The following is a 72,089-nucleotide window of genomic DNA, read 5'->3' as shown; positions in this document are numbered from 1 at the left end:
CACACAAACTAGTACTTAACACTACACACACAAACAAGTATTCAACAATACACACACAAACTAGTACTTAACAATACACATACGAACTAGTACTTAACAATACACACACATACTAGTACTTAACAATACACACACATACTAGTACTTAACAATACACACACAAACTAGTATTCAACAATACACACACAAACTAGTACTTAACAATACACACACATGCTAGTACTTAACAATACACACACATACTAGTACTTAACAATACACAGACGAACTAGTACTTAACAATACACACACATACTAGTATATAACAATACACACACAAACTAGTACTTAACAATACACACACAAACTAGTACTTAACAGTACACACACATACTAGTACTTAACAATACACACACAAACTAGTACTTAACAATACACACACAAATTAGTACTTAACAATACACACACATACTAGTACTTAACAATACACAAACAAACTAGTACTTAACAATACACACACATACTAGTATATAACAATACACACACAAACTAGTACTTAACAATACACACACAAACTAGTACTTAACAATACACACACAAACTACTACTTAACAGTACACACACATACTAGTACTTGACAATACACACACAAACTAGTACTTAACAATACACACACATACATGTTTAAGTGACTCGAGACGCACATAGTTAATAAAACCAAGTTTTAACAGTTCATTTTTTGTTGTAATTTTTGGAAAAAAAAAAGCCCAACCAATAACAACGACAGCACACTTACATATTTTTATTTGAAACATATATTAATTTTAGGTGTATAAATATTAACTTTTTCTCGAAATTCAGATATATATAATTATCATATTTATAAAGTTTTATAATCAGGTTTCTAATTTTTCTTTTGTTATGATTTTTTGGGTTAAGAAACAGAATTCTCAAAAAATGGTTTAGGTGTGTTCAATAAATGATTTAGGGGAAAAAGTAAGATCTTTGAGCAGCTTCGAGCTTTTTCTCCATTGGTTTCTTAAAATCAGTTTTTTTTTTTTTCAGATTTCTCTACCTTTGTTTAAACACGAAGGTTTAATGAGATAATTTTCGTTTTATGTATAATAATATTTTTTATTTGTTGTTAAGTATGAAGCTATATATTCAAACTCGATTGTTAATGTTATAAATATACACACAAGTGAGCCATTGAAGGGTTGTAGGAATAATAATAATGTTATTATATTCATTTAGAACTTAAGGCTTTTTTAAACAATCAAAGCACTAGTAATTTGTTAGCGATAACAAAAACACTCGAAATGTTAAAATATTGGTATCCATAATGTCAAGAATACAAAAATTGTCAACGGGTTATAAATGTGCTAATAGCATCATCACAAGGTTTATTCTAACATTTAAGACATTAGAAAACTCAAGGTAGTACTAAAAATACTGAAAGAGTTAAAACTCAAGAAAATAATTTAATATATCTATGAAAACAGATAAAATGGTCACAATACTTTGGATGCACCAATAGCATGAGGTCATTAAATAATTAACCGGAATCTGTCTGGGATCATCTTGAAAAACTATTGAACTGTTACGATACCACAGAATTCCGCCACTGTGACTTGTGAGAGACAAAGGACAGTTGTTGTTTGAAATTAAGCACAAAGCTACACAATAAGGTATCTATGCTCTGACCACTATGGGTATCGAAAACGTTTGGGCTTTTTATTTGAAGTCGAAAAATTAACATTTCAAGAATAAAATTGAAAAAAACCTGAAGTTTAAATGTTTTTGGTCTGAGGTATTGGACTTACTAATATCAGCCGCTTGAAGCTTTCAGAAATTAAACCGTAACTTTAATTGTAGATATAACAATAACATCAAAATTATTTAGAAGTATAAACGGGTAATAATATGGCAATGGCATGAGGAATATTTGAAAGGATGAGAGAATACATGAGGAAAACTTTTATGTCAAAATAAATATAAATATGTGAATAACACTGGAAGAATTCAAACAGAAGACATCTCGAGATGTCTCTCGGTAATATTTAAACCTTTTAAACAATTAAAAGACATCTAGAGATGTCTCTCGGTAATATTTAAACCTTTTAAACAATTAAAAGACATCTCGAGATGTCTCTCGGTAATATCTAAACCTTTCAAACAATTAAAAGACATCTCGAAATGTCTCTCGGTAATATCTAAACCTTTCAACCAATTAAAAGACATCTCGAAATGTCTCTCGGTAATATCTAAACCTTTTAAACAATTAAAAGATATCTTGAGATGTCTCTCAGCAATATCTAAACCTTTCAAACAATTAAAAGACATCTCGAGATGTCTCTCAGTAATATCTAAACCTTTTAAAAATAATTAAGAGACATCTCGAGATTTCTCTCTGTAATATCTAAACCTTTCAAACAATTAAAAGACATCTCGAGATGTCTCTCGGTAATATCTAAACCTTTCAAACAATTAAAATACATCTTGAGATGTCTCTCAGCAATATCTAAACCTTTCAAACAATTAAAAGACATCTCGAGATGTCTCTCAGTAATATCTAAACCTTTTAAACAATTAAAAGACATCTCGAAATGTCTCTCGGTAATATCTAAACCTTTCAAACAATTAAAAGACATCTCGAAATGTCTCTCGGTAATATCTAAACCTTTTAAACAATTAAAAGACATCTCGAAATGTCTCTCGGTAATATCTAAACCTTTCAAACAATTAAAAGACATCTCGAAATGTCTCTCGGTAATATCTAAACCTTTTAAACAATTAAACGACATCTTGAGATGTCTCTCGGTAATATCTAAACCTTTTAAACAATTAAAAGACATCTTGAGATGTCTCTCGGTAATATCTAAACCTTTTAAACAATTAAAAGACATCTTGAGATGTCTCTCAGTAATATCTAAACCTTTCAAACAATTAAAAGACATCTCGAGATGTCTCTCGGTAATATCTAAACCTTTCAAACAATTAAAAGACATCTCGAAATGTCTCTCGGTAATATCTAAACCTTTCAAACAATTAAAAGACATCTCGAGATGTCTCTCGGTAATATCTAAACCTTTCAAACAATTAAAAGACATCTCGAAATATCTCTCGGTAATATCTAAACCTTTTAAACAATTAAAAGACATCTCGAAATGTCTCTCGGTAATATCTGAACCTTTCAAACAATTAAAAGACATCTTGAGATGTCTCTCGGTAATATCTAAACCTTTTAAACAATTAAAAGACATCTCGAAATGTTTTTTCGGTAATATCTAAACCTTTTAAACAATTAAAAGACATCTTGAGATGTCTCTCAGCAATATCTAAACCTTTCAAACAATTAAAAGACACCTCGAGATGTCTCTCAGTAATATCTAAACCTTTTAAACAATTAAAAGACATCTCGAGATTTCTCTCTGTAATATCTAAACCTTTCAAACAATTAAAAGACATCTCGAGATGTCTCTCGGTAATATCTAAACCTTTCAAACAATTAAAAGACATCTTGAGATGTCTCTCAGCAATATCTAAACCTTTCAAACAATTAAAAGACATCTCGAGATGTCTCTCAGTAATATCTAAACCTTTTAAACAATTAAAAGACAGCTCGAAATATTTCTCGGTAATATCTAAACCTTTTAAACAATTAAACGACATTTTGAGATGTCTCTCAGCAATATCTAAACCTTTCAAACAATTAAAAGACATCTCGAGATGTCTCTCGGTAATATCTAAACCTTTCAAACAATTAAAAGACATCTCGAGATGTCTCTCAGCAATATCTAAACCTTTCAAACAATTAAAAGACATCTCGAGATGTCTCTCAGTAATATCTAAACCTTTCAAACAATTAAAAGACATCTCGAAATGTCTCTCGGTAATATCTAAACCTTTTAAACAATTAAAAGATATCTTGAGATGTCTCTCAGCAATATCTAAACCTTTCAAACAATTAAAAGACATCTCGAGATGTCTCTCAGTAATATCTAAACCTTTTAAAAATAATTAAGAGACATCTCGAGATTTCTCTCTGTAATATCTAAACCTTTCAAACAATTAAAAGACATCTCGAGATGTCTCTCGGTAATATCTAAACCTTTCAAACAATTAAAATACATCTTGAGATGTCTCTCAGCAATATCTAAACCTTTCAAACAATTAAAAGACATCTCGAGATGTCTCTCAGTAATATCTAAACCTTTTAAACAATTAAAAGACATCTCGAAATGTCTCTCGGTAATATCTAAACCTTTCAAACAATTAAAAGACATCTCGAAATGTCTCTCGGTAATATCTAAACCTTTTAAACAATTAAAAGACATCTCGAAATGTCTCTCGGTAATATCTAAACCTTTTAAACAATTAAAAGATATCTTGAGATGTCTCTCAGCAATATCTAAACCTTTCAAACAATTAAAAGACATCTCGAGATGTCTCTCAGTAATATCTAAACCTTTTAAACAATTAAAAGACAGCTCGAAATGTTTCTCGGTAATATCTAAACCTTTTAAACAATTAAACGACATCTTGAGATGTCTCTCGGTAATATCTAAACCTTTTAAACAATTAAAAGACATCTTGAGATGTCTCTCGGTAATATCTAAACCTTTTAAACAATTAAAAGACATCTTGAGATGTCTCTCAGTAATATCTAAACCTTTCAAACAATTAAAAGACATCTCGAGATGTCTCTCGGTAATATCTAAACCTTTCAAACAATTAAAAGACATCTCGAAATGTCTCTCGGTAATATCTAAACCTTTCAAACAATTAAAAGACATCTCGAGATGTCTCTCGGTAATATCTAAACCTTTCAAACAATTAAAAGACATCTCGAAATATCTCTCGGTAATATCTAAACCTTTTAAACAATTAAAAGACATCTCGAAATGTCTCTCGGTAATATCTGAACCTTTCAAACAATTAAAAGACATCTTGAGATGTCTCGGTAATATCTAAACCTTTTAAACAATTAAAAGACATCTCGAAATGTTTTTTCGGTAATATCTAAACCTTTTAAACAATTAAACGACATCTTGAGATGTCTCTCAGCAATATCTAAACCTTTCAAACAATTAAAAGACACCTCGAGATGTCTCTCAGTAATATCTAAACCTTTTAAACAATTAAAAGACATCTCGAGATTTCTCTCTGTAATATCTAAACCTTTCAAACAATTAAAAGACATCTCGAGATGTCTCTCGGAAATATCTAAACCTTTCAAACAATTAAAAGACATCTTGAGATGTCTCTCAGCAATATCTAAACCTTTCAAACAATTAAAAGACATCTCGAGATGTCTCTCAGTAATATCTAAACCTTTTAAACAATTAAAAGACAGCTCGAAATATTTCTCGGTAATATCTAAACCTTTTAAACAATTAAACGACATCTTGAGATGTCTCTCAGCAATATCTAAACCTTTCAAACAATTAAAAGACATCTCGAGATATCTCTCGGTAATATCTAAACCTTTCAAACAATTAAAAGACATCTCGAGATGTCTCTCAGCAATATCTAAACCTTTCAAACAATTAAAAGACATCTCGAGATGTCTCTCAGTAATATCTAAACCTTTTAAACAATTAAAAGACAGCTCGAAATGTTTCTTGGTAATATCTAAACCTTTTAAACAATTAAACGACATCTTGAGATGTCTCTCGGTAATATCTAAACCTTTTAAACAATTAAAAGACATCTTGAGATGTCTCTCGGTAATATCTAAACCTTTTAAACAATTAAAAGACATCTTGAGATGTCTCTCAGTAATATCTAAACCTTTCAAACAATTAAAAGACATCTCGAGATGTCTCTCGGTAATATCTAAACCTTTCAAACAATTAAAAGACATCTCGAAATGTCTCTCGGTAATATCTAAACCTTTCAAACAATTAAAAGACATCTCGAGATGTCTCTCGGTAATATCTAAACCTTTCAAACAATTAAAAGACATCTCGAAATATCTCTCGGTAATATCTAAACCTTTTAAACAATTAAAAGACATCTCGAAATGTCTCTCGGTAATATCTGAACCTTTCAAACAATTAAAAGACATCTTGAGATGTCTCTCGGTAATATCTAAATTTTTTAAACAATTAAAAGACATCTAGAGATGTCTCTCGGTAATATCTAAACCTTTCAAACAATTAAAAGACATCTCGAAATGTCTCTCGGTAATATCTGAACCTTTCAAACAATTAAAAGACATCTCGAGATGTCTCTCGGTAATATCTAAACCTTTCAAACAATTAAAATACTAAAAATACTGATAACAATATAAAATGTAAATAAATCCCTATCTGTGGAATAAGTGGAATAAAAAGACCAAATAAAATATATTAAGCAGAAAAAGATAACCTAAAAAAAAATACCAAAACGGATAAAAGTATTTTAAACTTCAATTTAATATAAAAGACAATGGAATAAGTAGGTTTGTTATAATTTTGGCGATATATACATAAACAAGTTATTATTAATATAAATGGTAGTTTTCTACCCAAAATGGCATAATCCATGTGGGTCAAACTTGGAAAACAACAACAAATGAATATTTACGTTTACTTTGAAGAGACCGTGATGATAATCTTTGTAAGGTTTAAAAAGCTAAGAACTGTTCTATTGCAAATAATATCTTGACAAATCGTAGCTTTCAAAAAGTAATAGGCCCGGCATGGCCAGGTGGGTTAGGGCGTGCGACTCGTAATCTGAGGGTCGCAGGTTCACATCCCTGTCGCGCCAAACACGCTCGCCCTTTCAGCCGTGGAGGCGTTATAATGTGACGGTCAATCACAACCAATTCGTTGGTAAAAGAGTAGTCCAAGATTTGGCAGTGGGTGTGATGACTAGCTGCCTTTCATCTAGTCTTACACTGCAAAATTAGGGACGGCGAGCGCAGATAGCCCTCGAGTAGCTTTGCGCGAAATTCAAAAACAAAACACAAATTAATATTCTGTTTTAGTTCTTAATGAGCCAGAATGATAATTTTGCATGCGAAATTAATATAATACAACACTATTTCCAAAGGAATAGAATTTAACAGCTGCCTGCATTTTATATACACTTAGTTTCGACTCTCATCGTATTTTCTTTTCTTAATAATATATGTTAGTTATAAACCTTGTCTACCTCAGACACGGAACAATGCGTTAAAAATATATTTCATGTTTTGAACAACTGAATTTCTACTAACTTCCCATGAGAGAGATATTTTGAAATAATCACCAATTCAACTTCTACGAATACTTATGTTGTCTTTAGAAAAGAAAAAAAAAAGGTTTCATATTTAGTCGATATCTTTTTTGGATTCTGGCGGGAAACAAATGATTTTTCTCTATGATTCAGCAGTAAGTTTACAGACTTACAATGCTAGAATCCGGGGTTTGATTCCTTGCGTTGGACAGAGTGCCGGTAGGCTGTTGTGTAGCTTTGTAGTATAGAAAACTACAACAGTTTTGCTGTAGTCTCTCTTTCCATTTAAACAGTTTTAAGATTAAACGCTGTTTAAAACGTCCTTTACGAGCAGCTGAAAAGTTTACAGTTAATGTTTACTTGTTCTTACCTGAGCCACATGGCAGCCAGCAGCCCTAAAGTCTGGGGTGCTAAACAGGACAAAACGTTCTCTCTATATAAATATATAAGTTTTAGATGAGCTGTGAAGTCGGTGTACAGTACGGATTAACCTTTTGTCTCTCTGACACGAGTGCTTTTATAAACAAGAGAAGAGCGTGGTACAGACGGGCGAGTAGTTGATGACGCACAGGAGGTATAATTTTATATATTTTTAAAGTGACCCCATTTCGCCCCAATTTTCAGAAAGGTGCACACGCATGCTCTTATCCAATCGCAAGGTGCTAGTTAACATTTCTGGTTGCCGAAAAAGTGACGTCAATATTAAAGAGAAAGTTTACAAGAAGAAATACGTTGTTTTCCTTCTTATTAGTATTAGAATTTATGTTCTATTCAAACAATTCTGTATTAAAATCGTCTGATGATTCTGTTCGTGCATTGTTATATGGCGAATTACTGTAAAACGATATAATTTCTCATGACAAAGGTTGTCAAATGTCAAAGAGTTCATTTATGTTTTTGTTCAGTCTTTTAAATGCACTCCTTCGAATTTTTACTAACAAAATTAAATGTTTTTGCATGGCATTTTGAGTTTGTGATAGGTGTCTGTTGAAATTACTATTCTATTTGTTTTGTGTTTTCCCTGAGCTAAATTGAGGACACGGAACTTTTCTATTTAGTATAAAATTTCATCACATACATATTTAAATTATATCAGGCGCAACTCATTCCATTACCAAAGTCTCTCAGTGGTCTATTCAGTCGAGTGTCTGGAAATATCTGTATGCTTTTCTTTCTCTTATTATTCTACTATTCATTTAACAACTTCGACCATCGTATTAACATTTCCTTTCCTGATACATTTTATCATCAAAAAACAAATAAACATTACCAGTCTAATCACCCAACAATAATTATAAAGCTCGAACACGAATCTCAGTGGTACAACAATTAAATCAGACGTTGATGAGAATTTCTAACCCTGATTTAGGGCTTTGCCTTCTAAATATATCGTGGATTTATCCTCATCATAAAAAGATAGTAATTCTTCATTTGTTTTGTTTGGGATATAAGCATGATTTTAAGACTTGAGATTTATCTGTTCTTCTCTTACTTTTGAACACTCTTACTTCTTGTGCTAAATCATTTATGTTTTCAAAAAGTCCTTCTTGTGATTACTGCTTTCTTGTACTTCACTCCTTCGAATCACCGAAACACGCCAAACTGATTTTTGTAAAGTATTGATTAGGAAATAAGGACTATTAAAATATGATTCTTATTTAATATTTGTTTCGTTGTTCAATGGAAGGAAAATTTGAAACATGATGGAATGAAAACATTCCAGTAAACGAATAACCAGGTAAAGAAAAATAGGTATAATATATACGTACGTATAGAACAAATTGGATTTTATATATTATAATTCTGATCGAATGTAATAAAAACTACATAAAAACTAAATCTGAGCAAAACACTTTGATCGCTTTATTAAATGATTTTTTCTCGGTTACGTGAGTTTGAAATTTATTTACATTTTAATTAAATTTTATATAAAACGTATTAAGCTTATACCGTAGATATATTTATATCAGTCAGAAGATTTGAGAGTTTTATTTTTCCTATTACAACTTCAAAATCAAAAACCAAATAGTAACGATGTTAAAAATAAAAAATGAACCGCTAACTGTCTCGTATAAAAATATACCCCTGGTAGGACTGTGTTAGTAATAGTCTAACAATAATAATAATTTGCTTACATTCCAATAAACCCGTTTTTAGTGTCTGTGTATATATGGTAAAATGACATCTTTAAAGTAAGAGTGTATTTTCTACCTTATACATGACAATGATTTTATTAAATTCGAAACATTCAGAATTTTTGTTTGTTTTTTAATTTCGCTCAAAGATACTCGAGGGCTATCTGCGCTAGCCGTCCCTAATTTAGCAGTGTAAGACTAGAGGAAAGGCAACTAGTCATCACCACCCACCGCCAACTCGTGGGCTACTCTTTTATCAACGAATGGTGGGATTGACCGTCACATTATAAAACCCTCACGGCTGAAAGGGTAAACATATTTAGTGTGACAGGGATTTGAACCCGCGACTTTCAGATTATAAGTTGAACGCCTTAACACGCTTGGCCATGCCGGGCCCTCAGAATTTATAATGTATCCTCTAATGAAAGTTATATCTGATGCACATAATGTTAACAGACCTATAATACTTTGTTATGTCATTACATACCTAAAAGTTGTTAAATGAGCATCAATGAACGAGAATTAGCAATAATCTTAACGCGGTCCTGTTAGGAATATTTGATGAACAATTTTCGTTCGAGCTGTATAACAACAGTCTCTACGAAATGAAGGTGAAGTACAGATAAAAAAACAAAACAACAATCAGAGTTAAATAAATGAACACAAATTTAAAAAAAAAACTGATAAAATATTCTAGTAGTTTTTGCTTTTTGTTGTTTTTAAGCTAAAGATTAATAATGGGCTATTTGTGTTCTACCAACAACGAGTAACAAAAGCTGATTTTTAGCGCTATAATCCTTCAGATCCGCTGTTGGGCCATTTGGGTGTGAAAAAGCACAACATATAGTAAAATCAAATACAATTTAAATAAAGAGCTCGAACAGTTGTGTTATACGGTGTAGTTCACACAATTCTATGTTTGGGGAAAATAATTTCTGCTGTGATATAACATCAGGTTTGTGTAAGTTTTCAACAAAACCATTTTATAGTTTACGTGACTTTGTATCTCCTTATAACATGACATAAAAATATTTTTTGGTATTATACTTTTGTAGTATACACGCTTGAATGGTGACCGTGTGTTATTTGTGGAAGGTTGCTGTAATTGTAACGCCATTCCTTAGTTACGTGTGTACTTATTTACTTATATTGATTTGTAGAATGACGCTATGGATATAATCGATTATTAAGATGAGATGTTGGTAATCGATCGCAGCTTTGGTTACATTATACTTTATTACCATTATTAATCTGAAGGATAAGAATGATCATTTCAGTCGCACATCTACCATCTCTGTCAACTTATTATTTTAAGTCATTACCTTCCAAAAAAAGAAGTTAATTTAATTTGTTCATTGGACATAGGACAGTTCTATTCATGTGTTGTACTACGTATATATTTATAAAACTGAGAGAGAGTCAGTCTTTTCAAAAACATTCTCTGAAAGCAATGAAATTTACTAACAGTCAAAAAACGTTTCAAGATTCTCGTGACTTCTATGAGCATACGTTTGAAATATTTCACGAAACGAAGGAGTTAAATGGGAAAGTATTGTGAGAAAGCTTTCCAGTTTTTCTCCGGGTCTCATCGCATAGGTACATCAAACAGGTATATCTTCTTTGCTGAATTTCATTTTTTATTTTGCAAGCTAAACACGACAGGTTAGCTAGAAAATAACCTGATGAGTTGATGCTCTATCCTTTTAATCGTACAGGGTATACAAGGACATTGCAGAAATGTTTTAGCCACTTTGAGTAGAATTATTTTTTGTTAATGTGGAAATAAACTCAGTAATTTACGATATAATTTGAACCACACTACGGGTACAGACACTTATAAGTTAAGAGACGTGTCAGGGGATGTTGCAGGACTCTTCCATGTCCGTATAGTTTGTTATGTAAAGAATTTGGTTCAGGCAACAAAGACTTTCTTTCATTAATAATTTAGCTATAATTAAGCCATTTGAGAAAATATATGCCACTTAATTTTTTAACCCATAATTTATCTTGTCATATATATATATATTGTTAAATTAGCAATATAGTAACAGATCTTATAGATTATAAAACTTCACGAGTAAAAGTAAAAAAGAATGTAACAATATGTCAACCGCTGTATATCTGCCTTACCCAATGCTGATGAGGCCTGGTATTAAATAGACGTATGTGACTGATCTGTAATTCAGTTCTATATAACAAGTATTTGTGGACGTGAATAATTTGTACTGAAAACAAGACACTTAAAAACCAATGGATTGAAATTACATAATCTACATAATCTGTTTTTTGTTTGATTTTAACGATTAGGAAAATTATTCTCACGTTGCTTTAGTATTTTGACAAAAAATTTGCATAAAATATAATTTCCGGTTAAACAAAATTGTCACAGCTTCATTGCTTGTTATAACCTACGCGAGAACGTGAGTTACGGGATGGACGGAATCTTTGCAATCTCTTGACCTAGCTTCGCGATCACGACATTCTGATTTCATGGTTTGTAGGAAAAGTAGGCTGTTACAAAATGTCACGCTTTTTTTTTTCTTATTTGTCCTTTTTATCTCTCTCTTTTTTTCAATAATTGCCAAAATGATTACAGAATTATCAAAGTGTACTTATCGTGTTTTTGGTTGTGGGAATAAGTTTCGAAGGTTAGTTTTTTATATCCTTTTTTTAGGCTTAGTTCTACCGATTATATTACAATCCATTTTCTCTCTGTTTTAATTTTAGGAAAATTATTTTTCCTAATACTCTTGTCTGGAGGAATCTATTCATTTTTCTTCAGTGTATGTAATTAATTTAATCTATGTGTATAAAATATATCAAAGTGTACATATCGTTTTTTTTTAGTGTGGAAATACAGGGCGGCCCGTAAGTCCCTACCCATCCATATGTTATCTAAACAACGTTATAATTCTAATGATGAGTTGAAGGCAGCTGTTACCGCGGCATTTGGAACAATAATCTCTGCAATATTGAGGAAAATGTCCCACAGAACATAGCGTCGCATAATATTATGCAGCGAGAATGAGGGACAGCAGCCAGATACACTGGATACATAAGATATATGGATGGGTAGGGACTTTCGGGCCACCTTGTACATTTCGAAGGTATATTTTTAGGCTTAGATCTACCGATTTATATTACAATTCGTTTGCTCTATCATACAATCTTAGGAAATGTATTTTACCTTAGTATGTCTGTCTGATGGAATTTATTCACTTTTTTACGTATATGTGATTAATTTAATCTATGTAATCCGTAGTTTATACTCTCTTTAATTTGAAAAGTAATTTAATAAACGGAAAAAAGTCCTATTTTATAACGAGTATGTGTGTGTGTTTTCTTATGGCAAAGTCACATCGGGCTATCTGCTGAGCCCACCGAGGGTAATCGAACTCATGATTTTAGCGTTGTAAATTCGTAGACTTACCGCTGTACTAGCGGGAGTATTTCATAACGAACTTCTAGTTAATTAATGGCACTCGTTATTAGCATAATTGCTGCTGAGTTGCCTAATGCAGGAGGCCCGGCATGGCCAGGTGTTAAGGCACTCAACTCGTAATTCGAGGGTCGCGGGTTCGAATCCACGACACACCAAACATCCTCGCCCTTTCAGCCGTGGGGCGTTATAATGTGACAGTCAATCCCACTATTCGTTGGTAAAAGGATAGCCCAAGAGTTGGCGGTGGGTGATGATAACTAGCTGCTTTCCCTCTAGTCTTACACTGCTAAATAAGGGACGGATAGCGCAGATAGGCCTCGTGTAGCTTTACGCGAAATTCAAACCAAACCTAAACCAGGAATTTTCCTGTATTATCAAGGAAGACATTTATGTTTGCCAACGCAAATCAAACATGAAATAAATTATGACTGAAATTTTACTACTTAGTAAATTGTTACGTGATTTTACTTATTGAGTAAAAAATCAAAGCCTTATAATGGTGTCGCTCAAAAATGTTTTATTTGGTAGTTATTTCGTTTTATCCGAAGGAATTAGTTCGGATAAAGAAAAAGGCTAAAATAAACTTATAAACTTTAATTAATTACATTAATTATAAACTTTAATTAATCGCTCTAACACTTCATCTCTAACTTGATTAATACCAATTTTTAACACCATTTTGTTTGTTGTAAGACATGAAGTGTCAGATCGATTAATTAAAGTGTGTTTTTTTTTTTGTTTCACATGCACCCTGGGGGCTCAGCTGTAATTTTGCAAGTTTATAACACTAAAAATTTAGTTTAAAGATTTTGGTGAGCACACACAGTACAAACAGCCCATTGTGTGCTTCATAAAACAAATAAACGGTGTTTCACCATATTTTCCAGTCCCCAATGTAAACAAGCGCTAGATATTATGGGATGGTCATCGATCGATGTTTATTGACGATCGTCTTTTGGTGGCGAAATGTGTGTACTAAAGTTATATTTTTATACTAACTTAGGTCCACGTGAACACTTTTAAACATTTGTGTCAGTTAAACAGGTAATCAGCTAACAATGATGATTAAATAGGACTAGATTATGGCTGAAGTTTTGGGCACATGCACTGACTAAACCGGTTCAGTCTAAAGGTACGCACATAGTAGGCGTTATAGGATTACATTTGTCTTGGTTTTGTTTTCACATTGTTTTGTCTAGTTAATAGTAATTCTAACTGTTAAATAACATTGGAAAAAAGTGTTGAAAGGGAAAACGCAAGTTTTGAAGAATAAGCACACAGTAAATGATTCATAAAAAAAAACGAAAACTGATAACATTAAATGATTTTTCGGTTTTAAAGCAACGCCACATGAACTATGTGGAATCGAGTCACACTCTTTAGCATTTTAAGTAGGTAAACTTACTGCTGTCCCATAAAGGGGCAAATTAAATGTGTAAAGCACAGTTTTAAGACAACGGGATGCGAACCATGACCATAAGGTTCACAGTTTAGCAGATTTTAAGTCATTAAGTCTTAATTAACCCAGTAAGCGGAAAGAATATTAAAAGAGAAACCGTGGAATATGATTTTGTTTGAGTGTGGTGGAACACATGTTATTCGAGACTATGTTTATTTGTTTTTATGGCATTCAAACAACTTCGTCTATCTTTTGTTAAGTGCAAAGCTACAAAATAGGTCATTGTGTTTTGTTCATTGCGGGTATCGAAACCCAATTTTAGGGTTATAAACCTCTTGATTTATCGCAGAGCTACCGAGAGACCGTTAACTTTTCTTATTTTTACTTTTTATTTATGATTTATTGTTTGTTTTTATGATATAAATAAACAAACATATATTTTTATTGGATTTAACGGATGTTTTTGGTTATCAGAGTTTTTATGATTATTATTTATTCTCTCTGTATTATTATCTTTAATGTTGTTGTTTTTTTAATCTCGCGCAAAGCTACACGAGAGCTATCTGCGCTAGCCGTCCCTAATTTAGTAGTGTAAGACTAGAGGAAAAGCAGCTAATCATCACCACCCACCGCCATGTCTTGGGCTACTCTTCTACCAACGAATAGTGGGATTGATCATAACATTTTATAACGCCTCCACGGCTGAAAGGGCAAGCATGTCTGGTACGACAGGAATTCGAATCCGCGACCCGGGCATTTAATGGTGTTAATTTATTACAGGTTTTTTTTCGGAAGCTGTAGTTTTGCTTACTTGCTTGTAAAGTAGTTCTTCTCTGGCTAAATAAACTATTTATTCTGACTGTAGAGTGTAGTGTATTTTCAAGAGAATATATATATATATATTTTATATGCAATGGAGTTATAAAATTATACGTTTTAAAATAGTCTCTAAAATATTTATTCTTCAAAATAATTAAACTATTTTTGTTTTCAGTGGCTAAATAAATGGTTTAAGTTGTAAAATGAGTTTTTGAAATGTCACTATCACGATAAAGTTCAATCTCATCTGTAAAATTTACCATGAAGAGAAGTAAAGTTAAAATGAAACTGAGTCCGAAAAAAACAAAACAAAAAACGTCTTCAATTTCAAATATCTTTAGGAATAGTTTTAATTGGGTACAAAAACAACAACGAATAATTCCAACTTTATAAGAAATTTATTTCTTGAAGATCTCCGATTGCGTCTTCATTGAATGATATAATTTAAAATACTCTTGATTCTATTTGTTTTTATACCTAAAGATGAACATCTGAAATGTTTCAACAATCATTGTCACCTGGTGGCACAATGATAAACTAACTTGAAGGCTCATAATGCTAACATCTGTGGTTTAGTTCCTTCTCAGCTCGCTCACAATACAGCTTTGCTCTTAAAAATACGAACCAGTTATCAATATGGGAGTTTGACAAATGGCTTAATATTTTATACTGAATTTAAACGCTCATTAGAAAACTGGAATTTCCTTTGTTATATTATAATCAAATGACTACCTTAGTATCTTAATCGTTTTTCCAATTTTTATTTACTTTTGAAACCTAGGTCAGTTTTTATATACAACTTTCATGTAAATTACTTTGTTACTCTTATTTCCAGTCTTTTGGTTTTCTGTTTTGAAACTCAGAATTGATTTAAACATACAAATATAAATTATGATAATTTTCTCCACGTGACCTATTCCCTTTTAAAACTTTTTTTTTCTGCTGCTAAAGTTTGATTTCTGTTCATGTTTGAATATTACTTTTAAATCTCTCATATTGTTTGTTATTTTCTTTAAGGTTTGTTATTTTGGAATTAAGCACAAAGCTACACAATAAGCTATTTGTGCTGTACCCACGATACATGTCGAAACCTGGTGTTTTAGCGTTATGAGCCTTCAGACTTACTACTGAGGTGAAAGCTTCCTCAAGGATGTGTATTCCACTTTCATCTCAATGTTGCCATATGATTAGACATTTTATAAACTATTATTATTATTACTGCTTTTCTTGAATGTCTTTTTGTTTTTAAGTCTGACAACCAATATCTTTCTCTTGTTGTGCTTAAAGAGAGTGCACGACTCAGTGGTTAACGTGCCGGACCGTGAATAGTGGTAGTCATCCATGATTTGCCTCCCATTAGCACTAAATTGTTTTTCGCACTTTTGGCCATGGATCGAACTCAATTATACGAATAGAATAATATGAGAGTTGGCGGTAGTTGCTGTTTCCCTTTTAGTCGACTTGTTAAAAATAAGTGCAAGGCAGTACAAGTAATTCTGTGTAGCTTTAGGCGAACACCGGAAACAAACAAACCGATATCTTTAATCGAGACGAATGTTTAATCCATATAAATAAACGTTAATATGGGTGCGTATATGTTCCTCATATGTTTCCACATTTCTTGATCAGTCAATACCAAACTTGACGGAGTGATACGCGATGAAGCAAGGAAGATCATGAGAGGGTGGGGTTGGAAGGCTTTATCTAATTTCATATTGATAGAATTCTTGAAAATAGTATGTCATTATTTTCAGCATTGGCACCTCTATGTATTTTCATTAATATTATATAAAGAAAAAATAGAAGCAAATTTTTCTTTTCTTCACTACAAAGGAGTTTTTATTTCATCAGTCCAAAGGACAAGTATTCCAACTAGTTTTTGATAAGACCCAGTGTAGCTCGGTGTAACATATGATTATGTGGCTAGAAGGAAGTTTTACATAAATAGACAAAACTTACAGTGTTTTGACAACCATGGAATGTTTTCTGTAATAGTGTGTAAGCTTTTTAATCCTTAGTTTTTATTGGTTTACTAAGGAAAGAATTGAACTTTGAACGTAAAACCATGTTTTAAAAATGAAAGTAGTTGACCTAATCTTTAAGAAATTGTAATACAAATAAATGTAATTGTCACAAAGTATTCGAGAAAGAATATTAAGCAGGTATAAATATTTTATGTTGTAAGTAGTCCCTAAAAAAAAATGGTTGTGATTCAGAAATTCGTGTTTTTCTCTGTTAATAGTATGTGTGTGTGGTCCGAGATGGTTAATTCTCTGTTAACTTTGTAAAAAATGAATTAAATAACTTGTATAAGCTCAATTTGGTCAAGGTTCGTACCAAGAATTAAGTGGAAGATATCCAACAATATATGCATTTCTTGTTAATTTGACAGGACATGAAGAGTAAGAGATCACAAATTATATATCTATGTACATATACTAATGTAACAAATAGGTCTGTTCTTGTAGTTATTAGGACAAACATGAATTGAATTCACTTTTCATTGTGAAAGATTGAGGATTAGTGAGTTCATGGGAAAGAAAATTGTTGCCCTTGTCTCTACTGTGTGTGCATTTTCATACGCGCATTGCATTGTTTTAATATCACAAGTTCTATAGTTTCGTAGTATATATCCCTAACAGTGTTATAAAGTTGTAGAATTTCTTAAAGATCAAAACACACAGTAGTGTGTCGTGCAGTCAAAACACCTTGCATAACTTTCTTTGTAGCTAAGTGCTAGGTTACGCAATGGGCTATCTCTGCTCATCTTAACACTGGTATTGGAAACTGGTTTATAGCGTTGTAAATACAGACATACCACTTTCTATAGTCCGGACTGTGGTAATTCAGACTTTTACATATTTTCAGTGAATGTGTTGTACTGGACCCTTAATCAAATAAATAATATATATAAAATATCCAAATCTGATTGAATCGCTTCTTTTTTGTTTATCGAACCGAAAATACGGATATTTTATTTTATGTATGAATATAAAAACAAACTTTTATAGATCTGTTTCAAACTTGGTACAATGATAGATTTTACAGCTTATAATTAGTTGTCAACTTTGGTCTAATTATAGGCCACGTGTACAAATCTATTCATCAAAAACCGCTTAATTTTTACCAAAGCTTTTGTGCATGTTTACACAAAACACTCGTGAGCTATTAGTCTGAACGTTTGAAGACAGCTTCACCTGTAACAGTGGACCGTTTTTAGTTTTTTTTTTTTGACATTTGGATTAAAAACGGCTGATTTAGAGAAGCTAAACTATAGAATGAATTAGCAGTTTCTAGCTCAAGTTTTCAAAAGAATCATGCAGGAGAGACGGTTATTATTCTTTGCCAACTTTTGAGCACGCGTTTTCTAAATTTTATGAAATTATTTTAATTAAAGAGCATTTAGCGCCACAAGATATTAGTTTAAGCAATTAGCGTAAATAATGATGCGTGATATGGCTGTACCGAGTGCATTTCGGTGATAACAATGTGTATGTTTCCTTATAGCACAGTCACATTGGGCTATTTGCTGAGTCTACTTAGGGGAATCGAACCCCTGGTTTTAGTGTTGAAAATCCGTAGACTTACCGCTGTACCAGCGGGAGATCGGTGATGATAAGAAACTGTTATTGTAGATTCCGTGGTGTTACTATAAAGAAAGTTATAAACATTTTTAGATAGAGAACTGCCACTATATAGTCTATATATTGTTATAAAAAAATTCGTCGGTTCTGTAAAGCATATGTCGGTTCTGAATAATAGGATTGCGATCCTAAATATAATGTGGTTTATTTCTGTGATTTATTGGTGTGTTTTGACATGCTCACCATTTCAACGGGGGGGGGGCGTTATAATGTAACGGCCAATATCACTATTCATTGATAACAGAGAATATTGGCGATAGGTGCCGTTGACTAGCTGTCTTACCTCTAGTGAATTATTTCGAAATTAGGGACATCTATACATATATAGTTCTTCAGCAGATTTATATGCAATTATGAAACAGACAAATATCGTGCTTGCTTGGACTAATGGAAAAACAGTGAACAAGTTGGTAACTCCAGATCCAAGGGGTTGGGTGGAATAATACGTAATTTGAAATAAATTGACGTAGTTTTCTTTACTGTGTTTTCATTTTACTTTTCTAACGAAAGCTTTGCAGCTGAGAAGTCTCCCCCCGTTAGTACAACGGTAAGTCCACAGAATTACAACACTAAAATTAGGTGTTCGATTCCCCTCGATGGGCTCAGCAGATAACTCGATGTGGCTTTGTTGTAAGAAAAGCACACACACAGCTGAGAACAACAAAAGTGACCCGGATCAAAATACTTTGGAGTTTTAAATTTGGCGTCACTGAAACTTTATGATATACACCCAAATACTCTTTGGGGCTGTTATTTTCAAACCTATCCTTCACATTTGACCTTTATTTAACCTTAATTTATATAAGGAAATAACGCAGTGACTAATTAATAAGTTTCTCAGCAAGATATTCAAGACAGCGTGTAAAAAAGTGCTTCCAAAATTCATGGCCCGGCATGGCCAGGTAGATTAAAGCATTCGACTCGTAATCTGAGGGTCGTGGGTTCATATTGTTAGAGAACATAAAGCTTAAATGATAATAATAATAGAATTTTTTTGGCTTTTTAATCTTAAGAGATACTGAAAGAAAACACAAAATATCACTTACAAAATAAAAAACTGAAGATGTCATAGTTTATCATAATTTTTTCACTTAAATATTAAAAGAAATTTAAATTAATAATATTTAACAATATAATAATATATGCTTATCATGCTCCCCAATAATTAAATTACGATCAAAATTAAAATTTAGAGGAAAAAAAAAAGATTGTTGAATTTCACAATTACATAGTACAATGCAACATACTTAAAATGTACATGAACAAAAGAATGTTTCCTTTTATTTCGTTTTTCTGCTGGTTTTAAGGGAATCCTGCCAATGAGAATCACCCAGTCAGTGGTACTTGATACTATAGTTCATTACTTTGCTAGTCCTTGGGCCTCTGGAAACCTGCCTTGTTCTCATCGTTGCCCTTGGCTTACTTAGATGACGTGCAAGCACACATACACCAAAAAAAAAAAAGTTCTGTACTGAAACTCATGTTCAGGATGCGTGGAAATAATACCTCCGACTAGTCTGGATATATTTCTGATTTCTTCACGAGAACAAAAATCAAATGGCGCCATCTAATGTAAACAAATTGAACTGTTTGAGTCATATACTTGTATAAAAATAACTTTCTGCCCATAAAATAGCGCAGTAACGTATCCAATACTTCTGTTGGGTGACGACAGGCTGATATATTTGGTATATTTTTTATTTGAGTATGATGTTAATTAACACTTCTGTTTAGTGATTCTGTATGTGTTAAGGTTGCAGTAAAACTTCTTATAACGTTAAGTGATTACAATCAATACAACAAACACTGTAGTTAGACAATTTTCTAAAAAAAAAATGAAAACACCCTTATATTAAGGTGAGTAAATGTTATTCACCTGTTGGACTTTTAATCCCTTTGTTATGTTTCTTGAAAAGATTTTCAACGATTACTCAAGTCTATTTTACAACAAATGGAAAAAATATATATAAGAACTATCATAAATGCATAAATATAAAAGGAATATCATGTTTGAGTCCCGTTCGTACATCCAAACGCTACAAACATTTAAAACACCCGCAGAAAAAACAACAACAACAGAAACGTATTTTGGAATATTTAGAAAACATACGATGCTGTTTGTTTTTTGTTAAAAACATCATATAGTACATTTATGTGTGCAAAACTATATTTCTCGTGTATTCGATCTATGTATTCAATGCGCGCCTTTCTTGCTTTTTTATATTTTTTGCAAAACTTTTAAAATGGATTACATTTTGTGTGTGTGTGGAAATTTTACTTTTTAAAAGCATTTCTTTCAGGTGTGATATGATGTTTGAAATAAAACGTTTTATTAAGAATATTTATGAAAAATAAATTATTTTACGATTTTATATCAAAGAGCTCAGTTGGATGAGGATATAACTATAGTATTTTCGTGCCTGTTAAGGCTTAAGTGAACCTTCTGACTCTATCAATCCTATCAGGGCCCGGCATGGCCAGATGGGTTAAGGCGTTTGACTCGTAATGTGAGGGTCGCGGGTTCGAATCCCCGTCACACCAAACATACTTGCCCTTTCAGACGTGAGGGCGTTATAATGTTACGCTCAATCCCACTAGTCGTTGGTAAAAGAGTAGCCCAAGAGTTGGCGGTGAGTTCTGATTTCTTGATCAGTCAATACCAAACTTGACGGAGTGATACACAATGAAGCACGGAAGATCATGAGAGGGTGGGGTTGGAACCCCTTATGTAATTTCATATTGATAGAATTCTTGAAAATAGACCGGTGATGATAAGAAACTGTAATTGTAGATTCCGTGGTGTTATTAAGGAAGTTATAAACACTTTTAGATAGAGAACTGCCACTATATAGTCTATATATTGTTATAAAAATTTGGTTGGTTTTGTAAAGCATATGTCGGTTCTGAATAATAGGATTGCGATCCTAAACCTAATGTTGGTTATTACCAAATATTTATGACTTTTTGTGATTTATTGGTGTGTTTTGACATGCTCTCCCTTTCAAGTGGGGGCGTTATATTGTAACGGCCAATATCACTATTCATTGATAACAGAGAATATTGGCGATAGGTGCCGTTGACTAGCTGTCTTACCTCTAGTGATTGATTTCGAAATTGGGGACATCTATACATATATAGTTCTTACACTGCTAAATTAGGGACGGCTAGCGCAGATAGCCCTTGTGTAATTTTGCGGGAAATTCAGAAACAAAAAAACAATCCTATCATTGAGTTTTTCACGTGGCGAATGAAACGTCGGGAGTGGTTCCTAAATAAAAGCTGGCTACTTTTCCTCACCCGGATGGCTTAGCTTATAACGATCAGATCCATGGTTCAAGCTGTGCTACGGGCACAGCGTAGGTAGCCCATTATATAGTTTTGTTATTAAATGAACAAATAAAATCCAAAGTGTTTTGACAAATCCGAACAGCAGTGTGTCCACTTTTAATAATGGCAAGATAGGCTTAATACATGTATATATATTGTTCATAATGAAACTTTATGCAATAAATTAAATATCTCTGTATATCACCCCTCGGATGGTTCTTAGAAGTGGATAACAGTACGTTCACCGTGTTTTTTAGGTGTATCTAATAGTCTGCCTGTCTTCCTTTTAGTCAGTAGTTCAAAGTTAGGAACGGTGACAGGTGGCTTCTGTAGGTTAGTACCAAAATACAGCATTCTCTAAAAATTATTATTAAGTTACTACAAGGTAAACTCACAAGAGTGGGTACCTTAACCTTTTGTCTATCGATTTGACGTGTAAAACCTGTTTAATAAAGATATTTTTTTGAAAAAAAAAGTGAAACTGAGCGGGAAAGGAACTCTAGATCATACTTGTGAGAAGTTGCTATCCTGAAAAATTCTTGTAGTTAAAACATATTTTCTATCGTTGAAATAAACCTAATATGTACAGTCAGTGACTGTTTCTTGGTAACTGAGAATAGCTGGTTGCTTTTCATTTATTCAGCGTTTCAGTTTTTAAAAAAATCTTTCTGACATTGGTTACTAAAAACAACAAAAAAACTCTGCTATGTTTATATAAGTTTGTTATGGATTTAACCTTCACGAAATATCAAACCCATTACTATTAACTCGCTCTAATCTTTCAACAGTTACTGTCATATGTTTGTCTTTTTACTAGGTTTGTTTTAAGTTGTTATGTGACTTAAACTCAGAAGGTAACTATTAATAACAGAAATGTTATTCATTACACTTAGGCTCTCGGTGGCACAGCTGTGTGTCTGCCGATGTACAACGCTAGAAACCGACTTTCTATACCTTTGGCGGGCAGAGTACATTTTGTAGCTTTGTGCTTAATTCTATAGAAACTTTACAGTTAAGAAACATGTTCTCAGTTGTTAGACTCCAGTACAAACTGAACAGTCATGAGGATAGAATGAATAGGATATTATTGGATGCACTTTTACTTTGATTAGGTTTATTGTTTGTTCGTTCTCACGATGAGCTAAATGGTCAGGTCAGAGGCCCCTACACTTGATGCGTAACTGTCACAAAATTTGAATTGCCTTTTGTAATTACTTTATCTCACTGTGTCCAGAATTATTTGTAATCCAGTACATATTCTTAACATTTTTCAAAGTAAATTGTGTAACTATTTGTTATTCGTTTTTGTTTTACGTATTATCATGTCCCTAAGTTGAATAAAAAGTACAGTTTAGTTAACTAATGAGTATTGTAAAATCCTTATCACTCACTTTTCGTTATTCGTATTAACGAAGTGATACTATGGCTGTAATAAAACAACGAATCAGAAAGTTTAACTATTATAATTAAACGGTTATAGCAGGGAAAATCGTATCTCTTCCTCTTATTTGGCCTGGCATGGCCAGGTGGTTAAGGCATTCGATTCGTAATCTGATGGTCGTAAGTTTGAATCCTCGTCACACCAAACATGCTCGCACTTTCAACCGTGGGGGTGTTATAATGTGACTGTCAATCCCATTATTCGTTGGTAAAAGAGTAGCCCAAGAGCTGGCAGTGGGCGGTGATGACTAGCTGCCTTCCCTCTAGTCTTACACTGCTAAATTAGGGACGCCTAGCGCAGATAGCCCTCGACTAGCTTTGCGCGAAATTCAAAACAAACCAAACCCTCTTATTCACCAAAAAGGCAATTAAAAATACAATCCAAATAAACTTACACGTTGCAAAAGTTAAGGCTACGATTGGTTTTTATTTTATGCTAATAGCACAACTACAATACAACACAATATACACGCAATGAAGTGTAACATTGTTTATAATTATAATTCACAATAATAATAATAAATTCATAATTAACCCACGGACTTACCTCGTTCGGTTTTATAACACAGAAATTAATACATGCATTTCATTTAATCTATCTGAACAGTTTGAATGGAAAATTACTAATTTATTTTATTCCAAAATAAACTTTAGTTATAATAATAATTCATTTCAATACTTACAGTAAACTGTATATATTTGTGTAGATATGAATATAATATTGAAAACTGTTACTAGTACTAGTTGAATTGTCCAAAGGTGGGAAAAAGATTTCAGCTAGCTTCGAAGTTGTCTAAAAACCAATAACAAAAAAAAAAACACGTGCTTTTTAGGGCATTTCACACTGAAAAATAAGATGAAATCACATTCAAATTTCATAAATAAATGGCCCGGCATGGCCAAGCGTGTTAAGGCGTGCGACTCGTAATCTGAGGGGCGCGGGTCCGCATCCTGGTCGCTCTAAACATGCTCGCCATTTCAGCCCTGGGGGCGTTATAATGTGACGGTCAATCCCACTATTAATTGGTTAAAGAGTAGCCCAAGAGTTGGCGATGGGTGGTGATGACTAGCTGTCTTCCCTCTAGTCTTACACTGCTAAATTAGAGACGGCTAGCACAGATAGCCCTCGAGTAGCTTTGTGCGAAATTCCAAAACAAACAAATCCTAAATAAGTACTTAAATACAATTTTAATATATTTAATCTGAGATGTCAGATAAACGAATCTGTTGTTGAATTACTTAGTGTACACACACAGAAAATCTGCAAGTTAAAGTATTTCCAAGCTGCGTGAATTTTAGGATGAAGTAGTTGTGAAAATATACATGTAAACGAATATTTAATCCGGAATTAGTAATATCCTTAAAAGATCAGTACACAGTTATCTATAACCCGCACTCCCTTACTGGCTTAGTGGTAAGTCTGGTAGCTTACATAGCTAAAAACTGGGTTTCTATACTTGTGATCACAGATACCTTCTTGTGTTGCTGTGTATTAGTTACCAAACAAAAAATATCTGTAAACGTTCTTATTATTTAGTGAAGCAGCTGTTGCCATCTACTGAACGTAATATGATTTAACAAGCTCCTGAATAATTTAAAAATTATGCTTCATCGTAAGGTTGTATTTTTACTGTTTTATTGCTAGATGGTATTTAAACTTGGGACAAAATATATAAGCGGTAAAGCAGTCCTGAAACACAGAACAACAAGAGAGCTTGGTTTTATTTTAATATATCGACGATTTTCACACGTCAAAGTGTTGGATGTTTGATTATTTTTGTTTTGAATTTCGCTCGCAAAGCTACACGAGGGCTATATGTGCTAGCCGTTCCTGATTTAGCAGTTTAAGATTAGAGGGAAGGCAGCTAGTCATCATCACCCACCGCCAACTCTTGGGCTACTCTTGTACCAACGAATAGTGGGATTGACCGTCACATTATAACGCCCCCACAGCTGAAAGGGCGAGCATATTTGGCGCGACGGGGGTGCGAACCAGCGACCCTCATATTACGAGTCGCACGCCTTAACACGTTTGGCCATGCCGGGTCTTATTTTGTTGGTAACCATGTTAAGAAACACGATGTTTTAAAATTTTATTTTGTTGTTAACCATGTTAAGAAACACGATGTTTTAAAATTTTATTTTGTTGGTAACCATGCTAAGAAACACGATGTTTTAAAATTTTATTTTATTGGTAACCATGTTAAGAAACATGCTGTTTTAAAATTTTATTTTGTTGTTAACCATGTTAAGAAACATGATGTTTTAAATTTTTTTTTTGTTGACAAATCCCCTGGGTACCAATTTTCTTTTCTGATTTGTTATACTTTAAAGGTGCTGGTTGGTGTACAGCCTTGGAATAAAGCTTTGTTTGTCTAAAGTTAAGCACAAGGTATCAAATCCCGGTTTCTAGTATTGTGCCACTGGGGGGTATAGACGAAAACTGGAATATCTATTGGTATTTTTATCATTTGATGCTTATTTGGTTTTTATCCAGTTTTTAGGAAGAGCTACTGTTTTTACGTAAGAATTCACCGTCTTCTTCCTGTTTTAGCTTAGTGTTTACCTTCCCACGATCAATAAAATTCGTTTGTTTGTTTTTTGGAACGACCAGTAACAAGAAAAATCATTGTTCCGAACAAGGGAGACATTTGTACAATGGAAATGAACTACATCTAAAGACAAGACAGAAAATCCTGATGTGAGACTTAAATAATACGAACGTCCGTGGCCTTCTTTATTTTCTATTTATTTTGTGTTATTTTTAGTTTTACTAAATTAACAAATGATACACACAGCTGTGACCACATTTTGAGCTATTATGTCAAATTTTGGATTTTATCGCGTTGTAAGTTGAAAGTTATATTTATGTAGACTATTTTGTTTGTACGTTTAGCAGTTTGTTTTGTTTATATTGAAATCTTCTGTCTAGTATATTTCACAAAAATGTTTTTGGAAGAATAGGTGTTTTTTTTTGTGTGTGTATGTTCTGTTCTTCACATTCAGAGGGCCCGGCATGGCCAGGTGGTTAGGGCGTTCAACTTATAATATGAAATTCGCGGGTTCGAATCCCTGTCACACTAAGCATGTTTGCCCTTTCAGCGCTGGGGACGTTATAATGTGACGCTCGATCCCACTATTCGTTGGTAAAAGAGTAGCCGAAATTTTGTTGGTTGGTAGAGATGACTAGTTGCCTTTCTTCTAGTCTTACATTGCTAAATTAGGGACGGCTAGCGCAGATAGCCCTGGTGTAGCTTTGCGAAAAATAAAAAAAACATAACCAAACAAACACATTTAGATTGTCTCACCTCGTTAACTATTTAAAATGCTTTTTCTTCACATCACGCGCTATTTCGATAACAAACTTGTTTACTGCAAATATAGAGCAAATATTAAACTATTTTACTTTTGAATTTTAATTCTTATATAGTATACACTTGGGCCAAGCATGACAGCGACAGCAATGCCGTATTATTTACCAGAATGTTACAAATTAAATATTGATCTTGAGGAAACACTAACCAGTATGTTTTGTACATTAAGAGTATGATGCTACTCCTTGTTACATGTAGAAATATTTCTCCCAGCACGGAAATTTATTTAAAATGTGTTTTTCGCTATTATTATTTTTCCATATTTCATTTGTACGAACAGTGTATCTGTCCTTTTAAATTAGAACTAAATTGTGCTTGATCAAAAAAGTTAGAGCTTAGCAGTAAAATAGAGAACACGTAAGTGCGTTATAAGAGTGACGTTAAAATCCCTCTTTTCGATTACAGTAGTAGCTCAGGTTTTTTTATTTATGTGAAATTAAAGAAAAGCTACACAATGGGTTACTTGTGCTCTACCTACCAGGGGTATAAAAACACGGTTTTTAGTGTTTTAAGACTTCAGATGTACTGCTGTGCTACTGGGGACAGTAGCCCAACGCATAGGGGAGGTTGTTGATGACTGGCTGCTTTCTCCCTAATCTATCAGTTCAAAATTAGGAACAGCTAGTACAAATATTCCTTTGGATCGAATGTCCAAAACAATAAATAAGCATATAATTTGAGAAATTACACAATCCACACGTGTATATATGTGTTAATTAAATGATAAGATTTTCGGTGTTCTGAAAACAGTGTAAGCTTAGACTAGTAATGTGAAACATTGTAAATCAACGACATGATCAAACAATACAATGCTAACGCCTGATTCAGGATACAAACTGAAAATATTAATGTGAATTACTTAGTTAGAACTATCAGTAACTTAAAATTCTTGTTGATAAAGGTTTCTCAAATATCGGTTGCCTAAATTGAAATACCATTAACGATAAGACTCTTTCTTGTCTTATAACTCTAGCCTTAAAAACCACTAACGATGAGACTCTTGTTTTATAACTGTAGCTTTAAAAACCACTAACGATGAGACTCTTGTTTTATAACTGTAGCTTTAAAAACCACTAACGATAATACTCTTTCTTGTTTTATAACTCTAGCTTTAAAAACCACTAACGATGAAACTCTTGTTTTATAACTCTAGCTTTAAAAACCACTAACGATAATACTCTTTCTTGTTTTATAACTCTAGCTTTAAAAACCACTAACGATGAGACTCTTGTTTTACAACTGTAGCTTTAAAAACCACTAACGATGAGACTCTTGTTTTATAACTCTAGCTTTAAAAACCACTAACGATGAGACTCTTGTTTTATAACTGTAGCTTTAAAAACCACTAACGATGAGACTCTTGTTTTATAACTGTAGCTTTAAAAACCACTAACGATAATACTCTTTCTTGTTTTATAACTCTAGCTTTAAAAACCACTAACGATGAGACTCTTGTTTTATAACTCTAGCTTTAAAAACCACTAACGATAATACTCTTTCTTGTTTTATAACTCTAGCTTTAAAAACCACTAACGATGAGACTCTTGTTTTACAACTGTAGCTTTAAAAACCACTAACGATGAGACTCTTGTTTTATAACTGTAGCTTTAAAAACCACTAACGATAATACTCTTTCTTGTTTTATAACTCTAGCTTTAAAAACCACTAACGATGAGACTCTTGTTTTACAACTGTAGCTTTAAAAACCACTAACGATAATACTCTTTCTTGTTTTGTAACTCTAGCTTTAAAAACCACTAACGATAATACTCTTTCTTGTTTTATAACTCTAGCTTTAAAAACCACTAACGATGAGACTCTTGTTTTATAACTGTAGCTTTAAAAACCACTAACGATGAGACTCTTGTTTTATAACTTTAGCTTTAAAAATCACTAACGATAATACTCTTTCTTGTTTTATAACTCTAGCTTTAAAAACCACTAACGATGAGACTCTTGTTTTACAACTGTAGCTTTAAAAACCACTAACGATAATACTCTTTCTTGTTTTGTAACTCTAGCTTTAAAAACCACTAACGATAATACTCTTTCTTGTTTTATAACTCTAGCTTTAAAAACCACTAACGATGAGACTCTTGTTTTATAACTGTAGCTTTAAAAACCACTAACGATGAGACTCTTGTTTTATAACTTTAACTTTAAAAACCACTAACAATAATACTCTTTCTTGTTTTATAACTGTAGCTTTAAAAACCACTAACGATGAGACTCTTGTTTTATAACTGTAGCTTTAAAAACCACTAACGATGAGACTCTTGTTTTATAACTCTAGCTTTCAAAACCACTAACGATAATACTCTTTCTTGTTTTATAACTCTAGCTTTACAAACCACTAACGATGAGACTCTTGTTTTATAACTGTACCTTTAAAAACCACTAACGATAATACTCTTTCTTGTTTTATAACTGTAGCTTTAAAAACCACTAACGATAATACTCTTTCTTGTTTTATAACTCTAGCTTTAAAAACCACTAACGATAATACTATTTCTTGTTTTATAACTGTAGCTTTAAAAACCACTAACGATGAGACTCTTGTTTTATAACTGTACCTTTAAAAACCACTAACGACAATACTCTTTCTTGTTTTATAACTCTAGCTTTAAAAACCACTAACGATAATACTCTTTCTTGTTTTATAACTCTAGCTTTAAAAACCACTAACGATAATACTCTTTCTTGTTTTATAACTGTAGATTTAAAAACCACTAACAATAATACTCTTTCTTGTTTTATAACTGTAGCTTTAAAAACCACTAACGATAATACTCTTTCTTGTTTTATAACTCTAGCTTTAAAAACCACTAACGATAATACTCTTTCTTGTTTTATAACTCTAACCTTAGAAACCACTAACAGCAGGACTCTAGCTTTAAAAACCACTAACTATAAGATACTTTATTGTTTTATAACTGTAGTTATAAAATCCACTAACAATAAGATGCTTTCTTTCCTTATAACTCTAGCTTTAAAAACCACTAATGATGAGGCTATTTCTTGCCTTATAACTCTTAACTAAAAAAACGCATTAACAATAAAACTCCTTCTTGTCTTATAACTCTAGCTTTAAAAGCCATTAATGATAAGGTTTTTTTTTATATATTCAAGGAACTGTAAAATTAATCACATTTCATACTTTATACCTGTTACTTGACATTACAGGTTTTTGCATCAGGTTAGTTTCCGCCGTCCTGTGGTTAGCGTATGTATATTTTTATCTCTAGTTTTACCCTTGACAGTACAGTTTTTGGTCAAATTTGTTATCTCGAGCCCATTTATTCTCCACAAATGCTAACAGCAGCCATTTGCTATCAGATGATATACCTATAAAAACATGCATTATTACACATACCAAGCTTATTTTATATTCTTCTCAGTACCAACGTGTTAGATAAACTTAATGACTTTTTCTTGTGTCCCCCCAAGATTAATGTGTTATCATCATATTGTAGCTGTGTTAATTGACCATGCAACACGTACTTTTCGATGCTATTGTTCGTTTAATCAATCCTTGTATCACCGATTCGAAAGAATTAGAATGTTTTCCAGTGGTATAAATAGTTGTTGTCAGCGTCTCGTCCAAAAATCATAATTTTTAGGGCTCACAAAATTGTACTTGAACCAGTTTCACTTAATGTTTGTGCCACTGAGTTGCTTTCGAAATTAATCGATTCGCTATATAAGGATTTCAATTGTCTTTGTGACTGATAATTATTCCATTCTGGTTGAATGGAATACGAATTATCTATGAATTTTCACAATCACGTTACTGAAAACAAAACTACCTTTCGAGGGAAAATGTGGAGAGTTAGCTTTCACATTATGTTAGAAAATGGTATAACAAGAGGATTGTTTGTTCAATGGGTAGACAAAACTCAGACAAACCAGCAGCAGTAACCGTAATTACCTCGTTCTTCCTTTTCTTACTTGGGAGGACAGGAGAGCTCCTACGTACATAGTGGATAAACAAGATGTTTGACTCCTTATTTACGAAGAGAAAGTGACGCTTCACATCAATAAACTTTATAAGACAGAGACCATCTGTCAAACATTTACATATCATTGTTATCAAAAGTGTTTGAGCCGTCGACTTGCGAAACAGTTTGAATTGTGTAATAAGATTCATTCACCTATGATAATTAGGAGACGACATTTTTTAGTTGGTTAGGAGTATGTGTTTGTTTCGTTGTTGATTTTTGCGCAAAGTCACCTGTATTGTTTGTTTGTCTTTGAATTTCGCTTAAAAGCTAACCACTTGGTATTAGCGGGCCAGCCACGTGTAATCTTGAAGTCGTAGACTAGATGAAAGGTATCTAGTCAATATCACTCACCGTCAATTCTTGGGCAAATCGAATGGCATAATTTGACCATCATTCTTACAATGCACTTGCTGTTCCAGTATGTGAATCGCGATATATGTGTGTGTGTGTATCTGTGTGGTAACAGGACGCAACATGCAGTCCTACACACTTGGCCCAGGAGAATAAAACCTCATTAGTCTATTAAACACACAAAAAGAACAATGCAAGCTACAGCAATGAAACTAAAACACTTACACTTTATATCCAAATATAAATGTTTAACAAGAAATATAACACAGAATTCTTAGAAACATTCATTTTAGTGAGAAAGCAGAGAGCAGTCTCAGATAGATTTTTAGTTGTAGAGTTGGAAGAAATTAATGTAGTTAATGGATACCTTAGAGTAATTAAATGTATAAAATTAAAAGAGTTAACCCTTATTTCTGAATATACTTAATAAGGAAAGTATTATTTGAGAAGTTTCACTGTGCTAAGTGTATAGTTTCTTATTTTACTTATACATTTTACAGAACAACTGATTTATTTGTATATGATATTTGGATATTTTAAACCTTAAATTTGCTATTTTTAGAGATTCTGACTAGGAAACTACAACTTATGTGCCAAAAGAGGGTTGTCAAAGACCACTATAAAGATTAACAACAGTGTGTTATTTTCATCTCAGGTCAAAATGAAACCATTATTACAGTGAAACACTAGAATAAGATGTTACGATTCTTGCTTTTTAACTTAAAATGAAAATTCCACCTACTAGTTACTGACTTTGAAATATCGTTTGATATGAAAACTGTAGTTACGAAGATCTTAGATATAGTTTCAGTTAATCGTTATTAGAAAACTGAGTACTTATAACCACGTCTCATCAGAAATGTTTGCATCTCAGGTTTTAGATTTACTAAAATACTGTTGTTACTGTTGCTCATTGTTCTGTACATGAGCTCCATTAGATTCGTTCTTATTTCAAAAAGTTAAACTATTTTTAATAATTTCGCTATGTTTAGAAGGACATCGAACTTTGCTTTTCCAGTCACAGACACCAAAGGTTTGGTCAAAAACGAGCATAATTGGGCATCTGTGTCTATAAATTCTTCCACTCACACATGTGTAAAATCGATTGCAGTCTTCCAAATCTGCAAATAGTCCATCTCGAGAACACTTCGAAGAATCCACAGGGCTTGGAGGATTATGGCAGATAACATTTTGTGGCCAGTCACAGGACTGCAATTTTGTGTTAAAGTATAGCCCAGATGGACAATCCATTCGGAATGCCCTTAAGCCAAAACATTGATAAAAACTGCTGCAGTCAACGGGATCTTGAAATAAACCATTTCTGAAACAGAAGAATGATGGCTTGCGAGTAGGGTTGGAGGTCGTCAAGTCCGGATATATGACACTTGGTTGTGTATCCATGTTATCAGCAGGGGGCAGTGATCCTAATCTATGAGAAGTAGATGGAGGATCAGGATAATCAGGAGTAGGAGGAGGGTCCGGTAAGGTGTATTTATTTCGATCGAATGGAGGATCCGTTTCTAAGAAAGAGACAAACCAATAAACATTTTAGTGACTTTGGCTTGTATAAAACATTACAATGTTTCAACAATTTTTGTTTGTTTTTGAATTTTGCACAAAGCTACTCGAGAGCTATCTGTGCTAGCCGTCTCTAATTTAGTAGTGTAAGACTAGAGGAAAAGCAGCTAGTCATCACTACCCACCGCCAACTCTTTGACTACTCTTTTACCAACTAATAGTGGGATTGACCGTCACATTATGATAGTTTTACGTAAAGCTTATTTTGATACAAGCAAATAGTAAGAGTTTTCTCAACTAGAAAAGGAATTTTCCTCTTCCTTTAAATTGTGTGAACTCTCAATGATCCTGTCGTTGTTTTATCCTTTAGAGGGGGATATAGTTCACTTGTCTTGAATGGAATTTTAATGTTAGAGTGTTTTACTACAGAATGTACTATTAGTACTTTCTTACCTATAATTGCATAATTTTGAAACGCAAATAAAAACTGTTTTATTGGAAAATTCATGATACATCGGTAATGTTGTATTTTAATTTTATATCATATCCTGATATAACTTTAGTACGTTTTAAACTTTACCTACAGATGTCGCGACCAACTTATATAGTGTGTGTGTGTTTTTTTTCTTATACCAAATTCACATAAGGTTACCTGCTGAACCCACCGAAGGGAATCGAACTTCTGATTTTAGCGTTGTACATACGTAGACTTACCACTGTACTAGCAGGGGGGCGATTTATATAGGAATAATAAATTTGTTTAAACGCAAAGCTATACAATGGGCAATCTATGCTGTGCTCACCGCGGGTATCGAAACCAGGTTTATAACAATACAAGTTCTTGAACTTTCTGTGCCACTGCGGACGAGAGCAAATGATAGATATTTATAGTTTTATTGCTAAACAATATAAAAGAAGATTTGTTAAAAGATATGCGTAAATTATTTTTAAAAATTCTTAACAAATATAGTTTTCTTTCGAGGATCAGTAATATTAACTGGTAAATAATAATAATTTGACATATTTTATTAAAAAAATTAGTTGTGTAAACAATGTTAGCTAATTATTAGAAAAAATAATAATACTAGAAACCTGAATTTTATTTATAAAAGTTTGTTTATTTTATAATTTTCGTGCTAAACTATCCACAACTGTTTAAGATAGTAAACTACTGAGAAGACAACTGGTCAAGACTACTCGCTATCAACTCTTGTCTGACCGACCTATGTAGTTTGATCGTCACCCATGGCTCTAAAGTGGAGTATTTAAGCCAAACGGTACATAGTCATAACCTTTCATATTCATAATCCGGGTAATTAGAAAATCAAATATCATATTACTTATAGAGCATGACAATATCTAAATAAATGTTGTCGGTGTTAGACTTGAGCTAATATTAGTTTAACATTGCCTGAAAGGGAGATTCCACTGTTTGTTAGAACTTAATGCTCTTGGTGTTAGACTTGAGCTAATATTAGTTTAACATTGCCTGAAAGGGAGATTCCACTGTTTGTTAGAACTTAATGCTCTTGGTGTTAGACTTGAGCTAATATTAGTTTAACATTGCCTGAAAGGGAGATTCCACAGTTTAGAACTTAATACTACTGGTTTTAAACTTTGGTTGCTATTACTTTGTAAACGAGAACTTTGAAGCCTTGGTCCTTGGTACCTCTTGCAGTGTGTAAGTATTAGCATTTAAACATTTGGCTTCCTGGTGGATCAGCTGTAGGTCTGAGGGCTTGCATTGTTTGTTTGCTGTTAAGAATAAAACTACAGAACGGACTATCCGTACTGTGCCCACCATGAGTATCGAAACTCGGATTTTAGCATCACAAGCTTTCATATTTACCGCTGAGACATTATGAGGCCTCAGAGCTTATGGCGCTTAAATTCGGATTTTGATACCAGCAGCTGCTACAGCACACATAGCTTATTCTACAACTTTTTGTTTAATTACAAACAAACAAACTTATTTTTTAAAATAAAAATATTCCTCTTTGTCCCGCTTTCGGGATATTAAAAATCTTTAATTGTTCAGAAAAACCACAACAAAAAAACACAACGTGTCAGCACACAGCTATAAATAACATTGCGTTATGTTTTGTTTCTTAGCTGTAATAAATTTCATATTTGTATTATATTAGCCTAATGTTCTTGAAAGTTTAAAAAATTGTGCGTTATAGTGATACTTTAAAAAAGAAAATAATTTGTATGTATTGAGCTAAATATTGTGCTTTGTATTACAGGTGAAACGCCTTAACACGCTTGGCCATGCCGGGCCAAACTGTTTGTAAGACAAATAATAAAAATAAAGATATATGTTTCACACAGTTGTTGGAATAAAGTTTTAGAACATGAAAAGTCTTTGTTTGTCCTCTCTCACCGAAAATGCTAGTTTCTTCAGCCGCGAGGGCGTTATAATATAACGGTGAATCCTACTTTTGTAAATTGGGGACGGCTAACTCAGATAGATAGCGAGTAGCTTTGAACGAAATTCAACAAATAAACATGTTTGGTTGTTGTTTATTCTGTGGCTATTTCAGGGATCAAACCTTGAAATTGAGCGTTAAATACTCTCAGCTTATAGTTGAGCCATCTGGATGGCGCATAAAAAAAAAGAGTCGGAAAGTCAATTCTGGACCTCCTGAATGAGTTAACTGCGCAAGAGCAGAAATATAAATAATAATAACGAGGGGAATAGCATATTAAAGTGTTATTAACAAAATGAAGTTTCTAACCCTAACCCTCTCGGAAATTCTAATGTCAACAAGTATAAAAATAGAACAACATAAGCTGATTTTCACCTGTGAATGTGGCCCGGCATGGGTTAAGGCGTTCAACTCGTAATCAGAAGGTCACCGGTTCGAATTCCCGTTGCACCAAACATGCTTGCCATTTTAGCCGTGGGGGCGTTATAATGTAACGGTCAATCCCACTATTCGTTGGTAAAAGGGTAGCCCAAGAGTTGGCGGTGGGTGGTGATGACTAGCTGCCTTCCCTCTAGTCTTACACTACTAAATTAGGGATGGCTAGCGCAGATAGCCCTTGAGTAGCTTTGCGCGAAATTAAAAAAAATTAAAACATAGAGTTCAAAGACAAGAATACTCGAAAATAAGATCTCTCGAGAACAGAATGAATTATTAATTAGGAAGAAAATAAATGCTTTCTAACTTTTAATCAACACCGTAAAAAGTTTATTATGATAAACTTTAAACTTTAATTTTATTTTTACAAAGTTAATGTTATTCTTTAGCTTTATTTTAGTTAAAATCGTATTAAAAGTAAACGCAATGGCACAAGTTTGTCTGCTTTAGAATGTTACAAATGGGCAATGTTTTCGCAACTGCGTCTGATTTTGAACTGAAAGATAAGTGATTAACAGCATCGATCGCTAATTTTTGTTCTTCTAACGTCTGATCGAAGATTGGGATTTGGCTGTAAGTCTTATAGTGAATTCGCGACTTCAAAGTACGAAGCAGGTTTTTGCGGCAATAGGACACGAACCTCGAACTCTCGGATTTACAGACTGTAAAAATAATTGCCAGAAGTCACGTTTCTACTTTCTTGTTTCTCGAGGTTTCAGCGGTAAACTTAAAAAATTATAACAGTAAAATTCAGAGATCAGTCCACAAATAGCTCGTTGTGCAGCTTTTTGTTATTTAACGACTAACAAATTCTGCTCTTTATACCAAACCCATCTACGTTAAGGGGAAAAACACTTGTAGTTATTTTTTTTAAAAAGGCTAAAATCATTTAACTAGAGTTCCAACATATACCGTAGGGTATTATAGTGATAATATTTCATACAAAATATGACATTTAAGCTGGAAAGGGAGAAACATAAATCCCACGTCACAGCAGTATTATTCAAGGAATGCAGTCTGAAAGATTTTGAAATAATTTCAAGGTTACAACCACCAAGAACAAATAAACTTTGACAAACAGAGAATTAGCAAAACCAATACTTTCTCAACATAAATAGGGCCCGGCATGGCCAAGCGCGTAAGGCGCGCGACTCGTAATTTCGAGGGTCGCGGGTTCGCGCCCGCGTCGCGCCAAACATGCTCGCCCTCCCAGCCGTGGGGGCGTTATAATGTGACGGTCAATCCCACTTCTCGTTGGTAAAAGAGTAGCCCAAGAGTTGGCGGTGGGTGGTGATGACTAGCTGCCTTCCCTCTAGTCTTACACTGCTAAATTAGGGACGGCTAGCACAGATAGCCCTCGAGTAGCTTTGTGCGAAATTCCAAAACAAACAAACAATCTCAACATAAAAGCATAAATGCGAGGATTTTCATGGCTCGTCCATAAAAAAAACAAACAAACAAAACTGAATAAGTATGACATCATTGAAAAATGTACAGAATATTTTATTGAAACATTATATATATAAAAAAATGGAAGTGTGGCTGTGAAGTCACGTATTATTTTTTAAAAAACTGAATGAAAACATATCTCTCCGTTTGACTATTTGGAATGTTTAATAATATTTTAATTTAGTATTTTTGTTCAGGCAACGGTATAATTATTGATTTTATTGCGTGCAGCTTGATGTTACTTATTTGCCTCTCTTATAGCAAAGCCAAATCAGGTTACCTCCTATGACCACCGAGGAGAATTGAGCCCCTTAATTTTAGCGTCGTAAATCCGTAGACTTACCGCTTTCCCATCGGGAAACGCCTAGCTTTTACAAATTTAGAAGAGCACATTACTAAAACGCGTCTCTTTGTCTGTCCATTCATCTATCCAGTTTCAAAGGGTAAATATGGTCAACTAATTTTGTTTCTGTTCTTAAAACGGGCCTGGCATGGCCAAGCGCGTAAGGCGTGCGACTCGTAATCTGAGGGTCGCGGGTTCGCGCCCGCGTCGCGCTAAACATGCTCGCCCTCCCAGCCGTGGGGGTGTATAATGTGACGGTCAATCCCACTATTCGTTGGTAAAAGAGTAGCCCAAGAGTTGGCGGTGGGTGGTGATGACTAGCTGCCTTCCCTCTAGTCTTACACTGCTAAATTAGGGACGGCTAGCACAGATAGCCCTCGAGTAGCTTTGTGCGAAATTCCAAAACAAACAAACAAGCTCTTAAAACATGTACGTTGTCCTTTGGCTATCTGTGCTAGCCGTCCCTAATTTAGCAGTGTAAGACTAGAGGGAACAGTCAACCACCACCACAAACTCTTGGGCTAGCTGTTTTTACCAACAAATTACAGGTCGAACGTCTTAACCCACTTCAAATGCCGGGCCAGTTGAAAAAAAAAAAAGACATCTACATGCAAACATGAAACAAAACAACAGATAGCAATTGAATGTCATGAACATCCGACAAAACAGCTCAGATAAGTCACGGTACTAGCGTCGCTTTAAAAAATAAGTTATGGTACTTAGTACCGCTGAGTATCATCAGAATTTAATCTCTAGCTTTGTGCGAGTTTTTTTTTTCTTTTTAAATTTTTTCGCAATACAAGAGAAAAGCAATGTTCGCATTACCGTTTTATTTTCGAACTAAACACTAGAGGTAAGGCACTTAATGAACAGCACCAGTTGCCAAATTTTGGGCTACTCTTATCCAATGGTATGATTGGATCGCCGCTATTATAAAGCACCTAAGGGGCCACATAACCAATTGCGGGTGTGTTTTCGCGGTTAAGGCACGCAAACTATGAACCCTCAGATTCTTAGTACGAGTAACTGTTAGGCCACACTTAGCTCGGTGCTACTTGAAAACATAAATCATATTCCAATATTAAGTGATGTCAAATGTTCAAGCTAGAGTTTCCTGTTTTATATGGCTTACTTTTTCTTACTTACCAATTCATAAAAAATAATAAGAAATGTTCAGCTGGGAGGTATCGAATGAGGAGTTTTCTAAACTTATTCCAGCTAAGCTTATTTTTTAAGCCTATTTTGCTCTATGGTGCCCAAACAGGCAATATTTACTTAAAATGTTTGTTTGATTAATTTATTCAAACAAAGCAAAACATAAAAGAAACATCGAAGTTTCTGTTTACCACTACAACGTTGATGATTTATGAAATTTTAGTATTAAGTTAACAGTTTTAGTAGACATTTTTGTTTCAAGAATTTAGCCGAAAATTGAAGGTTTGTCTTGAATATAAATCTTGATGAAACAAAATGCAAAACATGCTTTGTGTTCCTTTAGCTTGTTGAAACACAATGTAACGATGTGCTTTGTGCTTATCCATTAGCTTACTGAAACACGATTTCGTATCATGCTTTCTGTTTATTTATTGACTTGCTGAAACACAGCCTGATAAACATGATCTGTGTTTATCTATTTGCTTGCTGAAGCACATTGTAACAACATGAGGGCTATCGGTGCGTAACCGTTCATTCTTGTAAAGTAATAGACTAAAAGGATGGTGATTCAACACCCACTGCCAACTCCTGGATTGTTCTGAAGTGAAATCATCAAGAAGCAAAAGATATTTAGATAACAATAACTAAAAACAAGACAATTCTTGATGTCTCGTTAGCTCTTTGTCATTTTAGAATGTTGTAGCAAATTGTACGTTTTCCTATGATGGAGATACCGATTTTAGTAGTTTGTCTTGATTTGCAAACATCTAACTCCATAAAACAAAGTACTTTGAATTACAGTATTATTATGATGTTTTATAATAAGACATTTCATTTAGCTATACGAGAAATGTTATCATTCTTTCATCACTGTCCATTGGAGCGAATTGTTAAACAGATAACGTTTCCATATCATCGGAGGAAGAGGTCCATAATGAACCTGACCCTCCGAGGTCGCGCACAACGACCGAATATCGATACACTCAGCCCATTTTACTGCTTTAATCTCAGAAATCTGCTAAAAGGAACTTCTACACAAGAAAGGTTCTACGTTTTTAAATCGTAACTATTTTTCATATTTATTCATTAATATCTAGTCAATTAATTCTGTATTGATATATTAAAAATATATCGTCTATACATAATGCCTAAGAAAAACGTATAAAAGTGCCACAGATAATGGGTTAGAATACTTTTCCTATTTTTTGTTAGGAACAAAGGCATTTTAATGGTCTTTTTTTCTTCGGATTCTGTTAACCATTTTTACTACTCACAATCTCCAATCCTTTATTCGAATCTGGTTAGAAATAATCTATAATTTTTTGGTACTTTTGTACCTCTCCTTATACGGGTATTCTTAGAGAATGTGCATTTTTTTGCGTGTTGTAATTGTCAAAGTTTCTTTTCATCAAAGTCACGAGTTTTAGAAGATAATACCTCCTTATCCGTTTATCCTTATTGCAGCTAATTAAATTTTCCCATCGTAGCGTGATGATAACCAGTTTCATCATTGTTAGTATTAACTTTTCACTTATTCACATATCATTGGTTCAAGGAAAGCACGCAAGGCAATTTACAATACGTGGAAACTTCCATAATAGTCTCTACAGGTGGTCAAAATTTGTTTAACGTTTTTTTCCAGACGTTGACCTTATGTAGCCAGTATGTGTTCGTCAAAAATTATATTTTGTCTCAATGCTAAATTTGATTGCACAAAATTACATCTTTGAATAATAAATCATGATTGATAAGACTGATCAGAGTAAGTCATTTTCGTATTGATTGTATGCTCTTAGTCAAAGATATCTGATTTGGATTCACCCACCCTCGTTTTCTTATAGAACCATTTTTCTCTCTATTGATGATGTATAAGCACTTTAAAAAACGTCTGGTCTTAAAGATAAATGTCTCTTTGTTTGTAGTTAAGCACAAAGCTAGACAACGGGCTATCTGTGTTGTGCCCACCACGAGCATCGAAACCCGATTTCTAGCGTTACAAGTCCGTAAACTTTCCACTCTGCCACTGAGGATGAAAGAAATTAACATGCTCGTTTCCATTAACGAAGTTCTGAGTCACTCTGATCGTCGATTAACTATTTTTTCATGTTTACAGTTCAACTGAAGTTGAGTTTTAAATACATTTAAAACAATAATATTGTACACAACGGGCTATGTGTGAACTGCCCACCGCAGATATTGAACCCCGTTTTTTTTTTTATCGTTATGGGCCTTCACAGTTGTTGCTGAGTCAAATTTGGAAAACTTAAGACTTAGATTGTTATTGCGGTCAGTTATGAACCATCCGCTAGTTTTTATTAGAAGGTTGACACAATAGATTGTGAATAACGCTCAACAGTCAAATACATGCAGTTTCAGACGGAAGTGGTCTAATATTTTACACGTAAAATAAGTAAAAATTATACTGTTTTCTGTGAAGATAAAACTGTAACTTGTGAGTGTGTGAGAAATAATTATGTTTACCTATGCAATCAGTATTTAACAAACATATTATGTAGGTCTATGTACGTTATTGACAATTAAATAGAAAAATACACACAAAACTTGTGATCATAGATTTACTTAATTGGAAATAATGCGTCTAAAGTTTCTTATCCACAGAGGTTGTGTCAACGTTGCCTATAAGACAAGAAGTTTTGAAAATATCCATGCATATATAATTTTAAAAAATGGAGTTTATGTCTTAAATACAACATTATTTGGTCCCGGGTGTGATTGGGAGAAAGCCGAAGGCTGCTCGGAGGGTCACTTGTTTTAATAACACTATCGAAAGTTATTGAAACTTTCTTTACGAACCCATCTTATGAAAAACGATTACAATCACATAAGATACTAGCTGACGTATCCGTTCTGCGCTACGGAGAAGACACAGGGAGTCAAAGCCAATTTTTTTTTCACTCCTCGGGGGTCTTAAGAGTACATGTTATATTTGGTGACAGTCGTTCCACCCATTTGATAATTACAAACGGAGACACACACACGCACGATTTTCTATGTTTGAAAATTTTTACTTTTTCTCTTGTTCCTGGGCAGAAAGTTTTATTTCCCAATTGCTTATGCCTAAAGTAAACGGAAAAGACCTATTTTTCTCTTCAAACTTTGCTTTTGTGACCTGGGAGCATATAACGAAAACATGATAGGAGACTATATCTGTAGGCTGATACGTGAAAGTGATTTATATTAAAGTCGTAAATCTCGAAAAGTACCCACTTCTAAACATTTTAGCTCATTTTTTGTATAACTCTAGTATAAATACATGTACATCTTGACTCATATGTTGTTTTATTCAGACCTCATGTGAATGAAAACGTGCAAATTTGCCCGTTTTTATGGGCAACATTTCATTATCCAGGTCACAAAAGCAAAGTTTGAAGGGAATAATGGTAATTTTCTGTACTTTTACAACATAAGCAATTAAGAAGTAACACATACTATCCAGGAACAAGATTTGTGTTACATATTGTAATGGTTTTCATAGCAATTTCTCTCTGTGTGAAATGAAAGCAATTTTAAATACGTTTAGCGTATTTACATTATTCTTGGATTATTTTGCATACCATTTACTAAACATTAGTATGTTAAAATATACATGTTAAATTACGTGCATACCAAATCCCATTGTAAAACAAATATTTTTTATGGTTATGGTGAAGATGTGATATATGCGTAGGGGAACGTTGGAAATAACTTAAAATTGTATACTGCTAACTTTTCTAGTTACATTATAGTATTATTTTATACTAGAATAAAACATTATATCAAAAAATAAGTGTAAATATAAAGGATGAAAAAGAACTTATGTCGCGATCGCCAGTTTTGTGTTTGAACCTTTATCAAAGTATCTCAAAAAGAACTTGAAGGACCTTTACTAAAACTATAAGCATTAGGAAGACCTGTTTTGAATATTTAGGGAAGTATTTAGAAGCCCCGTGCCAAAACTATAAGGAAGCATTCAGAGAACCTGTACCAAAACCAAAGGAAACATTCGGAAGACCCGTACCAAAACTGTAAGAAAATATTTGAAAGGCCTCTATTAAACTTATAAGAAGACATTTTGAAGTTCCAGTTGAAAACTATAGGGAAAAATTTAGACCGGTTTCAGAACTATAATGAAACATTTGGAAGAACTGTACCGAAATATAGGGAAATATTTTGGAAGACCTGTATCGAAACTGCAAGGAAGCATTTGTTAGGCCTGCAGCAAAACTATAAGGGAGTATTTAAGAGGCCTTTATTAAAACTATAAAGAAAAGGAGTAGAAGGTCTGTTCCATTTTCTAACGAATCATCATGGAAACCTGTTCCAAAACTATAAAGGAGGTATTTGGAAGCGCTGTACCAAAACTAAAACCTTGTTTTAACTGAAGCGACCTCTGTGTAATATACAGACCAATACTTACCTGCGATGCTCAAACTTTCCACAAGAACGTTTCGCCTCCGAGGCAACGTTTCAAGAACGAGTACACATATTCCGACGAGGAACATCCGAGTAATGGGCTTCAGTGTTCTCATATCTTTCTTATAGTAAACACCGTATGACACTGGGACAATGATGGAGTCTCTAGTGCTTAATACAGGGTACTGTCACTAGTTCTGTAAACTGTGCTGTTACAGACGACGTAGACTGTTCTTTAGCCTTTAGAAAAAAAACAACTCGCTATATTTGTGTAAAAGATTGAAAGATATCACTGTATTATTAAGGAGGAATAAACAGTTAATTTGTGTATTTCGCCACAACTACATAAATGTAACTAGACAGCTGAACTTAACTTTGTGGTGGATTAAATAATTAACATTAAACACAAAAAAATACTTTTAGTTTTATTCAAGAAGTAATATCAATGACTAAACAACAAATACGTAGAACCACCAGCATAAGATTATTTTAACCTTTGTGACCAATAACTTTGTATCCTTTTATTTCTTTTCGCATATCTTGTATTAAATATATAAGTATTTGTACCCTAGAACTTAAAACGCAAGAAACTTTATGATGTATGAACATGTGTGGTATTTTGATAAATTAGTACAAAACACTACATAAACATAAACATATATTTATTTATATATATTGAGAACCACTACTTTTACAATAAGTTACATGTGTCTTGATATATAGGATTCTTAAGTTAAATCTAAATTAATTAAGCGTTATCAAAGACATTAGCATTCACAAGCTAAAATCTCTTTGTTTTTCAAAGTGAATGATTATTTCAATTGGCTATAGCGTTGATCTAATCAAGAACGAAACGTAATTTAACTTTTCAACCGCTAGTTTTGATTGCTTGTTTAGTTGATTGGAATTAAGCACAAAAGTACCAATGGGCTACGTGTGCTCTGCCCGTCACGGGTATTAAAACTCGATTCCTAGCGGTGTCAGTCCGCAGACATGCTGCTGTGCCACGGTGGAAGGGAGGAACTAACAGCTAGTTACTATGTTGAAAATGTTATTAACTTTCAACCAAAAGGTAACTGTACTGTTAAAACATTTGTTGAGCTTTTAAATAAAGGTTAATAGGGGTAAACAGGGTAGTAGTGATTCCGTAGAGGATGTACTGAAGATATAATATATTATGAAAGGAGAAAAAAACTTTTACCAAACAGGAATGAATTTGAAGTTAATCGCTTTGTACTTGAAGAAGTGTTATTTATTGTAGGGCATGTAATCATAGGCAGAATTACTGTTTCTGTGGTGAGGGCAAGAGGCGGTTGTCAAACCTTGTTTTTTTCTGTGGGATATAGTATACATATAACATTCTCAGTAATTGAGACAGGCTTTATTTGCTACCTTACATCTTAGTTCCAATCCCCGCCTATGTATTTAATTATAAACTGGTATGAAACAACAGATGGGGTAGTTTACCGCATGGAATAAAAACAAATTAATTTCGTACATATACAACACTAAACTACACCTCAGAGAAAGAAGAAATATTGCAGAATTTCCACGAATTATTTTATTTGTTCGAACTTGTATTATTGAACGCAATGAAAGTAAACTATTTATTTATGAGTGTGTACTTAATTCTTTAGATTTTGATTTGGTTTGTTTTGAATTTCGCGCAAAGCTACACGAGGGCTATCTGCGTTAGCCGTCCCTAATTTAGCAGTATAAGACTAGAGGGAAGGCAGCTAGTCATCACCACCCACAGCCAACTGTTGGGCTACTCTTTTATCAACGAATAGTGGGATTGACCGTCACATTATAACGTCCCCACGGCTAAAAGGGAAGATTGATAACATAAGTAAGTTTAAATATTTTAAATAAAGTCTAATTCTAAATAGAATTATCATTATCATTCATACAACAAACTGTTAATCATTCTGACATTTGCTACAGGGCCTAGCATGGCCAGGTGGTTAAAGCACTCGACTTGTAATCTGAGGGATGAAAATTCGAATCCTAGTCACACCACATATGTTCGCCCTTTCAGCCGTTATAATGTGACAGTCAATCCCGCTATTCTTTGGTAAAAGAGTAGCGCAAGAGTTGGCGGTGGGTGGTGATGAGTAGCTGCCTTCCCTCTAGTCTTACACTGATAAATTAGGAAGGCTAACGCAGATAGGCCTCGTGTAGCTTTGCGCGAAATTGAAAAAAAAGTTGCAATAGTAATTTTAAAATAAATTACATTAAACTACTTCCTAATTGTTTAAAAAACTACAATACTGGAGAGATATTTATATATTCTAACATATGATAATAACGTATTATACGTGAAGTCTATGCTATTCTTATGAATGACTTAAGCATACTACTGCCTGCAAGTTTCATGAATATATATATTTATAGAAATCACTTTTAAACTGTTTTTTTTTACTCAGACACGTAAGACATGATACAGTGAAGGGTTCTGGAAGGATTACTCAGACATGCGCACATAATTGATACTATTTAATACCGAAAATAAGTATGTCGGTGTAGTTTTGTACGTCAAAGCATTTTAACTTAACACACCGCAAGCTGTTTTTATATTACCAACAAAATTTATAAAGGAACGAATAAACAAGATAACTCGTAAAACGAAAGCCAAGTTTTTACGGCACATGAAATATATGCACATGTATATTGTCTTGCGATAAAAAAAAAGTCACTTTTACCTGAAACTGAGGCTCTCTGTTCTAGTTTCTAGAACATCAACATCCGGGCAGAAAGGTACCTTTTCCACAACATTCACCATCGCTTTCCACAGGCGCCAAGCTCAACGAACCTCTTTCTGTACTTGCTTGGCGACTTCCACTTAAAAGTTTCTATATGCTAAGAGTGTCCGTTACAGCGCCACTGGAAGACAACATCAATAATTGATGTTCTTACACTATCTTCACTCTAATCCGTCAGAGGTCAGTTAAATATGATGTCACGTGAGATAAAACGAAATTAATTTTAAATGGTCCGTTTCAATCCTCTCATAACCCCTTTCGAAGGCGAAACGTGTAAAACAATTTAACTTTTTCTTGTTGTTCATAGATAGACAAGGCTATAAATCTTAACTATTAGCATAGATGGTTAATTAACTTAATTGTTGTTGTTTTCTAATTTATGCAGAAGAAACTATGAAGGGAACGATAAGCTGGTATCCATGGAAAATTTACGATGAAAGATGAAGAGATTATGGTTGTATACGCTTTGCGGAATTTACCGAGACTAGATGACTTGGATCATTTTTAAGGCTTAGATTTTATTCAAAAACCATTAACATAACCCCTACTCTCGTGCAGTCGAGCTTCTGTTCTGTGCTGATTATGGGAAAGTTTCATTTTTGGGTGTGTAGAACATGGAATTCGTGCAATCTGGCTTACTTGGTAAGAAGAGATAGGAATGATATGCTAAGAATATTATTTGGTGGCATCTTCTCAATTAATTCCATCTTTGAAAGCCCGAGGTGTTTTATAAGAAAACCTGTTAGATAAATTGTGTGGGATAAAAATATTATAGCTTCTAGCAGTTGATTGTATTTATGCTCTAGTTGCATGTTACATAAAGTCGAACTGAGAGTTACGGATTAACTAGAAAATGACGTCCATTTTAAAAAGGGAACTAGAAACCTCTTCCCCTTGTTGCAAGATGTGTAGTTGAACTCATCACTTTCATCTGGCAAAACTCTCGAAAGGTCGTTTACATCATCACCTCCCTTCCCCAATCAGTTTCTTCCTATGTTTGATACAAATATAAACAAGTTGTTTCACACGGGTTCTGTAGTTTACGTGAAGCATAACCTCTTACGTCTAGTTTTACGTCAGATTGATACATGTTAAGTATTCTAGGTTCACACATGTGCTGGTCATGTAAGTACCAAACCGGATTTTTGCTCGCAGTTTTAGACTGATTTTAAAATTTTGTCACACGAACAGATCATTGTAATGCTAGAAGCTACTTATTATGTTACAGAATAAACAAGTGCACAGTTTCTTTTATCTGAATATCTTTTTACATGAATGTCAACATTAACTTCGTCACATTCCAGTTCATTTGGCTCAACATGACAGAAACTGATGAGTTAAGAATTTAGTTAAAGGTCATTCAAAAATGATATATGTTTATTTATCTTAAACTTCTAACTGGATGGTTTCTACCTACAGATTTTATTACGTTCTAACTACTTTTACTTGTAGTTTTATAAAAATTTCAACTACGGATTAAATCGTTTCCTTTAACACAAATATGATCGCAAGTTTAACACATTAAAAATAGTTAAAAATATAACATTAATGGTAATAATAATTTTAATTTCTCGCAAAGCTACACGAGGGTTATCTGTGCTAGCCGTCCCTAATTTAACAGTGAAGATTTGAGGTTCGAAGGCAGCTAGTTATTACCACCCATTGCCAACTTTTGGGCTACTCTTTTACCAACGAATAGTGGGATTGACTGTTACATATAACGGTTGAAAAGGCGAGCATATTTGGTGTGATGGGGATTCAAACTCGCGACCCTATGATAGCGAATCGAACATCTTAACCACCTGGCCATGCTGGACCAATTTGTAATGGATCTACAGCATTCAAAGGTACGATTTTTTAAAATTAGACAATGTTAAAAAATTCTAATCTCATTTAGTAACATGATACATTTCATACGCAATGCCTTAGCTTCATAACAACCTACCTATCTAGCGATAGAAAAAAAACTTTACTAAAGCTATATTCGACTTATAGTCCAACATTGTTCAGGCATAACGTTATAATTGATCATTACCATGCTGGGTTAATGATAACACTAGAGTGTGTGTGTTTTTCTTATAGCAAAGCCACATCGGGCTATCTGCTCAGCCCACCAAGGGGAATCGAACCCCTGATTGTAGCGTTGTAAATCCGGAGACATACCGCTGTACCAGCGGGGGGTAATAACACTAGAAAGATAACCTTCTTATCTATATAATTTGAAGCACAAAGCTCTAGCTTAAGAATAGTTTATCTCGGACTTATGCAGCAATAGAAAAAAACAACAATCCTTTAATTTACCAACCAGGGATTAATTTCTATTTTCAACTGAGAGATTCGATGAAACTTACGCAGTATGTGATCTTTTATCTTCCTTGACCTAAATCTTATTCCTTTACTGATGTTATATGAATCTTCCCATGACTGATTATTTATGTTTTCATTAGTTTTATGTTCGTAAACACAAAATCAGGCTTTTAACCACACGGAAACTTTAATTTCAATAGATTTTTGCCGGGAAAAGTTATTCCGCGAAAACTTCAAGTAGTTCTTAACCTAAACAAGTTTGTAGAGTGTGCTTGTTTTAACTCATATAAGCGTTATATAAACTTTTATTTCTTCTTGTTTATCACTCTGTAAGCATGACGTGCACGCTTATTAATTTATTTTTTCTTCAAAATGACGCCCGTTTGATTTATTTCTACCTGTTTTTTATTTCTTTACGCTACTCATATTATGTCAAAAATCTTATCTACAGTTTTCTTTAAAAATATCGTAATGGCTTTTTTTTTTTCTCTCTATCTGTTGTTTTTGCTAAATATTCCATAACTACGGCCTCGTACTTTCAGTGATGCCTCTTCAGTGGCGCAGCTGTATGTCTGCGGATGTGCAACGTACAAACCGGCTTTCGATACTCGTGGTGGTCAGAGCGCCGATATCCCATCGCGTAGCTTAGTGCTTAACTTCAAAGAAACAAATCTTCCGTAATAATTTTGTAACTACTTATCTGATGGAAATTCAAAGCCTATTGCTGTGCTTAATATACATTCTCGTATTACACTTTTTTAATGCATTTCAAATCTATGTCTTTCACGAACTGTGGTTTTGCTTCTTTTATTCGTATACCACCTATTCACCGATTACTTTCGTGGTGTTTTACTAATATCATGTGACTTAGTATTACTTCTGCTGCTGCTACCTGTTTCATTTTGGGCGACGAAAGTTTTATAAGCCAGAATATAAAACATGCAATGACAAATAACATTATGTAACAAAATTTTTACATTTTCTTGTTCCAGGGCAGAAAGTGTTATTTCCCAATTGCTTATGCCTAAAGTAAATGGAAAAGACCTATTTTTCTCTTCAAAGGTTGCTTTTGTGATCTGGTAGCGTATAACGAAAATATGATGGGAAACTATATTTGGGGGCTGATAGGTGAAAGTGGTTTACATTACAGTCGCAAATCACGAAAAACTACTCACTTCTAAACATTTTTGTCCATTTTTGTATAACTTTAGTATAAATACATGTAAATCTTGATTCATATGTTGTTTTATTCGGACCTTATGTAAATGAAAATGTGCAAATTTGCCCGTTTTTACATATAAAATAGGTTAATTTTTAAATTGCGTTATCCAGGTCACAAAAACAAAGTTTGAAGGGAATAATGGACATTTTCTGTACTTTTACAACATTAGCAATTAAGAAATAACACGTACTATCCAGGAACAAAATTTGTGTTACACAGTGTTATCATTCAGGATTTTTGGCCCGCCGCTAGTACAGCGGTATGTCTCCGGATTTACAACGCTAAAATCAGGGGTTCGATTCCCCTCACTGGGCTGAGCAGATAGCCCTTTGTGGCTTTGCTATACAAAAAATACACACACACACACACAGGATTTTTGTTGTAACTTACCGTATAACTCAATTCTAGACGAAAGCGTTTCATATTAGGTATTGTCTCTATTTTGCAAACTATGTACACGGTTAAAGTATAACTTCTTTTTAGAAAATATAGTGCTGATATCTTACATCAGTGGTTCTCAACCAGAGGTGCGAGATAGCGTTCCAGGGGGTGCGAGATAACATTTGTTTTGGCCACCTTCACCTTTATTGTTAAACAAATAATTACTGTGAGGGGTGCGAGAACATATTAAAATTTTTTAGGGGTGCGGGGCATAAAAAAGGTTGGGAACCACTGTCTTACATAATTCCACTAAAATACAAGTCATGTTTTAGTCTTTTTGCCATATAGGTTGTTATATTCAAGCTATTGATTTCTACTCTGTCATTGGGTATTCGTCTATTTCCTGTCTTCTCCTTGAATGATACCTATCTTGGAATGTTCTTTCCTAATCTCCAGTTTCGCCTTATCCTGTTGTGGTTGTGTTTCAGATACTGAGGTCTTCTCCCAGTTTACACATGTTCAGATGATTTGTACAAATCGTTAATTCTGCTCGAGTTTTACCCTCAAAGTTTCGTACACTTTTCTGAAGAGAAAGGAGTCTAAACGTGGTCTCGTGCATATCACGGGGAATTGAACCCCGGAGCTTAGCACTGTATTCTCATAAACGTACCACTGTAACACCAGGGAACTAAGAATAGTAACGGGAAAATTTAACTGAATAGTTTACGCCTTTTACTGTACTCGTAAACCTCGATAAAACTTATCATGAAAAAAACCAAAACCCAAAACAACTGAAGATTTCAAACAGTTATAATTTGACACAAAAACAATTTCAGAAACTAAAAAAACATCAAAGGAAACTATATAAAGTCACACCTTTGTGGTTTGCTACTTTTTAAACCTCGTTTTCGTTCACCCTGTCGAAACTTCCAGATAGCAACTATGTTGACAAACCACAAGTTGCTGTTGAAACCACTCTTTTTCACTCAGTACTGACGTGTATAGATTAGAATTTGTTTTCATTCAATCGTTTTTAGCTGTTGGCTTTATCTAGTTTCAAAGTTAGGTCTATTTAACAATTATTTAAACAGCATTTTGTGACACTATAAAAGGATGGAAATGAAGGGCCGTAGTAATCAGACATCTACGAATGAGGAAAATCACGTGAAAGACAAGACATAGATCCTTATATCAACAAGGGATTATAGTTTCCTAGCAGATAAAAACAAGTAATAATAAAAACACTTTGTAAATGTAAAATGATGTAGGGATAGCAACGCCAAGAAGAATACAACCAAAAATATATGGATGATATAGCTACATATAAATTATCCTTACATGACTTTCGCTATGAAAATTTAATGTTAATCTCTAAAATCCACGAGTACAAAGCTGTTACAGTGTCGGTCAATTAGACCAATCTCGTAGTGAGGGTCTGTAATAGTCAACAATGATCAAGACATGTCTGATTCAACTTAGTTTTCCTTGTACATAACTCCTAGGTTCTTAGTTACGCTACAATGATGCCTACCTTAACATGACTAAACAAACTACTTACCAACAGTTAGGAATATATAACTTCCAACTGTAGTAATATTAAAATCAAGTGTGCATTTTACAGTATAATATTAAATTTTAACATTAAAAGTCATACAGAGATTGTCTACGTATAGATGTATCCTTTCTATGTTATTATTGTATGCATTCTTTTTGGTACTACAATTCCTACGTCATTTTACATTTACAAAATGTTTTCATTCCCTGTTTTGTGACATTTATCCCCCCTGACTGAAATTAAATGTATTCTATAAATATGTATTATGCGTAATCATTTTTTTTTTACTCATTCACTTCATAAAAGTATAACAGCTGGCTTCCTAAAGACACCGATTGTTATAGTTTCAAAGAATTGAGTGTCATCTTAGAATCAACTAATACTCATCCATTATTGTTTGGTAATTCCTGTTAAAGGTACCCCATATTTCTGTGAAAAACTAGCTTCAAAGAGTATTAATAACATCGTTTACACTAGAACTTTGATTTTTTAAAAATTACTATTAGTTATTACGACTAATAGATGACATCGTGCACTGCCAAGAAACACATACATACAATGTACTTAAGTTTAAACTGGTGTTAGTGATAAAGTGGTTGTAGAGTTATCTCGACTAAAACAAGAAGAAGGAAGGAAGATGAACAATTTGGTTGGTTGGTAATTTTCTGGTTTGATATCTTAGCGACGATTTCTTTCCTTGTGCTTTGACTTGTTAAGTAAATAAATAAATGAAAGTGAGTGGCAATCATCTTTTAAAGTCAAATTCTCTGTCGTCGTTGATTTTTAGCGTGTATATTTATGTTATGCCTATTCAATATCTTGGCTAGCCATACATATAGTCTACCTTCTCTATGATATATTTGTACACTGAGATGGGTAGAAACATTCCAAAAACAAAAGTGAATGAATCGGATGTTTTGTGAATTACACTAACTAAATGTTAAACAATACATTACTTAAAATAGATATCAATTATAAAATATTTTTCTTTAAGCGTTGTTGAAATAAAATAAGAATTGATTTTTACTTAAGTTTTGGAATTTGATGTGTAAGTGCAAACAGGAATCGTATAATGTGAATACTACTTGATAGAACTAGTGTCCTCTAGTAGTGTCAATAGAAATAGCATTATTTTTTCTATATAAAATGAAATAAAATCAAATCCATAAATGTCTTTGTTATTGGTGCAGTCTATTTGTTAATATATTGAGGGTGCAACTGAAGAGGCAGGACGGTGAAAAGTTAAGTTGTTACAGATTTCTAAAAGTTATTTAATATTTATATTATAGTTTATAACAGTTTGGATTAAATAAAACAATAAAAATTAGGTATAATAATTTTGAAAAAAAAAAGAGACCGTAAAAGTTTTAACTTAGAGTTCAGTAGTGTAGTTTTGACTACTACACTAAAATAGGCTTAGTAGTTATAACGATGATGTAGGCTCAGGTATATTTCAGTTTACTGAAAAATCATAAAACAGGATAGATACATTGTTTTATTAAACAAATACAATCCAGAAACTAATTTATCGTCTCTTGCTGTTTTAAATTCAGCTTATACTGTTATAAGTTACACATAGGTTAGGAATCGGGTTAAATACATTTTATTATTAGCGTTACAAACATTGTTTTAATAAATCATTAAGTTCTTTTTATACTTTTTTTATAATTAAATATAAGTGTTAGTGTGAAAACAAAGCAGGGATAAATATAATATTATTGGTTCTTAAACGTTAAGCTTAACAGCAACAGTGTAAACGAAAGTTATTAGCATTTGGTATTCATTAATTACTTTTAAGCTATAAGGATAAATATGTAGGTTAAGACTGGTTTAGGTGTTAAGCGTTCACAGTGTAATGGGTGCAATGAGTGGGTTTTATTTGGGAACTCGGGACTGGTATGTAATGTCTACTTTCAATGAAGCTAGTAATGAAGATGTGCAATTTTTGTGTAGAGTTTGTAAGTTGGAGGAGAAGTTGGAGGTTATCCTAATCAAAGTAGAGCAACAGATGAATAGAAGTTTATACTGTGGTAAATGTCAGCAGGATTTCAGGAGGAGCTTAACCTTTTACATGCAATGAATACATCAGCTTACAATGACTTTAAGAAGTTAGAAAGAATACTATTAGAATAAAAAGTAGTGAATTTAGTTATAATGACCTAATTCTGTTAAGCAACAAATTTCAGTTCTTGGCTTCTACAGATAAAGAACTGTTGGATGAAAGGAAAACTAAAAGGCTCAGGGAAGGATCTGGATGATAAGGTGGTTGTGGTTATAGGTGATTCCTTGACAAAGTATGTGGCTATATAATATATGTTGGGAGAACAGTGGGATAAAAATCAGATTATGTTACCCAGTGATACAAGTGGAGCATATAACTGACAGAGCAGGAGATATAACAAAGGGTACTGACTAGTAGAGATGCAGTTTCTTTTGTGCATATAAGGGATAATGATGTAAGGAAAGGTAGTTCTTATTATTAAGTACGAAGTTCTGATAATGACATTTAAAGAAAAGAACCATAATTCTGTGAGGGATAATGACCATAATTAACTGTGGGAATGAAGTTATAAGTAGATCACTAGGGCTAAATACTAGGCTTGGGTTTGCATGTAAGGATGAGGATATAGGCTGGTTAGACTTGTGGGATTGGTTTATTGGAAGAAAGGAGTTATTTGGGATTAACTAAAATCCAAAGTATCAGATTAACGCCTTCTCGCATATTGTCTAAACCACAATGCCGCGTGTAGGGTGAAGAGGAACTACTGTTTCTAAGCATCCATAATAATCTGTCAAACCATTTAGTGTTGTTTAGATTTTCAAACCAAAGTACCTACCAAGTTTCATTTTACCTTCAAATATGGTATGGGCAGACTTATTTGCTAAGGTTATTAACTCAACTCTAAGGAAAGTCTTAAACTAGTAATTGCCAATGGTGAAGGCCACAGTATTAAAGAGCGGGGAGGAGTGGCTGTGCATGAAATGTATAAGTTACATTATGTTGAAGTTAAGAATGTTAAGAATAATGGTAAAAAAATTGTATCATTGGATTTCTATTTGTAAATATAAAGAAGGCTTTTAGTGACAATTTGTGACAGACTACCACATGATATTGATAAAATTACTGAAAAACTTTACAATGAAGTTAAGATTTCAGCTGTTAACGAGGTCATAATTACGAGTAATTTTAATTTCAGGCATATAGGTTAGAAAATGCTAGAGTAAAACCATGAAGGAGAATGTTTTTTGGAGATTGTTCAGGATGGGTTTCTTCACCAGTTAATCAAGGAATCTATTAGAAACAATGCTAATTTACATTAAACTTCAAATGTAGAAATGATCGAAAGGATATTAATTGTGGAAAATCTGAGTGCAAGTGATTATTTCCTCTATTAGATTCAATGTGTTGCTGAATATGGAGATAAAGAATAATGATATTTTGGTCACATATTAAAAAATATTTGAAGGGATGCAAGAATAATTATCTGTTGTCAATTAGGCAGCTGGATTATTTGGAGACAGTGATTGGATGAGGAAAATTTTTAAATATTGAAGGCAAACATATTCTATATATATAGAAAAAGATGCAAATAAAAACCAGGTTGGCTCACAAAGAGTTTGAGAGATAAAATTAAAGAAAATCATCATAAATTTTATAAATTTAAATTGACTGGTTTGAAAGGAAACTTATATGAGTATAGAATATTGAGAAAGTTGGTGAAACAGGAAATTAGAACATCAGAAAGAATGTATGAAGAAAAGTTGACTTAAAATGTAAAAATCAACAGTAAGGATTTCTTTAAATACATTAAAGATAAACAAATACTTAGAATTTGGGTAGGATTCTTGAGGGATGATAAATAAATGTTAGTATCTGATGGCTGGATTATTAAATTTTGTTTTTTCTTAGGATTTTATCAACGAAGGCTTATGAAATATTCCGTATCTTGAGCAGTTGATAAATGTAAATGAAATGAAAAAAGACGGTTGCATTAATTCAGATCTGGTTAAGAAAAAAATTAAGAAGTTTAAAAAAGAATAAGCCTCCCCAAGGATTTTGAATGAGGTTAAAGGTTGGATATGTGAGCTACTTACTACTATTTTTTTTTTTCCTTGAATAATGGGCAGTTATTAGAGGACTGGAAGTTAACTAATGTAACTCCTCTTTTCAAGAGAAGTGATAAAAATTTTCTCGTTAATTATAGACCCATTAGTCTTACACTAGTTGTGAGAAAAGTTCTGGGAAGTCTGTTAAAAGATGCTTTGAAAAAATCATTTAACAAAGTTTAGAATTTTATTGAACAGTTAAAATGAAAATGTGACTGCTTATATAGATGAGGGTAAAGTATTTGATGAAATACTACATGAAAGGCTTGTAAAAATATCTCTATGGGTGTGGAGGATAAGTTAGGAAATTGGATAGAAGAGTAGCTTGACAAAAGAAAGCAGACGGTTGTTACAAATGGAATTCATCAAACTGAATTAAAATCATAAGTGGAGTACCTCAGGGCTCAGATTTAGGACAGTGGTCTTTTGATTAACTTCACTGACATAGATGAAGGAATAGTCAAATAATTACTTAAATTTGCAATTGGTATTAAAATCATGGGCATTGCTAACTGTGAAGAGGATCTTTTATTGAGTTAGGCAAATAAATGGCAGATGGGATTTAACTATAATAAATGTATGATAATGCATGTGGGTTATCGTAATTTGAATTAGAATTAGAATTTAGATTGAAATAACCTTAATAATGCCATAACAGAAAGGGATCTTGGTGTAATAGCCAAACAGTTTCTAAAACCATTAAAGCAGTGTGTTGTTGCTTGTGGTAAGGCAAATGGGATTCTAGCTTGTATCTACAGAAATATTGAATACAAAACTAAATAGGTTATAATTTCATTGTACAGGTCACTAGTTAGTCCACATTTGGAATACTGTGTTCAGGCTTGGGCTCCTTATCTTAGGAAAGATGTCAAATTTTTGGAAAGGGTTCAGAGAAGGGTTACTAGTATGATGTCTAGGATGGAAGGGTTGTCATATGAGGAGAAGCTGGAGCCTCTCAAATTGTTTTCTCTTGAAAAAAGTTAGGGGGATCTAATCGGGATATTTAAGATTGTAAAGGGAATTGATGGTGTTGGTGCATTATATTTTTTATATTTAACAATGAGAATGGTGGTACTAGGAGATACAACTATATATTTTGGCAGGGTAGGAGTCATCTTCAGCTAAGACAGTTTTATTTTTCTAACAGAGTGATTGTCCTTTGGAGTGACTTGCGTTGTAGAGGTAGTACATTTAAACGAATTTAAGAAATAGCTTCATAAATGTATGAATGATAAGGGTTAGCTTTAAGTTTTTTTAAGGTAGTTTAAAGTGTGGAACAGCCGAAATGGGGCAATATGTCCCATGTTATCCCAAAACATTATGTTATAAATGTACGTTACTGAAATGTTCATGACGTCTTTAATTACTGCTATAAGAGTATGTTTTTTTAAGTTGTCAGATTAAATTATAAGAAGAGGAAAATAATTTAGGTTCCATATTTTTTTCATTTACCTAAACCACTATGTACAAGTTTACCAATGACTGAAACGAAGTGTCTCTTTTTTAGTACACAAAAACTAGTTTGATAAGAAAAAGTAAACTTTTCTGCCGGTGAAAGTTATGGGCTAATCGAAAGTGAATAATAAATTTTAGATTAAACATAAAGTTCAATAAAATGTTGTAATTTTTTTTTTAGACGAACATATGATTAAGAGTTCCCCACTAGTTCAGCGGTAAGTCTATGGATTTACAATGCTAAAATCAGGGGTTCGATTCCCTTCGGTGGGGTTAGCTGATAGCCCGATGTGGCTTTGCTAGAAGAAAAACAAAAACATAATTAAGGCCTATTCGTATGGGTGAATATCGATTAGTACGTACTTACAAATTGAGAGTTAAGTGAATCATTTTCACTGAGATCGAATCACATTTCGTTATGCTTAAAATGTTGACAACCACTAGCTATAGATTTCTTTAGACCAACTGCAACGTGAGAGTCTTATCGATCGTTATAGATCCCACAGGTTTGCTTGTTTTGAAGTTAAACACAAAGCTACACAATGAGCTATATGTGGTCTGCCTACCACGAGTATCGAAACCCGATTTCTAGCGTTGTAGGTTCGCGGACGTACGCTGTGCTACTGTTGGGCCTATAATTCGCAAGAAACACACTACTAGTAGCTGTGCACTTTAACATTATTATTTTCTCTTCGACATTGTTCGTCGCTACGGTAACAAGTAGTTCTGTAAATGGCCCTGCTATATATATATATATGGTAGATTTGTTGTAAGTGGGAGTTTTCTTTTTCTTCCCGATTTTTAAAATTTTCTTACGACGTAGTAAACAAAAATAATTTTATTTTCGAAATCTGCCTGAATTACGAAAATCCGTTATTAAGACTAAAACAACTTTTATGAACCTTAAATTCGCAGGCCTGTGTAGTGAGAGATTATTCTAATTTCAACGTGTTGAAGTGCTCCTCTCTCCTAAGCCAAATACGTAAACACACACAAAAAAGCCGTGAATACATAATATAAGTTTTATCACTTTGGTCGCTTCTGTCTTTTCACCACACGCTGATGCAAGTTGATCTTATCCAACTTATCAATCTCTGACTAATTCGAATGCATGGCAAGCACCTTGATTTATTTCCAGATCTTACACCAAGTGTCTTCTTGCCCACTGTTAGAGAGCGGTGATTAATACAAGCTGCTTTTAAGTCTTAAAGAAAACATCGATTAATGCAAATTATAACTTCAGACACGAATCAGGCTATAGAACAATAATGATGTTTTGTTGAGTAGCATAGCAACGCACAGAGAAGAACAAGTTATGTAAGCGTGTGTGTATGTATAGATAGAAGCGAAGAAGTACAAACAGAGAAATGTTCAAGAAACAAAAACGCCAAAAGGGACGGGACAAGTATTTTTATCTGTATGGATTTCACTCTGTCGATCAAAAGCTTGAAGAAGGTATTTTAATGAATATTTAATTATTTTTTAGCAAATAAAAAGCAATGCAAAACAAGGGTAAAATTTACTGAAAAACGTAATACTCAAAAACGATAACCCTAAAATCGAAAGTCGATCGTCACACAAATAAATGAGTTGTCGGTTTGGTCACCATAGTAACCGACGAATAAGGCGAAATATTATTAAGACAGCCTTTCAACGACTGTTGAGTATTAGAGCTTTAAAAAATACAACTGTTGCTTTTACCGGTTTTTCCTCTTACAGAGAAATCATCTTTGACAGTGCGTTCTTCCCCAAGTTTGTATCAAGATGTTGGTGAAAGTTCATTCCCTTTTACAAAGTAATTTACCAACAGAAGATCTGTTTCCAGTGTTATACTGGGAAAAATGACCGAAAGTGTTGCTTACCCTAATATCAAGGTTGGAAGGTATGATATTTGCATGAAATGAAAACGTTATGGATACGCTTACGATGGGGTTCTTTTTGAAGTTAGTGTGCGTATGCGTGTGTAATTTTCATAGTATAGCTACACCGGACTATCTGCTGTGTCTTATCTAACCGTTATAAATCCGTAGACTTATCACTGTTCCACCGGGAGACTGAAGTTAACGTTTACAAGGAGAAGCGGTTTCAAAAACATTTGAATCTAATGGATAAAAACGGAAAACAAAACTACGAAGCAATGGGAACAGTAAGAAGAATATCTTTCATTCTAACCACTTTCATTGTTTTAAATCATTCAATGACTAACGTTCTAAGAAATATTAATGATCAAGATTAAATCAATGAGGCGCAGATAGCCTAGTTGCTTTGTGCCATAAATCGCCAAACCAACAAACCAATCAATGAAATTCATACGAAATAAAAAGTGGGCAGTGTCCTATATATCACGAAGATCTTCAAAACCATTACAAGTAATACAAATCACTGCCTAAAAGGGAGTGGTTTTAGAGAAAAGAAACATTGCATGGGAAAACGTCAAGACCAAACTAACACTTTGGGAGTTTCAATGCATTCCGTGAACCAAGAGATCGAACCTGAAACTTATGTATTTTTTTTTATAATCGAGTATTCTAACGGATTTTCTCTTAATTAACTGTTAAAAGTTGCTAAAACACATGACATTTTTATGTGATTAAATCACGAAAAATTCATATTTTCAGTCTTGTGTTGTTGTATGAATTAAAACTTCTTGCAATAATATATGAAATAGCATATGATTTAAATTCAAAATATTTTAATAACCTCGCTTCCCGCCACCTCTATCGTTAGAAGGAAACAACGTTTTTTGAATTAAAATGGTAAATGTATGCATACGCAACAAACAAGTTAATCAAAGCTAATAGACTTAACTATCTCCCCTTAAAAAGGCCCCTGCTGGTACAGCGGTAAGTCTATAGATTTACAACGCTAAAATCACGGGTTAGATTCCAATCACTGGACTCAGCAGAGAGCCCGATGTGGCTTTGCAATAAGCAAACGCACACACCCTAAAAAGGAGATTTACCGAGTGAAGTCGCTCTTATCAATGACCCTTAGGTCATTTCTAACCTAGCGGGAACCAGATAAAAGAAATGAAAACTGACCTGCATATAAACGTACACATTTTGATTATAATTTGTTTTGCACAGCTTTGTTGAACACTAACAATGAAACTAAAACAATGTGAAATTATGAAGCTTTAATAACTTAACATGTTAACTTATACATTAACCTTCAACAGTTGTGTTTGGTTTGTTTTGAATTTCGCGCAAAACTATACGAGGGCTATCTGCGCTAGCCGTCCCTAATTTAGCAGTGTAAGACTAGAGAGAAGGCAGCTAGTCATCACCACCCATCGCCAACTCTTGGGCTATTCTTTTACCAACGAATAGTGGGATTGACCATCACATTATAACGTTCCCACGGCTGAAAGGGGGAGCATGTTTGGTGTGTCGGGATTCGAACCCGCGACCCTCGGATTACAAGTCGAGTGCCTTAACCATCTAGCCATGCTGGGCCTAACAGTTGTATTAACATAACATGTTCTTTAAAGGATTTATAGGAAGTTTCTGCAGTGTGTAGAGGGCGCTAGTTTTTTCCAGGGCGTTCCAGGGGCTGAAGCTCATCATTCTTTACATGACTTTTTTTTTATCACACTACTCAAGTAATTTTCTAGTGAGGCTCACAGATTAAGGATCGGTGATGGATCACAATAACTTGTTTGGGGGGAGGAGACATATTTTAAACCAAAGGAATTTTGGAGCTCTTTAGAAGGCTTCCACAAAGAAGATCAAAAACCTCTGCACTCTCCCAGAACCGCTCCCTTGGAGGATATGATTTTCAATTCTAGAGTATTAGAAAAGATGTTTACACGGAAATTCAACAGTCTCTGATTTTATTTTTAATCTATAGGGTATTCGTTTGTTTGTTCGTTTCTATTTTAGCGCAAAGCTACACAATAGCCTATTTACGCTCTGTACACCACCATGGAACCGAACAATATATTCTAGAGTTATAAATCCGTGAACTTTCCGTTGATACATTGGGAAATCCAAAGTGTTTAGCGACTTTCGTGAAGGGTTTCGTAGTTCGTGGATAACGTTCGTTTCAATTCCAGTTATCCGATAAGATTTAAAGATAATATAAGCAAATTATTTCATACACCTTCCAGTGTATATTTTGATGAAAAAATCGTCACTCCTAATGTAATATATTCTTTTTCATGTCTTACTCTTCTGTTTATCTGTCATATGTGAACATGATGGAACTGGGAAAGAACATTGTCATCTTCTAGCTGTCTTATTTATCGCATCCTAACTTATAGGATACCTTGAAGGAACAATGGTTTGTTTGAAACATAGTAGAGGAGACTTCAGACGAACAATGATTACATTGAATCATATTATAGGATACTGTGGAGGAACAATTATTTCTTTAAAACATAGTATAGGAGACTGCAGATGAACAATGATTACGTTGAAACATAGTGTAGAAGACTTCAGACGAACAATGATTACATTGAAGCATATTATAGGAGAGAGTGGAGGAATAATAATTACATTGAAACATAATATAGGAGAGAGTGGAGGAACAATGATTGCTTTGAAACATAATATAGGAGAGAGTGGAGGAACAATGATTGCTTTGAAACATATTATAGGATACAGTGGAAGAACAATGATTACTTTGAAGCAAATTATAGGAGAGAGTGGAGGAACAATGATTACTTTGAAACATGTTATTGGATAGAGTGGAAGAACTATGATTACTGTGAAACATATAGGATACAGTGGAGAAACAATGATTACTTTTAAGCATATTATAGGAGAGAGTGGAGGAACAATGATTACTTTGAAGCAAATTATAGGATACAGTGGAGGAACAATGATTACTTTGAAGCAAATTATAGGATACAGTGGAGGAACAATGATTACTTTGAAACGTGTTATTGGATAGAGTGGAAGATCTATGATTACTTTGAAACGTGTTATTGGATAGAGTGGAGGAACAATGATTACTTTGAAACATGTTATTGGATAGAGTGGAAGAACTATAATTACTTTGAAACGTGTTATTGGATAGAGTGGAATAACAATGATTATTTTGAAACGTATTATTGGATAGAGTAGAGGAACAATGATTACTTTGAAACGTGTTATTGGATAGAGTGGAGGAACAATGATTACTTTGAAACGTGTTATTGGATAGAGTGGAGGAACAATGATTACTTTGAAACATATAGGATAGAGTGGAGGAACTATGATTACTTTGAAACGTGTTATTGGATAGAGTGGAGGAACAGTGATTACTTTGAAACATATTATAGGATACAGTGGAGGAACAATGATTACTTTGAAACATATTATAGGATACAGTGGAGGAACAATGATTACTTTGAAACATGTTATTGGATAGAGTGGAAGAACTATAATTACTTTGAAACGTGTTATTGGATAGAGTGGAAGAACTATGATTACTTTGAAACGTGTTATTGGATAGAGTGAAAGAACTATGATTACTTTGAAACTTGTTATTGGATAGAGTGGAAGAACTATGATTACTTTGAAACATGTTATTGGATAGAGTGGAAGAACTATAATTACTTTAAAACGTGTTATTGGATAGAGTGGAAGAACTATGATTATTTTGAAACGTGTTATTGGATAGAGTGGAATAACAATGATTATTTTGAAACGTGTTATTGGATAGAGTAGAGGAACAATGATTACTTTGAAACGTGTTATTGGATAGAGTGGAGGAACAATGATTACTTTGAAACATATAGGATACAGTGGAGGAACAATGATTACTTTGAAACATATAGGATACAGTGGAGGAACAATGATTACTTTGAAACATATAGGATACAGTGGAGGAACAATGATTATTTTGAAACATGTTATTGGATAGAGTGGAATAACTATGATTAAATTGAAACGTGTTATTGGATAAAGTGGAAGAACTATGATTACTTTGAAACATATTATAGGATACATTGGAGAAACAATGATTACTTTGAAGCAAATTATAGGATACAGTGGAGGAACAATGATTACTTTGAAGCAAATTATAGGAGAGAGTGGAGGAACAATGATTACTTTGAAACATGTTATAGGATACAGTGGAGGAACAATGATTACATTGAAACATGTTATTGGATAGAGTGGAAGAACTATAATTACTTTGAAACGTGTTATTGGATAGAGTGAAAGAACTATGATTACTTTGAAACGTGTTATTGGATAGAGTGGAGGAACAGTGATTACTTTGAAACATTATAGGATATAGTGGAGGAACAATGATTACTTTGAAACATATTATAGGATACAGTGGAGGAACAATGATTACTTTGAAACATGTTATTGGATAGAGTGGAAGAACTATAATTACTTTGAAACGTGTTATTGGATAGAGTGGAAGAACTATGATTACTTTGAAACGTGTTATTGGATAGAGTGGAGGAACTATGGTTACTTTGAAACGTGTTATTGGATAGAGTGGAGGAACAATGATTACTTTGAAACATTATAGGATACAGTGGGGGAACAATGATTACTTTGAAACGTGTTATTGGACAGAGTGGAGGAACTATGATTACTTTGAAACATATTATAGGATACAGTGGAGGAACTCTGATTACTTTGAAACATATTATAGGATACACTGGAAGAACAATGATTACTTTGAAACATATTTTAGGATACAGTGAAGGAACAATGATTACTTTGAAACATATTTTAGGATACAGTGAAGGAACAATGATTACTTTGAAACATATTATAGGATAAGGTGGAGGAACAATGATTGCTTTGAAACATGTTAGAGAATACAGTGAAGGAACAATGATTAGTTTGAAACATATTATAGGATACAGTGGAAGAACAATGATTACTTTGAAACACATTATAGAAGACTTTCAATGGATAAAGAATATTTACAATTATTATTACTCTTGGAATCAAAATTAAACGAGAATGGTTTTGCTTTTATTTCTGTGCTTCTTTCTATTTAAATTCACAAAATATATCAGTGGCATACGTTCAACAGATGTGGTTTAAATAAGACAAATAACAGAAACTACTGATACTGAACGACATTGTTGTTATAGTAATTAATATAATATATAATAATTCCAATGAGCTGTTTAGAAACACACGAGATAGAACATAAGGTTTTGCCACAATAGGAGATTTCCTTTATCATGAATATAAATATACAGAACATTAAAATTAACTTCAGATATGAGTTTTAACTAGTTATACTAATGCACTGGGACCCGTGTGATCTAACCATCAGATCCAACCATTCGATTAGTGTAGCCCAAAGGTTGGTGGTGAATGGTGTTGACTAGTTGTTATTATCTGGTCTATCACTTCAAAATTACGGACAGCTAGTACCTGGAGTTGCTTTTCAATAAATTTAACAAACAACAACAACATACACGCAATTATATTGTTGTTTAACAGCGTTAATGATCTAATCTTGAAAGGCTCAAAGCACCATTCTCATATTTTCTGAGCGAAACAACAGACTGTATCTAACATGGAGTAATTACGTAACGTGATTAGGTTAAATTAGATGTTAACTTCTGACATTGAAATGGTTCCCCAATGTATTGATCATAAACTGTCAATAAACCTTGCGCGTATAGCTACGGATATAGTGACATTTTACGAGATGATGGATTGATAATCAAACGTCCATATCTCTATAAGAAGTCAACACAGTGTCTTATAATAACTAAAAATATAGAAAGCATTGTTTGACATTAACTTACCTTCACGTCTTCGTTCCACTGTCAAGTAAAGCTAGATCGCTGATTAAATCTGACAATGATGTATATGCGGCAGCCTTGTTGAAAAAGATAGTCAGTGACTTTTACAAGAAAAGAAACTTGAAAAAATTCGAAGGATACTCCCCTGATAGTGTGATTGTCAAGTGAATCTACTGAAGTTGTCAGGTTCTCGTGGCAATGTTAATGTTTCCAGCATATGACAATGTATATTAAACATCTGGATACGTAGGGATGTTGTATATAACCAGAATTTTAATCATTTTTGTAAACATCTCATACCTACTAAACAGAGACGTGGTTACACTTGTCCTGCCAAGGCTAAATAAGCCATGATGTTGCTAAAATACATTTATTTTTCTAAGGTAATTAGGGTTGAACATGGCTTAAATGTTAGCGTGCAGGATAATGGAGATTCGTGTCCTGTTACTGAAAAAATAAAAAAGACGATATAAAAAAATCACACTTTGGGGTTTTTGGGGGCTTTGTAAAGATGTCTATCAAATCCCACTTACTCCGTCAGATAAGCGCAGCCCATGAGTTGCCATCGCGTGCTGTTGACTAGTTGTTTTCCGTTCACTTTCAGTGCAAAATTAGAGACGGGTAGCGCATATAACATTTGCTTAGCTTTGCGCAAATATTCTACAACAAAGATACGGTTCTAAGCTATTTAATGAAAGGTAGTCGACATAACCAACTTTGTATACTAAAAAAAAGATGGTTAAACAATAACAAAAAGATAGCAAGTTATTTTTTTCTGTTTATTTAGATCAAAGGAAATTACGAGAGTAAATGGTAAAACAAACAAACAAACAAAAATCGACGTACTTCAGCAGGTCAAGGGAATCGTGTGATGATTTGGGCATTGGCTCTTTCTCTAAACAACACATTTTACATAAAAAATATTTTATTCTATTTGTCAGGGCATAAATACGACTTTAGCAAGCGTACTTGATCATTAAAGTGAATAGTTAATCATAACCAAAGTGCTCGTGAATCAAAACGTTTGTAAACTGACATTACATCATCGTTTTCGACATTCCAAACTTGGCACAGTGGATCTAAGAATTCGTTGTTCATACCCTGTTACCACACAAACTCACAAAATATAATAGCATTTTGCACTTAGGGGTGTGTTATAAGAGTGACGGTTAAACCTCACTGTAAGGTCTGATAGGAGGAATAGCCCAAAGTTGGCGGTGGGTCTTATTGACTGTTTTTTTCTGTAGCCTATCATTTGAAAATTAGAGACAAAGCAAGATAGTTCTACATTATTTTTGAGTAAAATTGAAAACAAACCGAAAAAAAATCGCTTTAGGTATATTTACGAATTTTAGTATAAATTAACAATTTAGTGTTACCTTGTTTCTTTGTTTTCTTATAGCACAGCCACATCGGGCTATCTGGTGAGTCCACCAAGAAGAATCGAACCCTTGCCTTTAGCATTGTAAATCCTTCGACTTACCACTTTAGTGTTAGCTGTTTAAAGTAACGATACCGCCTGAGAACATTTCGATGATTGTTTGTTTGAAATAAACACAAAGTTAGTCGTTCCTATTATCAACTGATAGATCACAGGAAAAGCAGATAATAATCAGTAACCATCGCAACCTTCTGAGCTACTTCAAATAACAGTGGAATATGACTGTCACTCTTATTTCGCACACACGGCTTCAAACTGAGAAGCGTGATTTTGCAGTAGCAGGACGCGAAACACGGACACTCAGATTCACAATCCGGCACGCTAACTATCACACATTCTTCAGCCAGACTTTTCGAATTTATTTTTATTTTTATTTTATACTAACGTTAATAAAGACAACGTGTAGTTGTGTAATATTTTTAAACTTTTTTGTTCGTGAATATATTATGGAGCCAAGATTAATGGTAGAATGCTGGCTAATAGACATTTTTAGCACGCCTAACCAATCAATGTTTTGCTTATCCTGATAAAGCACCGAGGTTTGCATAAACAAGTACCGAGACATAGTTTATTTGGGAAATTTGTTGTTTTTTTTTAAATTTCGCGCAAAGCTACACGAGAGCTACATGCGCTAGCCGTCCCTAATTTAGCAGTGTAAGACAAGAGGGAAGGCAGCTAGTCATCACCACCCACTGCCAACTCTTAGGCTACTCTTTTACCAACGAATAGTGGAATTGACCGTTACATTATAACTCTCCCACGGCTGAAAGGGCGAGCATGTTTGGTGCGACGAGGATTCGAACCCGTGACCCTCAGGTTACGAGTCGAACGCCTTAACCCACCTTGCCACGCCGGGCCTGGAAAATTTGAAAACGGTTTCAAATGTGCTTATAGATGATATTGGGTTTAGAATCTCAATCCAAGTCCCATTGTTCATTGATTTGCTCTAAGAATGTTTTTCAAATCTTATATGGTTGCTTTTTGAATAAAGATATTGCCAAACGAATGATATGCGAGACGTTTTATTTTTAAATATACATATTTGTAGCCACCGTTAGAGAGGGGTTAAGAGTTCTACGAACACAATCAAAACAACAGATATTAATAGAGGTATTTAAATTTTGCCCCCCGCTAGTACAGCGGTAATTCTACGGATTTACAACGCTAAAATCAGGGGTTCGATTCCCCTCGGTAGGCTCAGCAGATAGCCCGATGTGGCCTTGCTATAAGAAAAACACACACATACGCAAATTAATTTTTTTATTATTTGTTTATTCTTCCTTGCTTTCCTAAAACCACATCGATAATAACCGTATGAAATGTCGATATAACGAACTGTCAGTGAGTTTCTTTAGTTCCTATGTCATATATATTGTTATGTACATCGTTCGTCATATTAGTGGAATAATAATTTCCTACGCCTCAAAGCTTCGTTTAAACGAGGAATTTTCTTTTTTGACTTTTACTAGGCCCGGCATGGTCATGTGGTTAAAACATTCGACTCGTAATCTGAGGGTCGCGGGTTTGAATCGCCGTCGCACCAAATATGCTCGCCCTTTCAGCCGTTGGGGCGTTATAATGTGACGATCAATCCAACTATTCGTTGGTAAAAAGTAGTCCAAGAGTTGGTGGTGGACGGTGAGGACTAGCCGCCTTCACTGCTAATGTTAGGAAAGCTAGTGCAGATAGATCCTCGTGTAACTTTGCGCAAAATTAAAAACAAACAAATTCATCAATATTAGCACCAGAGTTAGGATACGTATTAAAGTCGATAAGTACTGTAGATATATAGTCAAAATAAGGTTTGGTAGCTTGAAAAAACAATGTAGACTATTTTCGCTCTTATTTTTATTTTGTCAGGAATCTATAGTTATACGCTTGAAATATAATACATGCAATTTGTCTGAACTTGCTTCTCTACTGTTATGACGCTCCCTATTTCAGTTGTTAATTATATTACTGTAATAGTGTTTGTCAAGGAAATTATTGCTAGAAAGCTTACATTTAACCATAAACCATAATTGTTTCACTTCCGATTTTTATCTAACAATTGAAGGGTTGGACAACTGTGTTTACTGGTTGTAATGGGAGGCTTGGCAACTGTGTTTACTGGTTGTAATGGGAGGCTTGGCAACTGTGTTTACTGGTTGTAATGGGAGGCTTGGCAACTGTGTTTACTGGTTGTAATGGGAAGCTTGGCAACTGTGTTTACTGGTTGTATGCTATTTGCCTGTACCTCTTTTATTTGTGACTTATGTATATAGCCTTACCTAAGATGATTATTATTGTGTAAGCGGTGTGTTTATATCGATTTAGTGTTGTGTATTTTGTACTTAGACATATTCGCGATATCTTTTCGCACAGTGATTTTCGTTACAAGTGCAACAATTAACTTTGTCGTGTGTTCGAGAACAGCCTGTAATGCCATGGTTTCTTTAGTAGAGGGGCTACGCCTATAGATAATGATTACTCCCATCGAGGCAACATGTCAAGGTTGATCTCGCTATGCTAGCTCCAAATCTTTTGGACAAATTTACGAGTAAATAAACTACATCCTCTGCGTACGCTCTTTCTTGCTAGTCTTTCGATGGTGATTATTCCTTTTTCAGGTTTACTTCTGATTACTTCCTTGGCGAAATCGAAGTGTCGATAGGCATTTGGTTCACTTTATGTATAAATTATCTGTTTAAGAGGCATATTGACACTGCGTTTGGCAGTGTTTTGGTTTAGATGTTTTGGTTCAGACTACTGCAATGTCCTGAAAGATGATAAGGATAAACTTGTCAAAATCGACCCCTTTTATTATCCGTGTTTCTATTTGTGAATAATTAAGTTCAGAGCGCATTATGCTGATATAATAAGTTGACAAACAATGATTTATAAGTACAATGAAGCGTCTTTTTTTTGGGGAGCATACTACATGTTTCTATAGAACATTGGTCTGCCTTCTAATTATTGTATTTGTAAGTGTTTCGTTGCATCTTGGTTCTTTGTAGTTTATGAATTTTAAGGATTTTCACTTATCACCGATTTAGTCACTAGTTCCGTGTTTAGCTCTTGTCTGATATAGTTCGAGTCTACCATGCAGCCTGACTGTGTAAAAGTATTTTAATATAATCTGTTTGGGCTTTTAATATCTGAGTTAGAATGTTGTGAAGAACCTTCTAAATAATGACCAGGAACCAGAGGAAGAAATTTGTTTTATTTTGTGAGGGGTCATTTTTCATATAAATTACGAAGTGGGTTATTTTAAGTGGAAACGAAGTGGTATTCAAGCTACCAAAACTAGTCTTACCGTAAGTGCTCGAAATGTTTTCAGGGTTGACTTCTTCAGTTCTTGCTGTTGCTGAGTTGATCTCGAAAAACTGAACACTTATTCATACTAAATATGAAGACACAAACAATATGTTTTAACTGATGTATTGTAAAGTGCTCACGGTAATGAGTTACTTGCGGAACTGGTTTGTTTGACGGTTAATGTAACTGTAACCAGTTAAAGTTCATGCAGCAGAATCATGTCGATACCAAGGTTCTCGCCAGCAGCTCTAAACTTCTTTTCCCCTCTTAAGTGAGGTTTTTATCTTTTACTCTTGTTAAAAATCCTTATTATATGAGTTGTTCTTCCCATAATATATACAGAAACAAATTCACACACACTTTCTTTCGAATCTTCCACCAATACGTTTTCAAAAATACGATATCTTACTCCCGTTTCTTATAGTCATGCTAAGTGGTGATGATAATGATCGAAAACAAAAACGGTCTTTCTTACTAAATTGACCTCCTCATTCGTGATACAGCCACCACAGTAAGTTCAGATACTCAGATACAACCACCACAGTTAGTTCATGTACTCAGATACAACCACCACAGTTAGTTCATGTACTCAGATACAGCCACCACAGTTAGTTCATGTACTCAGATACAGCCACCACAGTTTGTTCATGTACTCAGATACAACCACCACAGTTAGTTCATATATCCAGAACTATATAATGTGGACTATTATATATTCTAGCTGTTTGTTAGAACGTAAATAATAGTAAAATAACGATGGTTGATTACACTTTCTACTACAGTTGTTCACGGTACACACCTTTTAAGACTAGAAGGGGACGAGCATAGATACAAGTTAATTACAAAGGGGAGTTAGAGATCAAAATGGTTTCAAACCCTTGATCCGCAATAAACCCTGGTTACTCACCAAAACATCTATTTGATCATAGAAACTGTGACAAATCTGTCAGTTTGATTTGTTGACTTGTTTGAAGTTATGCGCAAAAGTACACAATGGGCTATCTGTTCTCTGCTTACGATAGGTATCGAAACCTGGTTTCCAGTGTTGTAAATCCATAGTCATGCCGCTGTGCCACTGGTGGAGGGCGGGTTTGTTGATTAATATTTGTTACCCAAATACAGCCACAACAACTATTTCATATATCCAGATAGAGCCACCGCAGTTAGTTCATATACCCAGACAGAGCCACCATAGCTAGTTTAACACCCAAATACAGCCACAACAGCTAGTTCATATACCCAGGAATGAACATTCAACCTTATTAGAGCATACTGATTGTTTTCCATTTGTACTATCCTATCATCAGGCCAACAAGTAGTCGTTTAATGGGTTTTTATTGGTCAAAGGACGTTTTCACGGGGTTGGTGGTGAACGTTTTGCTTATACACGGCCTGCTACATTGTTCAACAAGCATCAAATCTCTGTCAGTGTTAGAGTCTATCTAGCACCTAGTGTTACGTTCTTCAACTAACATCAAACCTCTGACCGTACTTGAGTATAATAAAGTCTTACGTTGTTCAACAAACATCAAATCTCTGTCAGTACTTGAGGCTTATGTTATGTCAGTATACTCTGCTCTTTATTTAATTGTACTTTCCTTAACAGTACAAGTTAGAAATTTTAATGTATTTAATTCTGTTGTTGTTTTTTTTCTCAGTACTTTTAATATAGATATTGTTTCGTATTGTTACCTTAGCGGTTTATGACTGACCTGAAGGTTTATGACTGACCTGATACTCCTAACTGGCTGAAACTTGTGAAATATTAGTTTTACAGTCGAATATATCGTTGGCAGTAAGGGCATAGCACGTGATGAAACAGGCCATTCTGATACTTGTAAGAAATATTATTTAAGACAGTTATAAATGTCTATGATCAGTCAGCGTCAGCAAAAGACGTTCACAACATTCTAACAAATGGCATATGTAATGAACAATGCTGTGTACTGCTGTGCTTGTCGTTTCCCAGCTCGCCTGATGAACTCTAATACTGAGCGAAACGTGTGTTCAACATTAGATATGGCGGTTGTAGTATGAAAAAATACCATTATACGAATACATTCATCTCCTCGTAAACATTCTAGGGGACCTAATAAAGAATGCAGTTAAAAAAATTATATTAATGTAACTGAGCGAGAAACTACAGAAGCTATAGCCTCTCGTTTCTCTCTCTAAACAAAATCATAAATGAACTCAACTTTTTCTTAAATATGGAAGTAAATTGTACTAATACAATAGCACAATGTAACACAATTTTTACTTTTTCTTGTTCCTGAGCAGAAAGTGTTATTTCCCAATTACTTATGCCTAAAGTAAATTGAAAAGACCTATTTTTCTCTTCAAACTTTGCTTTTGTGACCTGGGAGCGTATAACGAAAACATGATGGGAGGCTATATTTTGGGCCTGGTACGTGAAAGTGATTTACATTACAGTCGCAATTCTCGAAAAACTACCCACTTCTAAACATGTGTGTATAACATTACTATAAATACATGTAAATCTTGATTTATATATTGTTTTATTCGGACCTTATGTAAATGAAAATGTGCAAATTTATCTGTTTTTACATAGAAAATAGATTAATTTCTAAATTTCATTATCCAGGTCACAAAAGCAAAGTTTGAAGGGAATAATGTCTATATTTTCTGTTCTTTTACAATATAAGCAATCAAGAAATAACACATACTCTCCAGGAACAAAATTTATGTTACATAAATAAATGTAATAGATAACGAACAACAATTTATAAACATAAGGGAGAATTTTATTCTTGGTGGAACATACTGCAGGTTTCAACAGAACGTTGGTCTGCCTGCTTCAAGTTGTTCTAACGTCTTTTCAAACAACAACATGTTGAGAATAATTACTATTCCAATACTATTTGCCGATTGATGCATACTTAGAGTAAACAGCGAGAAGTAAATGAGAAGCCACTTTCTCATATTTAGGTGGGTTAAGGGAGAGGATGCTGCACAGTAAAAACTACTGAAAGCT

The 72,089-nt window shown here is 33.7% G+C and overlaps 2 protein-coding genes across 5 annotated transcripts in view; both read right to left on the bottom strand.

The window, feature by feature from the left end:
- Positions 1-7,749, bottom strand: part of LOC143246406 (uncharacterized) — a 19,939-nt gene extending 12,190 nt beyond the window's left edge. Inside the window, exon 1 of the mRNA XM_076493055.1 lies at positions 7,553-7,749. Within this exon, the coding sequence (XP_076349170.1) occupies positions 7,553-7,563 (11 nt within the window). The 5' untranslated portion in view covers positions 7,564-7,749. The remainder of the gene's footprint in view (positions 1-7,552) is intronic.
- A 22,843-nt stretch (positions 7,750-30,592) lies between these two features.
- LOC143246405 (putative chitinase 10) lies at positions 30,593-70,508 on the bottom strand. Of its 4 annotated transcripts, none has more exons than XM_076493053.1 (4): positions 69,093-70,507; positions 45,559-45,739; positions 42,861-43,096; positions 30,593-32,634 (listed from the first exon to the last, which is right to left on the bottom strand). In XM_076493053.1, the coding sequence occupies exons 3-4, from the start codon at positions 42,970-42,972 to the stop codon at positions 32,066-32,068; spliced, it is 681 nt and encodes a 226-aa protein (XP_076349168.1). In that variant the 5' UTR covers positions 42,973-43,096; positions 45,559-45,739; positions 69,093-70,507; the 3' UTR covers positions 30,593-32,065. The 4 variants fall into 4 exon arrangements, with proteins under 4 accessions (XP_076349168.1, XP_076349166.1, XP_076349169.1 ...); XM_076493051.1 differs by lacking the exon at positions 69,093-70,507 and adding an exon at positions 64,360-65,073; XM_076493054.1 differs by lacking the exon at positions 45,559-45,739 and having other exon boundaries at positions 69,093-70,508.
- Positions 70,509-72,089: the final 1,581 nt, after the last annotated feature.

The sequence above is a fragment of the Tachypleus tridentatus genome, chromosome 3 (genome assembly GCF_004210375.1).
Source record: "Tachypleus tridentatus isolate NWPU-2018 chromosome 3, ASM421037v1, whole genome shotgun sequence".
Classification (NCBI taxonomy): Eukaryota; Metazoa; Arthropoda; class Merostomata; order Xiphosura; family Limulidae; genus Tachypleus; species Tachypleus tridentatus.
The sequence above is the reverse complement of the archived record's forward strand: the minus strand, read 5'-3'. Positions and strand labels throughout refer to the sequence as shown.

What these genes read in the sequence shown, in the direction of transcription:
- LOC143246405 (XM_076493054.1), bottom strand. Translation starts at nt 42,972, where the DNA reads ATGAGAACACTGAAGCCCATTACTCGGATGTTCCTCGTCGGAATATGT. An exon ending in GGAAAGTTTGAGCATCGCAG is followed by an intron (nt 32,635 to 42,860) that starts GTAAGTATTGGT and finishes TCTCTTTCTTAG; the next exon opens with AAACGGATCCTCCATTCGAT.